This window comes from Pithys albifrons, chromosome 10, assembly GCF_047495875.1.
Source record: "Pithys albifrons albifrons isolate INPA30051 chromosome 10, PitAlb_v1, whole genome shotgun sequence".
In the NCBI taxonomy this organism is placed as follows: domain Eukaryota; kingdom Metazoa; phylum Chordata; class Aves; order Passeriformes; family Thamnophilidae; genus Pithys; species Pithys albifrons.
In genome coordinates, this window is record NC_092467.1 from 15,634,558 (window position 1) to 15,698,490 (window position 63,933).

At 40.0% G+C, this 63,933-nt stretch overlaps 1 long non-coding RNA gene across 1 annotated transcript; it reads right to left on the reverse strand.

Annotated features, from left to right (window-relative positions):
• Positions 1-22,459: 22,459 nt before the first annotated feature.
• On the reverse strand, positions 22,460-57,548 carry LOC139676369 (uncharacterized). The gene is made up of 3 exons (XR_011698645.1): positions 57,462-57,548; positions 47,761-47,893; positions 22,460-22,829 (listed from the first exon to the last, which is right to left on the reverse strand). It is a non-coding gene; the product is annotated as an uncharacterized lncRNA (long non-coding RNA).
• Positions 57,549-63,933: the final 6,385 nt, after the last annotated feature.

Below are 63,933 nucleotides of genomic sequence, written 5' to 3' on the forward strand. Positions count from 1 at the left end.
CTATATTGACAATTAAATTTCCTCAAAAAGGCTCTGGTTATTTCCTCAGTCTGTTTAACCTATGGTAATTAATTATAGATTTACAAGCAGTACACAGGCAGATACAGGTACCTGCGACTATTGTGCTGCTGGCAAGAAAGACAGACGCCAGTCTGCAGCCTGGGGCGGCCCAGGTATCCACATGAAGATTCATGCCAGGAGCTGACCTTTGCCTCGCTCGCCATCCAAATCAGAGAGCTGGCGTGGGCGATGGTAATTACCCTCACTGCACATCTGGCATTCAAGGAAGGACAGCCTTGCCTCAAGGTTGCTGTGCTTAGGTTCAAATCCCATTTTTGCAGAGCCTCTGACCCGCAAATTTGATCTGTTTTCCTCTAAACTCTTATTCAATGACATACGTTAGCAGTGAGCAAAATGCTAAGATTTTAAGAATAGTAACATTCAGTCCAACTTCCTCCATGTGCATGTACTCAGAGTGGCAGATAAACTCCTCATGATAGAAATGATCCTTTTTTAACTTTTTATTTTCCCTCACGAAGATATCATGCCAAATGATAACTATTTTGTTTGTTTACTATGTTTTTGTTTTTGTTTTGTTTTGTTTTTTAAAGCAGAAGTTTCACAATAGAAAGATAAATAGAGTCACTGCTAATGCTGTTTTGCAGAAAGGACTTTCCAGGCAGCCACTACATCAGCGACTTTTGTGAGCAGGGTGAAGTGCCACATGATCACTTCTATCCATGCCTGCCACAAGCTGTAACTAAAAAAATAGCACAGACTTGCTAAAAACAGGCTATTATAATGTCTCCTTAATTACAATTCATTACCTCTTTTTTTAATAGTACAAACTTGTCAGCTATAACAAAAGATGTTTAAGAAACAAACCTTGTCAAAATAAATGAATTAAGAGCATTCATCCTTTTCCAGAGTGTGAAGAAGTTTGTAAGGTGATAATGAATTCTATAATGCATTAGCCACACTTCTTAAAATGTGTGTACCACTTACTCCTAACTCGCAAAAGTTTTTTCATTCTCACTGAACCTCCAGTTATGGGCACAAATTAGCAAGACTTGATTGTAATTGGACTTTGAGAAATTCAGCTATTGTTCTGCCAAATGCAAGATGTTTCCTCTGTGCAGAAGCCTGTTAAAGCTGCATGAAATCCATATGAAATCCATAGGCATACTACTGTTGGCTTTGCTGTGTTACTTGGCAGAGGCTTGTGCTGGAGAAGGTGTAGAGGAGATCTGCTGCTTGCCAGGATCCTGTTATGGCTTGGACTGTTCCTCTGCATTAACAGGTGAGTCTTGTTCTGGGTTAAACCTGCTCCCAAATCAGCATAAGACTTCTCTAGGAGTTCACTAAAAGCAGGGCCAGGCAATGATTTGGGCTATGCTCCCAATGACAATTTTACGTCTGCTTTCCCAAGCCATTGCTTTCTTTGCACATATCAGCCCCCTTCCATAGTGTCAGAAAATTCTATTTAGGCATGACTGAATGTAGATCCACAGTATTACTGAGTCCACCCATACACACACTGGTCTATGGATGCAGCTTCCTCCCTGCTTTAGTTTCTTTATGAACTGTGCACCAGCACAATCTCACCATCCCTCTAGAAGTCTAACCTTGCTGCTTATTGACTCTATTTTCAGAACCACCTCAGCATCTGACTAAGACCAGTTTCAGATCCATGATTTTTTGTCCCTTCACAATCACATCCATGACTGTTGTTCCCCTGAAGGAAGAGAAACTCACGGTACACACAACAGACGAATGGCATTTCTGCTTCCATCCCAACAAAGGGCACTTCCCAGCATCTCTTCTACCCAATTCATTGCCATCCCAGTGTCTTCTATCTTCACAAACCTTTTCCTTCCCCTTCCTCAGGATAGCCCTGCCATTCACCACCAGTTCACAAATTTATGCTTGTCCCTATCATGGCACCAATCTTGATGTTCCTTTCAAATAATAGACCTGCTGAAGAGTGTCACTGTTCTGAGAAATTTTTCGGTTTTGTGTGCAGTAACTGAGCACACAAAACTCCTTACATGTAGTGAAATCTTTCCAGCAGTGACATGGCATAGCTCATTTAGCATTTCTTCACATAAGCACTTGTAAAAATTACCACAAAAATAGATGATGCTGATGACTCCTCCTCATCTAAAGCAAATGCTCTGAAGAACTGCTTAGATTCCTGGAGCCTCTTAAAATCGTGGCTTTTAGTTCTGCTAGTGCAAAATTACCTTTTTTACCCCCCAGAGCACAGCAATGGTACTTCTACATTTGCCTGTGTGTGATGGTGGGGCTTGCTGCCATTGTCCTGCCGGGTGCTGGAAGTGAGGTTGTCTCCCATCTCATCGCTACATCACCTCCCTCCTGCTGCACCTTGGACAGACGGACTAATGTTTCACTGAGTCCAGGCTTCTCCAGCTTCTGGGGACCTTGGCTCACAGGTCCAGCTTGAGAGCGCAGACTGAGGCCTGCCTTCATGGCTGCGCGCATACTTGTTTGAGAGATGCTCCAGAAAACAAGACAAGGTTGCTGCATTCACCACATAAACCCAACTGAAATTTTAAGGAGCTGAGCTGCTTTTAATCCAGCTCACACACAGCTACGGACATCTTCAACCTGTGTACTTTCTGATTCTGATAGAAATTCTCCCCCCTGCTATTTAAAAACAGAGACAGGCACAAGGAGGTTAATACTACTGGGGGTCTGGCTTCAGATTTTTGGCAGCAGAAACATGAATGAGCAGGGAAACAAAGACTATAGGAGATGTATGGGAGAGATGTATCAGAGATAAGGAAGAAAAAAGGTTGGACAGATATCCAGGGGAACAGTCTGGGACACTGGCCCCTGCCCTGGTCTCTCAGTGATTCCTTGCAAGATGAAGGAGTACAACACACACAAGAAGAATTTTTCCTAGAGCAATACAACACAGTTATCACTGGAGTGTGTCTGCACCTCAGGGAAATGTACAGAGATTCAGGCTACCCAAAAAGAAGGGAAAATCTGTAAATCTTATGGCTCTTTCACAGCCCCACTAGGCTATTCTTGATACTCTACTGCAATGTGCCATGCAGATGTGTATCCCTCACATGCCTTGGAACCAAAACCTGAGGCAGCAGGGAGGAGGTCACGAGTCTTCACTTATGGGGGATGATAGGAAGCACAGAGCTGTGGAAATCTCAAACACATCTTGGAGCTGCTAACTTACATGGCAACCACTCCCATCCCCACAGCAGCCAAATTCAAGAAATTGCAAAAGCAGAATTGCACCAGTTTTATTTATTCACAGGGAGCAGAAACAAAATCTAAGCTCCAAACTCACAATCAAAGAAGGTTTTAAGAGTGGCAAATAGACAAATACTTGTGCCCAGAAAATAGTAGCCTGTTTCAATACCAAACTCTGTGGGAGATCCAATATGCCACTGAAGAACTGCTCATGAACATAAAAAATAATTCCAGCACTGAAACAGTCCAACCTGCAACAGTATTTCCTATTAGATATCTCACTACAACATACAGAATTTTAATAAATCATATGGCAATTTTTAGTTAATAATGTAAAAGGCATTTCTTAAAGGTAGGATATGGCATATCTGTTGACTGGTAAACAGCTCTCAGGAGGCAGCTTACCTCATGGGCAGAGAAAACATTGCACTTCTCCAGAATGGGAGCTCACTCTCTGCAGCCTGGTAGGTGCTGCCATCAGGACAGGTGGGACATCAGCTGGAGACATACCCTCTGCTGGGCTCAGAGCAAGCCCCAGTGGCAGTGACTGCAAACCACCTCCTGGGCGCTGTCTCTGGCAGTTGTTTGTGCCCCAAGCCCAGGACCTGCCAGCACTGAGCACAGCCACATCCCTCTCCTGTATGTGCAGGAGCACAGATTTCCATTTCCTCATCTCAGCTCTGCCAAGGTCCTTCCCTGGCACAGGGAGCATCTCAGCCATGTTTTGACCCATTTTTCCTACAAAATATGGCATTCTTCACTAGCAACAGTTGTTCCCAACTTACCAGAATGCCTGGTAGTAATTATAGCAGTAAATGTTTGGAGATAAAAGTGTAGTTCTAAATATCTGATATTTAAAGCTATGGAAAAATTCATGAATTGTAACATTCACCTAAAAAATTCATGATTATAATTGGAGAAGAGCTCCCACTGGAAAAATTAGACCATACTGACCCATATAAACAAATTCCGTAAGCCACAACAAGCTACTTAAATCTATTTACAATACTACTTTGGCAGCACAGCAAAAAGATACTGACTGGTTAGATAACCTAGGGTCCATTATATATATGTATATATACAAAGCATGTTTTTATTTCCTGGTGCAGAGATGGCATGTGCTGCTACTGTAGTTCATACACCAAGATGAAAAAAATCTATTACCTTTAGTATGAATTAGGTGAATACTCAACCATCTCTGCAGCTTCCAGGGAAAAGTCTCTTCTACCTGCCTTACAAATAAATGCAAAGTCTGGTATTTAACCTAGCAGAAAAGTACAGCACAAGGAAAAAAACAACAAACAAACAGAAAAAAAGGTTGCTCTGTAACAGGGTATTTACTCACTTTATATATGGACTATAGGAAGAACTGAAATTATTTTCACTAACCATGTATGTGTAATTTAATATCACCAGTGAAAACTAGAAGCAGCTGAACTGGCTGGGATAAACTCCAAGCACGTGTAATTTTTCAAGTTTTGAACATAAAAAATGAGAGCTAAGCAGAACTCTTTCAGCATCTCTGCAATGATCACAGCAGTATTTTCTGGAGGATAGGATGGAAAACTAAAACTGTGCATGGGCTAAAAAAAAAATGAGCAGAGGAAACAGACACTCTCCCAATACCCTACTATCAAACTTCTCTTGAATGGAACCATTTTTTAGCCCAGTTGTAAAGAAAACAGCCATGTCTGTCAAGAGTCACAAGATACAGTTCATATTTCTTCACCTATTCTTGCTCTGTGCAATGTTGTTCCTGGGATCTCACTCCCCATCAGCTCCTTCTCTGTTCTGAACAAGGTCATAATGCACCAGCCTTGTATACTGCAAACACAAAAGCATCCCCTAAAATGCTGTTTTATTTTTTTCCTTTAAATCTCCAGACTAGGGAAAGTATTGAGAGTGCATGGCTCCTGATGACCTTTAGAGGAACTTCCCCTACATCACTGCCTCTTGCACTGAAACCAGAGAGTCATTCCCCTCACCTGATTTATTTTTCCTGCTGCAAGCACAGCAGATGCATGCCAGACTGCTGAAGAAAGGACAGGCCTGAAGAGCACAATAAACTTCAAGACATGGCATGCATGGGTTTAGAAGGGCTCCTCTCTCTGAGCCTGGCAGGCAGGATACACCAGCATCATCATGTCCTTTTGGAAGGCAAAGGAAACACTAATCCAGCTTTGTTTTCCCTGCATCTTCTACTCTGAATTTACACCTCAGTGAGAAGTAAGTTAACGGATTTGTGAAGGGGTCCCATGCTACCGTTTCTCCTACAGTTTGTGCAGCAGCGTTATTTGGATTGAGGGTCCCTCGTTCTGCATGGGATCAGACACAAAATCAGGCTGCCAGAGGAGAGACAGTAGAGACCAGCAGCATAAGCCAAGAGATGCTGGAGAGCAGCAAGGAAGGAACAAGGTGATGGTCATTCAGACCGTCAATCAGTGACTAGCTCAGACAACAGTTCACCTGCTCCCTGTACCAGCACAGCCGCTCCTCCTTTTCCCAGGCACAGGGACAGACCACGTTGTCTGCTTCAGCTGTTCATCCTGGGGCCCTTAAAGGCTGAGTTAATGTTCATTAGTTCATCATATAGCTCTCTGCTTTCCCAAAGCCATTGGATCCAGTTTGCCAGTAATAAATCTGTATAAAGCAAAGTTCAGCACAGCCTGTGTTAAGAACTACTGTTACAATCACACCACAGCACCAAATGCTGGCAAGTGAAAGACTAGTTCCATGAAAGCCTACAAAGTTAAATACATATTTTCTCATTAGCAATTAGCCATTATTCTCAGTTCTCAACAACTCAAGAAGCCAATGAAGGCAGACCAGAGCAGCACTAGTGTAGTGACCCTGTACTGGGCAGGCTCTCCCTGCTCAGGTGTTTCAGTCATCGTGGAGAGCTCCCTGAGACAGCACATTTTGAAAGGTGAGCTGTGCACCTCTGATCCTGGAATAGGCTACTTCCTAGACACCATCTCTGCAATGTTAACAGAGAAATGAGGCTACCTAACCTGGGTAATCTGAGTCTAGTGATAAGCCAGACATTTCAAGTCCAGCCCATCTCTGCTTTTTTTTTTTTAATCCTGTTCATGACTTTACATTCATAAATACTCTCACAATGTCAAGGGATAGGGGGGTTTCATCAATTCATTAGATCTGCTTCCATGAATTATTTATACGCAGTGCTAAAAATGGTTCCGAAACATTACAAGAATTCAATATCAGTTTTCACAGTGGGATTTCATCATTTTAGCACTGGAGCATAATAGCCTAATGCAATACTAATACTAATATGATATGGTGCTAATAGGGTACAATGAGAGTTCTCTCTAATATGCAAACATTTCCATGTTGCATTATTATTTCCTTTAACTTAATATGATATGGTGATAATATGATGAAATGAATTAGTTTCATATAATTGTTTGCATGAGTTGCACATATTAAAAGAATATTTCCCCCCTCCCTTTGAATTCACTTGGAATGAGCTTGAAAATTTACCCTGTAGTTATTCTTATGCTAATGAGGCTGTTTAGTAGGAAACACTCCTGCTGTTGCTTAGCCAGCTGAAGAAAGAATAGACGCATGCCACCTCTTGCTGGAATAAGAATTTTCCTGGCCTGTTTTAAAAGCCTGTGTCCTAAACCTGTTTGCTTTAACATTTCCCACTAGCTCATAGATTCATTGCATATTTATGCTAAATTCTCTGGTCAATATTTTTCAGCAGCACTTCTACATAAGCAGACATGTCTTCCAGCTCAGCTGCTGTGAGGGGAAAGGCACGTGAGTCACACGCCAGCAGCACTGATGAACACCAGCTGGGGAGGTGACCACAGAGAAAGACTCATCACAGCTTTGTGGTCCAGGCCTGGTCTGTGATGGGAAGAGATAGATGGCAAGCCCACACCCAGGCTTCGGGGTCAATTGCAGTACTCCAGGTCTTGAGACATTTCGCCAAAGCCTGTGCTGTGTATGCATTGATGCGAACAGTGTGAAGGTTTTTCCCTCTGCCACACAAAGCAGAATATCTATTGACTTTGGAGAGAAATTCTGTCGGCTCTTCCTGGAAATGCACACTGTGCCCTGGCATGTCACACTGATGCAAGGACCGCTTTGTTACTCTGCTCTGGTGGCAGAACTGTGGAAAGCATCCTAAAGATGCTTTGGCTTTGCATGCTGGACACAAGCTGCAGGGCTTGGGGCAGCCAAAAGCCCCTGTGCTGATCCCTTGCTGATCCCTTTTTCTGTAACACTTAAATGTGCAGACTGGAATGCCTGTAGCAGGGCTTTATTTGGCCCTTTCAGAGGGACTTGGAGGACTCACTGTCCTCATTAATAAATGGGCTCTGAAACATTGAGGATTTCTCATCAGGGAAGTTGTGGGATTCCCATACAGGATGATGTGGGAGGACATTCATATCAGCCTCTGGCTATTTTCTCCCTATGGAAACAGAGGACATCGCATGAGGTGGCTGAGAGCAAGATCCTGATCAGCCCATGCCCTGACTTTAACTTCATGTAGGTCCCAGAATCAAATCCCAGCAAATTGTTTGACTGAATGTGAATACAGGCTCTACAAGGATTAATTCATACAAAAGTATGCAAGAAAATTTTACATATGAGGTTAACAACACATGTACAACACAGACAACTTCCACAAATGTTACAGAGGCTTAAAATGTCATAAATAAAAGAATCCAAAGTTTTTTTAATTATCAGATTTTCACAGCTACTCTACGTAATTCCCTGTATAATCCAATCTTAAACTCAGAAGACACTCATGCAGATGACATTTTCTTTGTTTTGAATGGGGATTATTTTTTAAGAGGATACAGAACCTGAAAATATTTCAATAGGACTGATATTTAAAGCATATTTAATGGCATTTATGTTTTAATCTTCTTACCTACTAAACTTTAAAGAGAGCTGCAAGGAATTCAACAGTGAAAAAAATAATTAGACATTAGTTAGTAACATAAAATGCATAGGTAATGGGTCAGTTGATTCATGATCAGGATATAAAGGGGAATGATTGTCAGGGCACCACAGCACACTATGCTTTCTGCCCCTTGGGAGCAATGAGTTACATTGCTCACATCCTCTCAACACCCTGAAAGGGTTCAACTCCTTATGGACTTCATTGCACCACTGGCAATAGGGTGATCCAAAAGCAATGAGCCAAATTCATCAGATTCCTTACAAATTAGCAGATTGGAGGAATCTTTGCCAGGAAGAGAGAAACGAGACAGATGAGTAATTCTCATAACTTCCATTCTGCATTTTCTAGCCTGAATGCAACATTGCACCATCCAAGATCTCTCCAGGGATGGCTGCTCACATTAAACAAATCTCACAAGAAACCATACAAGGAAAACCTTTTTGGTTCTAGAAATAAAGTCTTATTGTGATAATATAGGTTCAGCCCCACTGCTGTGGTGCCGTTGTGAGTTGGTTGCTCAACTGCTGTTGGGTGGCAGTAGGTTACACCTTCTGCTGATGCTTGTCTTCCTAAACTTTACACATAATCATCTGCTGTTTCAATCCTGAGAGAACCTGCAGACAACTTCCTGCTTGTTTTTCTTTTCACACTCTGCCTAACCCCAGGAGCAAGGAACTACTTCGCTAGGAGTAAAGGTATTAATTAGCAGTGAACCTGTTTAACCCACATGCTCTTTCATGCAGCTTCATAATGAATTCCAATCTCGGGTTGTAACATGACTACTATTTTTCCAGATCAAAGCAGATACTTATTCTCCTGAAATCAGGGACCCAGAATTTGCTGCAAGTTTCCCTCAAAGGGGTGGGTGTACTGTGGAGTAAGAATGACTATGTATGGCACTCCTGCAGCATTCCTCCAGCTTTCTGAAGCTGTGCCCTAAACCAGCATCAAAAGGGAGGAGGAAAGGAGTAGGGATAAACTGCAAATAAAAACTGTTTATCTTGTTTCCAGCATTACTACCTTTCCGAGCTTCTCTCAAAGAATAGTTTGTATCAGTGAAGCCATGCCAAAATGAAGAAATCAAGGCAGGTTTGTAGAGCTACCAAACACACGCTCCCTGCTATAGCTCTGTGCACAGTGCTGTGTTTGCTGGCGCTGGGTGCACAGTGCTGACAGCGGTGTAGGACCACACCTGAAGAACCACATCCCCTGGGCCCCAGCCACGAGGCCTTGCTGGCTAGGAGGTCCAGATCTTTGTGAAGTTGCAGATTTTTCATCCCCACTGTATCAACAATATCTGATTTTGGTTATTTCCCAAACAGGAGCAACACAGCCATGAGGCAGCCAAAGCTTTAAGCTCTCAGTCTCTGGCTAAGGAAACTCATATTGATGTGCCAGGATTCACATGTGGCTGCCTGAGGAGTCACCTCAGACTGACCATTGGAAAACATACAGTAGAAAAGCCACATTTTAAAGGTTTGGATTCATCCTTATTTCTACATTAAAACAATAATTTTGAAAAACTTCCCTGTGTGGCCCAGCCAAACTGACATGATTACTTTTAGCTACCAGTGGGAAAAAATAGGTCTTATACAACTTAAGCACAGTAAGCCTGACCATTATTCTATTCTGAAAAATCAAAGATTTTTAGTGTTACCATTACTATTGCTCTGTTAGTTGTGGAAAACAATTCCAACTATCAGGAAATAATTATGAACAAAGTCCAGTTAATTATACAAGACATCTCAGCTGCCCTAATTAAGGATTGGTTCAATACTGTTCACTTGGTAATTTTTTTTTTAATTGTGAATAGATTTAGTAGAAGCCCAGCTGATAAACAAATAATGAGATTGGTGGTCCAGAAGGAATTTGATTAATAAAACTATTCACTAATTATTTATTTCCTCTGGTATATATCATTCTTCTGCCTTAGAACATGAATAGAAGAAGAGGGAGTGCACTGATTGGTTTCAATGCCCTATGATTCTTCCTGTCACAAATATCCTACAATTCTGAACCTGAGGATTAAAGCTTTATTCATGCAACCATGATAAAATGGGGGAACAATTCAAATCAAGAAACCACTAAATCCCTGATGCAGCAAAAAGTCACATGCAGGTAGATTCCTGGATCCATAGAGGCCTTATGGACTTTGCTGCAAGTGCTCACCTTGCATAAATACAGTGTTTATGATCTCTGTGCTTAGCCATGAGAAATTGGTCAGGGTTGGTAAAAAACAAAGAAGATAAGGTATAGATCTGGTCCCATAGCAGATATCCCACAATTTCCTCAGAGAAATATACATAGTGCCCTTTGGCCTACAAATGGCCAGAAACAAGCCACAAGTAGCAGAAATTGAGTCCTGCTCCATGTCTGCTGAAATCAGCCCCCAAAGGTTCTCAGAGGATCTCAGCAGAGCTGTCCCCAGAGTGGGTAGTGGGCAATCAGGTCTTTCATGTGGGCAGGGCAGGAGTAGGGCTCAGGGGTGGCACTGGGGGAAGGAGGAAGAGCCTGTGGTTTGAATGCCAGTGTCCAAGTTCCAGCAAATCCTTGTGTGTTACCACCAGACCAACAATGGATGACTGCAGTTTAAACAGGAAAACAGCTTTACATATGTTTTAAACGACAGTCTGTTAGCCACATATTTTAATATGAAACTGAAGCAATTTCCTTCCTTTTTAATGGATTACAGAAGGAACTCAAGCATAATGCTTCTACCCTTGTATGATCAATACCTTTAACACACTTATAAATTATTAATATTCTCCTTGCAAAATTAACAACCTCTGAAGATGCATAATTGCTCAATACTCAAAAGAAAAAACATTTAGGGAAGTAAAATGTTTCTTTACTTTTTTAGAAGTTTCTAGTAGCTGAAAACCTACAGTGTTTATTGTTCAATGTAGTATATTAATTGTGATTTTATTATTAATTATTCTTCCTTCTGTAGCACCATAAAGGGACTTGGCATATGACTGTTCCACAGTCCATAGCATGAGGACTGCCTTCTTACATTCTTCCTATAAATGAATCTGTTTTCCGTATGGGGAAGCTTTGGGTAAGAGGAAGGGGTTGAGCCAATTTAGGAGCTAGCGCAAGTCAATATTATTCAGGACTGGTGTGTGCAATGTTATATAATATTCCTAGGGCTAACACCAGAGTGCTCCTGCTGACATCTCTTCACCAGTGTTGTTGGTAAGTATCCTAAATGGGGCATACATTTTACTGCTACTTAATATCATATGAAATATTCACTTAGATGCCTTTCATGAGCTGAATTTTAAAATTAGATAATAATCTTCCAAAATGTGTTTCATTTTCAAAATTTGTGTCTAATTTTCTGAATGAAGAGGAAATACTGAGATCTCAAATCTCTGTCTAGGGAAGACAAAATTTCAGTGCAGTTCTGAATACAAGTTTTTTTACCAAGTGCTACTCTATGTGTTCTAATAACATCTGAATTAGAATATCTGGGGCAAAATTGACAGTATCAAACTTTAAAGCCTACTAAAGTCTTTAAAAGTTTCATCTAAGGGAGAGCAAATATGCTCCCACAGAGGGAACAGTGGCTCGGAGCACTGCTTTGTGTCTCAGAGGCTCAAGTGATACTGTAGACAGTGAAAGGATTACAGGGCTATCCTTTCCATCTTGTAGCTTGGGGAGCTACAGATCCACTCATACAACCTTATCTTGATTTAATGAAAATGAATGAGCCTGAGATATATATTCCTATCTAAACAAGATGTGAATTATTTGATCAAATATATTCATGGCAAAATTTTTATATCTGTGCTTAACAACCTTGAGATTACATAGCTCATTGTTGGTAAAAACAAAACAAAGAAAGCCTCACTTGGTCTTTTACACAGTACTCCAGGACTGAGCAGATCCCTAGCTGCTACCAGTGCTTGAGGTGTGTTTGCAAGCGGCTTGCCTTGAACAAGCAGCAGCTTGGCTTGCACTTCCAGAAAGATATTAACACCTTTGCTGCAGCTATCCTCATTGTAAATTTTAATGTAAATGTCTTGGGTATGAAGTACAAACTCTCAGCTCTGAAAGTGATCCCTCCCACTAAATTCATGCCTATGGCCATGGGAGAGGTATTGTTCCTACGAGGAGAGCTTTCAGACCAAAAGTTTCCCAGACAGATACACTGGCTTGGGGGGCTTGGATGGGGGGTGGTTGGTGGTTTTAGGCATGTTGGGGTGATTTTTGCTTGGGTTTTTTTCCTTGCTTTGTCTTGGTGATGATTTTTCCAATGAGGAGTACCAGAAAGAATTGAAACTATGAGACCACAAATGCACTCCCAGATTATTCCATTACCTACTATAAGCCAGCTTTAAAGAGATTCTTTGTTTACTTTTCATGAATCCTTTGAGCTTACTCTTATTTGCTTAGTTTTTTGCCAATGCTGGGAAAACTTTGAGCAACAATTTCAAAGGTTGTCTGGTTCTTTACAATCATTTCCTTAAAAAGCATGATGTATATCTGAAAACAAATGCTGGATTTCAGCAACCTCTTGTGTAGCCTAGTAAAATAGCAGAAAGAATAACATAATTAACTGGGCTGACTTCTCAAATTCAAATATGTTACAACCTTCACCATTGGAAATTTCAGTAGATACTATAATGGTATAGTGTTTAAGCTTATGCATTTCCTTTTTTCAAAGTCCAGATGCAGAGGAAATAGCTGCCAACACAGCCAAAAAGTCCCAACAGACTTACAAGCAAGAGTGCAAATGCTAAGGAAGTGGCTGTCTTTATACAATTAAAGTTCAAGGTTGCATCTGTAATAGGCTCTTCAGTTGTAATTTAAATTGTTACTCACCCCTAACCTTGTTAGAGATTCATAGTGTTGAGTATGTAAAGCAGAACAGACTGAAAGGGTTATAATATATTCACTGAAGGAAGACAGACTTGTAGCTAAAGAGAATATTGTGCAGGGAAACTACAGGGGTTTGGAAAAGCTGCTTTTTGTGAAAGTACATTTCTCTTAAAGCATCTGAATTATTCTTAGGAGATAATTCTTTTGAGAGGTAGTCATGGTCATTTACCAGTTTTGTAAAGATGTTTCTTTTCCATCCAGCCAAGAAATTAAGCAACTTTGGCTTGGTTAGTGATAAATAGGTAATTCTTTCTCAAACCAGCTCTGGCAAGGATACCAACTCTGGTAAGGATATAGGAAAAGATTTTCATTTACATAGTTTAAGGAAAAAAAATTATAGTAATAATAATAATAATAAAAAAAGTTGTGATTACCAGTGTTCTCCATAACAGCCTCTGGCCCCAAAAATGCAGCAAATTCTTCCAGGCATCTTCAAGAGCTCCTGTGGAACAGTGATATGATTGGAGTTGTTTTCACTTTGATTACTGGATGTTTCTCACACTGTTCATCAAATACAAAGTGATGTGGAAGTTGTAAGCAAAAGGAGTGATCAAAATCCCACACTGTTTCAGAAATTACAGAAGAGGAGGCAGAAAAGAAGAAAAGCAGAAGAAAAAAGGGAAATGCTAGCAGAGCAGCCTAGTGATTTAGAGCAGCACAAAGAAAACAAGAAAAGAGAGAGAGGGCATTGAATGGGTAGTATTAAGTAATGGCTTCATGTCCAGATATGTGCAATGTTTGCTTCCATGTACATGGTAAAGTCATGTTTCCCATTACAGAATAAGGCCAAGGCACAAAACCCGTGATTCATCTGCAGTCCCCTCTGGCTCTTTTCACCATTGAAATATTTCTGTGGCAGCTCTGCAGATTCCACTGTCCAAATCTTCACTTCCAGGAGAGGCTGAAATGGCATCTCTTGAAATTTGCAAAATGTCATTTAAAAAGTACATTTAACCCTACACAACTCTTCATTTAGAGAATCTGAAAATGAATGGAGATATTTAAATTCCTAAAGGGCTATTCTCACAGCATCTCCAACAAAGTCAAGAATTTCAAAACCCCTGTTACACCTGTGTACACTTTTCACTGTATCCATTACATGGCTTTTAAGCACGTCCAAAGCTCTTGGGTATTTTGTGGTCACAAGGTTTGATAAGCCTCCTGGATGCTTATCTTTTGAAAATAAGAGGTCAAACTTTTTGAGAGTCAGTTCTTCCTAAAGAAGCTTCTGTCACACAAATCAGATACCTGACATAGCCTGTCAGGTGCAGATTCACCAAAGAGACCTCATGACTGTATGTACATTAGTGATATACAATGTCATCACCACTGCTGTTATTCAACTACAACCTTCAGTGGCCTATAAGCTTCACCACAAAGAATAGTTGTTTGGGTTATTTTTTATATAGATATGTATGAGGCTACAGGTTTCTGAATTCATAAATTGTAAACTATATTAAATACACTGAAAATTGTCTCATGACGAGTGCTGCTCTTGTAGGCTAATTTCTCTTTCAAACCATGATATGAAAATTCTAGCTAATAGGCTCGTGACAAGACTAAACAGGGGTAATAGCAGACTTAATCAAGAAAACAAATGGGATTCATTAAAAGCTGGCACTCAGCGAATAATCTTTGGAGAGTTTTAACCTCAATCTACGTCTCCCCATCAAAAATGAAGAGGAAAAAAAAAAGAAATGTTCAGCTGTTTTTATCTCAGGCTGTTGAGCCAATTCAGTGGAAATTCATGATGGAAAAATATTAGACACAGTTAAATTCTAACTCCTTGTTCCACGTATTGGAAAATGAATACATGTTCCAACTATTTTTATACTCTATCACAGAATTCACAGTAAAACATTAACTAGAATTTTCTTCACACAGTTGAGAAGAGAAATGAGCTTTGGTTTTCACAACTACCTGTAACAGGTAGCTTAAGATAATGTTGCAGTACTGGAGCATTTCTTGGCAAATACTACTAAGAATATATTTGCTTATGCACATATATATATACACATACACGCCTTTATATATGTATGTATTATATAAAAGCCTATAAAACCTATATATTTATATGTAGGTTGAGTACAGAGACACCCACACACCTACTCTACATTGTGTACTTTTGAAAGCTGAAAGGATAGAAAGGGAAAACAAATGCTACTCCAAGTTTCAGAAATACTCTATCTACAATGAATGAAGCCAATTCCCTAAATATAAACATCTTCAAAACTCAGTTTTGACTCTGCAGTTCAGCCTCCCATAAAATGGAGGAAAACTTAGAATTTGATTATCGCTCTCCTCCAACAGCTACTATCTTGTTAAAATATGCATAGAATTACCAGATAAGCAGATAAATTCCACAAATTAATATCTCAGTATTTATTTAGCCAATATCACATTATCAAAAAAGAAGTGCCAAAATAACTTCTGAATGGCAAGGGATGCATGTCCAGCCTTGATCAATTTTGAATTTAAAAGCAAGAAAAAAATAAATACAATGTTTTAGAATTGTTGGTTTGCTGTTTTTTTGGTTTGCTTTTTTTTTTCACTTCTCTTAGAAATGGAAATGCATGGCATCTACTGTCCCTGAAATCTATGTAACCTACCTGCACTTTCTAGAGGCTAAGTGAAGGTCTCACTGGTGCCAGTGGAAAGACTTTTGATGGTTTGTGGATGTTTGGGATCAAGAATTGATGATTTTATTGAATCTGTTCTGTAATTTCTCCTCTTTGCAAAGACACTTCTGCTTTTTGTTCCAGTACCCCTGTTAAAAAACAGGATTAGCTACATTCTCTTTCCTGCACTTGAAGAAAACCTGACTCACAATTTACTTGCACTCATTTGGTTCACTAATACTGTGTTTTGCAAAAGCTTAGGTACTTTCACTACCACTTCCTAGTTACTTTAGGGAAGTCATATTGTTTTGTCCTTATGTTCTTCTAACTCTGTTCTGAGCAGAGCATATTTTCTGTTAAAGTGTCCAAATTCTTTTCAGGCAGCTGCACCCCTTGCAGGGTTTGGCCTTACACAGTGTCTAAATTTTCTAACGCAATTTGAGCATTATCTGTCTGCTAATTGATGTCCTATAATAATTCTGACTTTTAAAAATTGTCTTCTAGCCCTGCTGGATTTTTTGGTTGTGTGTGTGGTTTTTTGGGGTTCCTTTTTGCTAAATTTTTGCACTTACTCCTTCTGCTGTCAGAGAAGTCCCAGATTGCTTAAGTATTGCTGAGGGAGGCTGGAAATAACTGTACATAAAATTCTGAGATATGGTTTGAAGGCTGGGGTTTTTTTGCCCCTGTTTTGAAGGCTTCATTATTTCTGTTGCTCTTACAGAAAACACTCAGAAAGAGGACCTGTTTGCAGTGTTAGAGCATGCTGCAAGCTGACTCCTTGACAAGCCAAGTCCTACCCCTCCAAGTCAGTGCAGATCAAGAGCAAAAAAAATAGTGACCAGCTGTGAGTGAGCAACAGAGAATCCGCACTTGAAATCATCTGGTGCACAAGAACTGTCATTAACATCCCTACCTTTCAGGAATGGTCTCAATGCACAAACACAGTGCTCCAACTCTAACAGACAACCCTTCAGTTTCCTGTGACCATGTATACTATCCTTCTGTAGATCCTGTTGTTGACTCTCTATCTAATCACTGTCCTCCGCTGATGAACATTAACAATATGGACGTGATTGCAAAAAGGTTTATTACTTAAGAATAAAACAAGAAACTTACTTTGCAGTAGAGTCATTCAGGAGGGGGGTGGGTGGTACAGATGTGCATGGCACAGCTCACGCTTCCATAATAACAAGACATCTGATAACACAACTAGCCTTATTAGAAACTTTTTTCTATTTTTGAGATGAATCCAAAAAAGGGAAACAACATGCCAAGTCAGAAAGCACAGTAACTGTGATCCCAGCTGGAGGAAAGGCTGTGCCTACACATTGTTTTCCCTTCTCCACACTCACTCTGAAAAGAGGATCCAGAATAATTATCTGCCTTTCTTGGTAGGTTTGTATGTAGCCCATTTAGCTGAGTGCTGAACACCACATAGCATGAACAGATTTACCTCACCCCTGCTTTACACAGAGAGAAACACTGAACAGAAGAGTGATTTACTGAGGCTGGGAAGAGCTTGTATTTCAGAGCTGAGAGAAGGCAGCAGACATCAGTGCCACTGTGCCAGTGCTGTGCTCTTAGGCAGACCCAGAGAGGATGCTGGCAAGTGGCCTCTCCCTGCAGACTAGCAACAGTGCTACCCACAGACCAGGACTCTGCTGGCAGCCATCAGGTCCTTTTGTGCCCATTAGACAACATTTCTCCTAATAATCCCCAGCTGCGTTGAGGTCTTTCCAAACAACAGAACAGCTGGAGCCAATGTTTTCACATATTACAAAAAAGAAGCAGGGAAGACCATCATAAGATACAAGGGTACCTTGAGAGGAAAACAACTGTTTAAGAAAAAAAAAATGCAAAAAGAGTTCCCTGTGATGAAGTTTTATATACATTCATGTTGTCAAGGTCATAAACTTGGAAAGTGATGCAAACTTTGCTTGTTACAAAAATGATAGCAGAGATTTTTTTTTTTTTAAACCTCCAAAACCACAGGATTTTCTCATAGTCCTGCAAAGACATCCTTTATGAACCCAACATCAGAGGTTTCCTCTTACGCAGTTACAAAAGCAGTGGGGATTTTCAAGGGGTTTGCTTGTCACACCACCAGGAACTCAGTGAATTATCTGAGGCATGTTTTGCAGCTGTCAGAAATCTGTACCTATATGACACAGCACAAAATGGAAACGAGCTGTCCGCAAGAGAGAGCTACAACTGTATTCACCTGAGAACAGAGAGGGCATGTGAATAAAAAGAGCAATATTCCAAAACATGTCACTGGAAAAGACAGCAAAGGATGTTGACCCTTTCAGTAGTTGCACTAAGGATGTCAACATGTTATCAAAGCTTAAGGAATAGAAACAGTCCCTTCTTACTCCCAAGGTATTTCTAGGCTTTTGTCACTGGTCATGAGCATTGTTATCTTAACCCACAATGAATGAGAACATGCATACATGTGTCACACATTAAACTTTACCTGGACAAGTTTTCTGGGGGGTTTCAAAGACTCTCTTTCTTCAGAGTGCTTTACTATAGATGCAAAATGCTTCTATCAGGTAACGTCAATAAACCTCAATATCAAGATATTGTGTAGGAAAAAAATACCTTGCCACAGAAAAACCAAGATAGGAAAGATGGTACTGACAGAGAGATTCCGTGTTGGCAAAACTACCATGGCCTGATTCCAGTAGATAAAGAAGAGGTATTTCACCCAGTTACATCAATACATAGCACAGCATACTCAAGAGGAAGAGCAAAGAGCATTGACTGTAACACCCACTGAATGCAATCGGGCCTCTGATAATCAGACACTTGTGACTGTTTACTGGCTACAGAAGACAAAGTAAATAAGTGAAACCCAAATAACAGCAAAGCCAAAATCAGACTCACTCATCTGAGACACACCAGGAAATGAGAAGACAAAAGAAGTTCTGTCCTTGATCAGGGTGTGTCTCCCACCATAGGCTGCACTTACCAATGAAAAATTCCGGCTGTCACAAATCCCAGCCCTTCATTAGTCTCCTAGGTTCTGTGATTCCCAAGATGTTCTCGTTTTAATCAGGTTTCACTACAAAGATGCATGGTTAGTTGAGAGCCCCAGCTAGCACTCACAAAGAGGTGCCAGAATAATCAACCACATGAAGGGACTCTACCACTGTGCAAGGCCACTGGGTAGGAAATGACAAAGAGCGCACTTAGCTTTCAAGAGTTCCTCATTTAAGGTGCAAGAGGAAGAGTCTGCACAGGTCAACAAGACCACTGCAAAGTACAGAATGTGTCAAGCTTTGGACTGCTCACTTCATGGAAGTAATATGAAGATTATCTGTACCCCAGCCAAATCCAGCATACAAGGCCAAAGACTGTAGCCAGGCTTGATCATAATTGCTGTTGCTGTTTCTCCATCCTGAAAACAGACCACAGATGGATATGTTAATAACTCACTCCTAGAATAATCTGGAGAATGAATGCTGATCTCAGAAACATGAAGAGACTTTCTTCCTTATTGCTTTAGAGAGAGGTGGGGTGTAACAAAGACCTGATCCTGCAAAAACTTCTGGGTGACTTTGATCTCCTTCAAAAGTATCTCACCCACGTGAACAGTTGCATTCACAAATATTTACAGTTATCAAACACAAAAAAAATCTCAAAACATCTAAATGTGTTGCCTCTCTTCCAAAGAAACATCTTCAGTGTAGAAAAAAAAACAGGAAAAAAATCACTTTTTGAATATAAATCTTAAAGTTGCTCTGCAGTGTCTTGGCTTTAGAAAGCCTACTAGATACCATTAAGAATAAAGTTCATGTATTGAATGCAGTGGCTTTTATGGGGGTTGCATCGTGAAATATTTAGCCTCATTTTTGTCAAAGTAGGGTAATAGCAGAAGGCTGAAACATGAAGTAAAGGGGACTGTAGCCAACATGTTGCTATCCTGAAGCCAGGGGTAACTCTTCTGTGTGCCTGTGCCACTGTGGCAGCATGGTCCCCTTCACACAGGCAGGCAGCAGGTGCCCCTGGGCCTTGCAGTTCAGTTCTCCTTTGGGTGACAATGGCAGATGTTGAGGTCTTCTGTCCTCCAGCAAAGCTTTAGTAAATTATTAATTTTCTCTGTTACAGTTTTCTGCCTTCGGACAACCTGTTAGCTCAAATAAAGTACATCCCAAGGCTCTCTTGAGAATGGAGAGTTGCTGAAAGGAAGCAGACTCCTGCCTGGCTGACAGCTTTGCAAACGTTCATCCAGTTTTCCTGCCTGTAGTAGGGATGGGAGGAAGGGGGAAGAGATTAAGCTGTCCTATGACATTTTACATGCAAACCTTACTGAGATAACCTTTACAGATGATTTTCCCAGCAGGTGTTAGATTTTTTTTTGTGAGTATTTAACAGTGAAACATCATTAAGTAAAGACTGGCAAAAGTAGCTTATAAAAGTTATAAAAATTTTTGGAAGGGTGGAACCAAGACATATTAACCTTGGGATTTTAAATACAAAGGCAATGTTTTATTCTGTATGAATCCTATTATTGTTGATATCATTTCCAGCATACTTGAAAGCAGATTCACTTGTGCTGAATTTACTACAATGCATTGAAGATACCCTTTCTACAACTTTTAGAGGGAGGCCACTGCAAACAATTACCATTAAAATTATTTTAAGGTTTTTGAAACAATTCCTTCTTGTTTCAAAAGATGCTTTTCCAGCAAGACTAAATAATACTTTTTTTAAATTCCTTTTGAATTCAATTCAAATAGTAGAACTTACTCTATCCTTTCATAAATCATAGCATCATGAAGAACAAGTACAACTTCCACATTTTAATGTTCTACTTGTTGATCTCAGAACACTGCAATCATAAAAAGGGGGAATGGGGAGGGGGCTTTGTTTTGGTGGTGGTTTGTTGCTTTTGTTGGTTTGTCTCTGCTACCTGAGCACAGCAGCTCTCAAAGCCATCACCAATGACAGGCTCAGCTTCCAGATGGTAAACACATACTCCCATAGCTGCAGAATTTTTCATCTTCAGGTGATAAAGGCTCAGCCTTCCTCCATACCTGTCCTTCATGCTCACCCCTCACTGCCCAGCTTTTTCCTCTTCCCTCCTCTTTCTCTTGCACTAGTGCTTTGTCATGTTCCCTTTCCTGTTCCTCCTCTCCCAACGTAGCCAGGCCAGTGTGCTGCCATAATGCCCATCACATGGTCCCCTCTCCTGCTCCCCATTTTGAGTAGGAGCTGTGCTGACCAGCAGAGCCCTGCAATGGCCAGTGACAGTCCAACACATTAATAGCTCCACCAGCATGTTCCCTCTCTGATGCCAGGGAAGTCTGTCAGCATCCCTGTAAGGCTGCGGAGTTCCTGAGTCACCTCCGTACAGTGTTTTGCTTTATAATGGCTCCATTTCACACGCCGATGCAGCTGACTTAACATACTGTATTTCACTTTTCTTAATTAGATTTTGCTTGCTATTCTTGAGCACCTCCAAAAGGCGAAGTAGCACAGTGTGCTGCCGACACGGTGCTCTCTGTGCTAAAGCAGCCCCAGGGGCTGAGGTTCTGGTCTGCACCCACACACGCTGAAAGAAAGCTATATTTTCACCAAGGAAGGAGGTATGCAGCTGAGAAGGTTGGTAAAGCACATAGCCAAGTGGCACTAGGGAGAGGTAAGCACTCGCTCAGCTGCCACACTTTTGTGTCCTATGGTCTCCATCCTCATCCCACATGCCAGGAACCTCACTCCTGCCTTTGCTGTCAGTGCACCTCCTCCCATCTTCTGTTCCCCCTTTCTGCTCTCCACTCACTCTGAACATAAGGGAGTATTTTTTTAAAGGAGTGAATTATCTGATAGTTATCTCTGACTCCAAGACCTGTAGGTGCTCCTGAAGCCCCTGGACCTGTAGGAATTTATAGCAGTAGATTGACAGGGAGTTTTTTCTGCAGGTTGTTTATATTATTGTAAGCTGCTTAGAAGGAAAGCTTAAGAGAACACTAGATAAAAAGAAAATGGGTTTTAAAACCTCCAGTCACTCTGTTTTCTTAACTTGTTCTTGAACAAATAAATGTGAGCTCTGGGAAAGCACCTGAAGGCACTTTCACAAGAAACTAGCACAGAACACAGCAGAGTGCAATGGGCAAAACATCCTCTGCTCAGCATTTGGCAACAAAAACCCCCACTGAAAACCAGGGGGAAGATCAGGACCTGGGCAGTGAGGTCAGATTATGAATGCAGGCACTCGGGTATGTGAATAAATAAATGGTCCTCACTGTTTCCTACCAGTAGGATGCCATATCCTGCAGTATCACGTATCTTAATAGCTATTGATTTTTTCCATATTCCGCCCACAGCTAGAGCAAAATTTCATCCAAATGAAAAACTCACAAATGTGCTAGCAGTTATCATGGGTGAAGAAAAGACAAAGAGCTGGGGAACAGGACACTAAACAGAATATACCTTCTAGCACTATGCAATGGTCCCATTCAAAGAAGGACCATCAGCAATCAATCTGACAATTATTTCAGATTAAGAACAGAAATGGAGCAGTTGTCTCTCATCTACAGCAACACTGAACTGACATCTTTTAAGGGACAATTGCATGTCTTTCAGTCACTTAATACATTCTTATCTGCACCAAGGGCTTGCCCTGTTGAGAGAAGGGCAGCACAATGAGTAACTTAAGATCTCCCAGGTGGTGCCGTATGGCAGCCTGTGCTAATGCTTTCCCCCAGCATCCTGAGCAGAGGAGGAGTTCAGAGCCCATGAGAATAGTCTCTCTGACCACCTAACCAGAAAGTGCAAAGTAAATATGGGAATTGCTGTTAGAAAAAAAAAACCACCAGGATCATGGCTTAGGATTTATGGCAGTCCAAGGAAATTGAAATCTTCACATGGAAGAGAAGTGGGACTCAGCCTGTCCCATTGGATGATACCTAAGAATAAAGCGATCTGAATAAATAGTCTCAATCCTATGGTTGTCGAGTGGTGAACACATGGAAAAAGTTATTTTCTCCTCCAGCACTTCTGCATAACCTTCAAAACTGGTGCTTCATAGGGACGGACCAAGCATGTTCAGTGTTCACTTTTTAGTGCCTGTCTTCAGCCTGGAGGACAAAGGCTTTCTCCAGGCAGGGAGAAGACATCAGTTGGCCTGAGTCAAGATCCACAAGGAAGTTTCCCTGCAAAATACAGAATTTAAATCAGTTACTTGCATTTCTGGTATCTGAAGATGACATTAAGAGGGAGAGAGAAAAAGAAATCTGGGAACAGTAGGCAGCTTCCTTGCAAGGGAACTACAAACACAACAGTGAAAGGGCACTTGAGTTCCTGTGCAAAACCCAATATAAAACCTGGTAATTCTCAACGGTAAAAGTAACTCAGAGCAAATTTACAAGTCATAGCAAATTGAGCAGGAACAATTCAGAGTATACACAATAAAAGAGTACATTTCTTCATATATATTCGTGTATATTCTCTAATATTTTAGCATATTAGTTGCTGTGTAATAGCAGTCTATTTCCTTATTGACAGCAGGCTTAGTTAGTGTAGAAAATTAAGATTAACTAATCAAGTTCCTAATCGTTTTTTCTAGGAGAAAAAAGGCAGGTATGAGATAGCTTTTAGTGCCATCCTGTTAATCCAGGTCACAGGGAATGAGTGCTACCATGACCTGTAATGCGGTGGCAGCAGTGACCATTCTTCATCCCTATGCATGAGGCACTTAAACCTGTAGTTAGAGAGGTCTTTGAGATACTGTTTGCTGTGCAACAGAAGGGAAGGCCAAGGAACTATGGAGAAACAGAAGCAAGGGAAGAGATGCAAGAATGAGTAGGAACACAAAATGTATGATGGAGATGCAGAGAGAGGCTTGGGCTGGAAAGGGAAAGTTATTGAAAACTCATGAGAAGACAAAGCTTTTGAACCTGCTATGCTGTCTTGCTTAGTTGCAGAATTGGAGATTAGTACCTATGGTGTTAAACCTTCTTTTCCAGATAGAGGCACAAATGAGCTAAGGAGCCTCAAGAAAAGGGAAGGGATCCACTGTTGCTGAAGATCAAGTCTATAGATGTAGTCCACAAATACAGAATTAGGGGTTGGGGTTATATTCCCAGCAGGACATTGGTTACTGTTCCATGATGATGCAGTTGTCAGGGATAGTTGAAGAGAAGGGGTAAACTCAAAACACCTGTGTTAGCAGTTCACACTGAAATTTTTGATCGCTGCAGAAAAAGTAAGTAAACCTCAAAGAGTCATTGATCCCTATCATGCTGTCACCCATCCACTTCAGCTCCATCTATCAGTCTAGCTGTCAGTGCTTGAAAAAGTATGACAGTCTCCTTCCTTCAAAGCAGCAGCACAAAAATTGAATCACTGCCTCTGGGCAGGTTGTGCCCTGGGATGAGTATCTTCTCAAGACCCCTCCAGCCTCCATGATCAAACAGGAGGCATCAGAGGAGTCAGTCCTGTTTTCCCTGGCTTTGCCCTCTGTGATATGTATGAGAACAAACTTTTGACACCTGTATGAGTACATAGGTCTCCCTGCTTTCTTCAGCAGTGGCTCCAAACAAGCATCTGAAAATAGACTGACCTTTTCATTATACATGGCTAACTTGCCTGCTCATTTAGCTGCTGCCATTGGGTTTTCCCAAGCAATCTCTAAATATAAAATAGGAGTGACTTTAAAAGAAAATGGGTTCATCAGGTGAGTGGTAGTGTAATTCTGAAAAGGGTATGAAAGCAAGGAAGTAACGATAATGCATGAATTGAAGGGCTGATGTAATTTACCACAGCTGCACTGAGTTAAGAAATTGTAAATAAAACTTCTGTCTGGTTGAAACATAATGAGTTCCCTACCTTTTAACATTGCCTGCTAAATAAATTAAAAGACATACTGCCTTTCTTCCCTTGTAGGTAGTATCTATTTATTAAGGTAAAGGGAACAGTGACAGAGAGTACTGCTTCTGCACAACAATACTAGAATTAAGTCTAAAGCCCTGGCCACGGCCCAGAGATGAAGAAAGTAGAGGGAATGATGCTGGCATAGGAATAAAGTGATCTGAAATTGCCACTGACAAAATAGGGAGAGTGATGGGCAGTGAAGGCTTGTCCCTAGCCTTCTTTTAGCCTTTCTTCTGCTGGAGGGAGGGACAGGATATTTGAAGGCAATTATAGTTTCTGTGAAAGAGGTATTATTAGTGGTGGTTAACTGCAGCCACTGCTTTTATAACTTCTTAGTGCTTCAGTACAGATACTGCCCTTGCTGGTCTGAAATTTCAGAATGGTCTTGCAAGTGCAGGAAGTCCATGAACAGAAAGGGAACACTAGAGCAAGAAGAGTGGTATGTGTAAGTACCCAATAAAAATGTCCATAGCAAAAGAACTGGAGCTGAACAAGCTCACTAAAGGGCACATAACAGCTGAGTTTCTGCAATGTGCAATCATTAGACAATACTTCTTATAAAACTGTGCCGAAGATCTCATTTTACCTAGCTGGGGATTCACACCAAGTTTCTAAGAACAGGAATATGGCTAAAAGAAAGCAAACAACAACAAAAAAAACCCCAACGACCCACAACAAACAAACATAACAAACAACCCCCCCCCCCCAAACAAAAAAAAAGAGAGAAAAAGAGTGATTTTTACCTACACACAACAGGACTCTGCATAGTTACTTCTCATTCCCTTAAACCTCACCATGGGCAGGGACTCTATGTCAACTGACTGATCAAGGCCTCTGTGAACTACACACTTCCATTTCTTACCTAGAGACAAAACGGAAACTATGGTAACAGAGACAGACCTGGTGAAGTCCACCAATACCTCAGAAGGAAACTTAGTCTACCTCTGCCTAGAGCCTGTGACCTCTCTGCTAAGGCTCCCAACCAGAGGGGCACTCCTTGTGAAATTATGATGGGGATATAAATAACTCTTACATAGACATAATCCACTGCACAATTGCTACTGATTTTCACCCATGCTGTGCTGGGTCTCCTGGCTGGAAGGCATATGCATCCCTCATTTCAGGAAATAACTCTTAAAAGCATGTACCACTTAAGCTGTTATCCAGAAAATGAATAACCAAAAGTATTGAGATGTTGGTTGGTAGTTTTAGCTCAACCTGCTATATTTATCTTAATCCATATTTATATGAAACACATCTGGAAATTGTGCCAGCATTGTAACTTGCAATTTCATGTAAAATACATTTCAAATATAGAGAATATTTCTGAATTTACTGCTTTTATACTTAAGTATAATTTAAAGTTTTGCTTATTTTTTCATGAAACAACAGATAGAAATTTAAAAAATAGTGTAAGAAACTTTTCTTGCAGGAAGTATGGCAATTTTTATAATATGCTCAAAGGCAATTTACTGTGACATGACTTAAAAAGTAAAGCTCATTTTTACAGGGTGTAGGGGTTTTTGCAACATGATAAATTCCTCTATGTCTGACAGCACAAAGAATAATGTGCAAAATACCATGTGGATTTAAAGTGACCAAAAGCAGAGGCTAATTTATAATTCTCTTTGTCGTAGAACCCAAATTCTTCTTTGGGGAGGGCTGAAGAAGGGTGTCTGAACCTCAAAAGAGAAAAATATCTACTCTATTTTAATGAGAAAAAAGATGCATTTTGGCTTGTTTTCTTTTCCGCACAAAGTGCATCCTGAGCTTAAAAGCAGAAAACCCAGTGAGGTCAGCTGTATTTCTGCCATTTTTCTTTCTGGGCTGATTTTTAACTCAGTCTTCAAATATTACAAGGAGATGCTTCTAGTTAACCCCTCAAAAAAAAAAAAAAAGAAAAAAAATAGAAAGAGATAAACAGCACATAGCATGGCAGAATCTGCGTTTCTCCCTAGAGAAGAGGACTGAGCAGAGCAGCTGGGCAGTTGTCTATCCTGCCTCTGGATTGCAGCCTCTGGTGCCCTCAAGGGAGCAAGGCTCAGACAAACTCCATTCACGCTATCAAGGTATCTGGCCTTGCAGCCACTCACTGTGTTCAGTGCTTTCAGGTGTATCCCATAATACCTTCTGCCCTGTGGTAACTTAGGAGTATTTGCACTGGAAAAATAGAAAAGGAAGTAATGCTTGAATTGTCTACATAAAAATGCTTCAAAATTAACTCCCTTTTAGTATCAGCATAGCATATGTGATAAATATAACAGAAACTGAGAGTTACAACTTTCAGCATCTCTTGGAAGACATACGTGACAGACTCTGAAATTAAAGAAAAAAGAAACATCAAAATTAATTAAGGGTAGAAAACAAAATCATAAATAGTGGGTTTGTCATGCACATTTGCTGTTTAGCCACAGCTCTGGAATTTTAAGCACTAGCGCTGGGGAAAGGAAGCAACTGGCAGGATGCAAGCTGAAATCTAGTTTCAAATGATTCCAGAACCTGTTCTCTGGTATATCAGGCAGCTAATACACAAATAGATGTCTTTATCAGAGCAGCAGTTACCAGATTTAAGCCACATTTTTTCATAGAAACTTTCACGGAACTAGCTTTATTCTAGAGTTACCACTATGTTGTTAATTCCGGACCTCAGTGGATTTCTAAAACCACTATGCAAAATTAACATATGGATTAATTGCAGGAAGAATAGATACTATCACTTACCTCTGAAAAAGAATCAATATTACAGGAAAGGCTTGTAAGCAGAAAAGGAGAGGTAATTTTCTTTAATCGTTTTTGAGCTAATATGTATTACCAATTTTCATTAGCAGTTCTTGTCTGTCCCTAGAACATACATATAGGGGGAGAGGGGGATGTGTATAAAACCAGCTTACAAAGTTCTATCACTTTTTAGATGCTGTTCCTTGCCTGACTTTTTTTTTTTTTTTTGCGTACTTCTCAGCTTTTACACATTTTAATATGATACAGTAGTATATCAATTATAATTGAGTGGTAATAAAAAATATTACTTCTCTGTTTGCTAGATGTATGGTGTGTGTGAGACAAAGCAAAGATTTGTAGGCTGTGGAGAGATAATTTAAAATCATAGTGGCTGCTAGTGCTTGCTTGTGTTACAAAGTTTGTTTTCTTTTCCCTGTTTTATATTTGTCATATAATTTTTACTATGTGTTTTTCTCCTCTGAAAGCATTTCAAAAGACATTATAATATACCACCTAGTCTTTTAAAAGGTCATCATTCACACAAATTGTCATTTAAGTTGAACTTTAAATTTGATGAATTTTCTGTTTCAGCCTGTAAGAAATGAGGCTGAAAGTGGAAATTAGAACCAGTCTTTGTCCAAGACCAAAGCAAATTATGAGGGACACCACAATGTCTGCCCAGCTGAAATGATGTTTAAACATGTGGTGTCAGGGAGAAGTGTGCAACACAGCTATGCCATTGGTGCATCCAACCTTTGAAAGGCTCCAGTGCCTCATCAAATCCTATTCAAAAAAGTAACACACATGTACACGTGAACATTCTGAAAAATGAAGATTAAAACCTAGAGTGTAAAAGGACAGACCAAGCCTACAATAGTACTGCAGGGATCTTCCACTGTGCACTGCTGCCTTGGTAAGTCAGTCAGCATAGTTAATATTTGGATTTTAGAAAACTGAATGTCATACATGTAGTTTTCACCTGTCATGATACCTTGTGTAAAAATAAGCAGGTATTCCCCCAAGAACAGTAAGCAGTGGAAAGGATTTGAAAGGTTTGTTTAAGAGTGAGAACACTGAAAATTCAAAGATCCCAACAGTGTTGTACGGGCAGCACCGGCCTCAGAGCAAAGGCAAAAGGCAAGGCTTTCATTTGTTCCTCAGGCTTTGTCATCGCTTCTCCCTCCTTGGCTCCCCCATTGGCTGCCATGGCCTTGCAGCACATCTCTGAGTGTTACCTCTCTTGTGCCTGGGGAGGAACCTTCTGTGGAATGCATGCAGAGAAACATCGCAGAACTGTGCCTGGAAAGACGCCTCCTTCCAGGCAGGAAAGCTTCCTTAGTGAAAACTAACTGCCTCCTTGCTAGCAATATCTTCCAGAAAAGAGCTATTTAGCCCTACATCTTTTACGAAGAATATTTTCTACTTTTCTGAAGGAACAGCTACAGGCACAGATCTGAAATGCAGAGAATCTAGGCTGCACTATTTTCAGGGCTATTATTTAAACCACAACAGTGGCGCAATCCCAACTTTACCAACAGATGTTTCAAATGACAGATTTAGGTGTTGAACAACCCTTTCATTTTGCCCTTTTTTTCATCTGGCCAGCCTGTACAGAATAGCAGAGAGGGGAAGGAGCAGCTTTAGGCAGATGCTGCTTGTGGTCCCACTTGCCAGTCATGCTCCCCAGGGCACTCCTCATAATCATGGCCACCTCCTGCACATAGGTCTGATGCTACAACATTATTCTCCATCTACTTTAGAGCTCTGCTTCATCCAGGCTGATGTTTATTCATACTTCGTTACTGCAGTTTTCCACATTTGGAGGCTCACTGCAGGACAAAGCCATTTTTTGTGTCTAGAATTCTCTGTTTTACTCAGAGATTTGTTTCACACCATGTCAATTGTGTACAAATTATTATAAAAAATGTTTAGTGGAAAAGTAATTTATAAACCATAAATAGAATTATTTAGTCTCTGTTTTTATCAGTGCAGACCAACACAGCTCTTAACTGCAGAAGTGACCTGGTCCCAAAGCAAAGGCCAGCCGTGTCTAATCATTCAAGGGAGGGCCAGAACACACTGAATAAAGGAAATGGAAAGTAACGCCAAAAGGTTTTAAGATGTAAAATGACACAACATTCAATGAACACTTGCCAACATCATCTCTAATTACTGCAGTGATTAAGTAGTAAAGAATTTGGTCCCAAGGGGATTGCAGTTCTGAAGGAAATGCAGGGCCATGTGTTACAGAATTTTTTCTTGCAAATCATTATGGAAATCCTGCTTCCTCTGGTTCTCCTAACAAACTCTTTCTTTGCAAAAACCATGCTTCATTTGTGAAGTGCAGAAGGAGTGTAGCTTGCCTGCTTCTGAAGATTTATGTCTTTATTGCTATGTATTCAACTTGCCTTTTAAAAAAAAAATCCTTTTATGTCTCTAAAGAAAGAAGCATAGAAAGCATTATGTATTTGCATACTGTAAGGGTTCCTCTCATCCTCACTGAAGAACAAACAGAGAATAGGCGAGGGCTGGATAAAAGCATTGAGACCTTAACACAGCATGGCAATGGCCTAACAAACAGCCAGAGAAACTGCAATTAATGGAAGACCAGCTTAAAATCATAGTCCCAAGGGACACCTTAGAAGACCTTGTTTAAAAGTTCTTTTTTTTCATAATTCTCTTAACTATGAGATCAAAATTTTTCCAGCTTAAATAAAGAACAACCAAAGTGCAACAAAAAACCTGAGGTTGAATAACAAAAGTGTTGGAATTGATTTTAATTTACAGTTTATGTTTAAACTTTCTATAACTCTGGATCAAAATGTCTATTGTACAAGCAAAATATGTCTCTTAGCATAGTATGCTCATGTTTATTGTGTTTTATTCTCTCAGCAGGTGTCCCTAGATGTATTCTGTGTTGTCGTCTTTTCACTCAGCAAGGAAGAGGAAAAAAAATCCTTATCCTCTTATAAAGCTAGAATAGGAGACAAAGAACAGCAAGGGAATAACTGTGGACCTCCTTCTCTGTTTTGTTCGGATTTTTTTTGCATCACATCCATGTCTCTGTCATCATCCTACCCCTTGCTATACAGACCTTCCAAACATGCCATAGCATGTTCTACGAAGAAATATTTAGCTCTCACAAAGCACTTTTATCAGTACATCAAAGCAACACAATTATCCTCATTTCACTGGTGTGAAAACCAAGACTCAAACATCATCTGTATGGAAAATGCACAGCAGGGAAATAGTGCTGTAAGTTCTCAGTTTATGAAAGCCATACATATACATTGGAAATGGAGCATTCCTGTCTGCCGTTGTACAGAGCAGTCAAGGGAGAGCAGAAAGAAGAAGAGGCACCAGAGCCTAACACCCTGGGTTATATGCTTTCTGTTATCCTAAGAAAGATATAGAACCAGTCATAAACAAACGCAATGAGGATCAACTGACTTCAGATATAGCTTTTAGAGAAAAATCTAACACCTGATTAAATGTGAGTGAGAAATGGCAACATGGGCACTTACCAGCTGTCAGCTGCACCCCAATAGCCTGGCTGTGGTGTGCTGCTAGTATGTGATCAGATGTATTAGCAGAATGAAAAACAAAACTGGCTACACTAGTAAATTAAAATGCTTCCTCTTGCTTCTTAGTAGATATGAAGTTAGCTGGAAAGGCAACAGATGCTCTGAATTTCAGTGTTTAAAATGAGACATTGAGACTCTTCCTTTTTAGCCGAGATGTTACAAGTATGGGAGAAGATGCTCTTTTTTTCCTCAGCACTGAATATGATGTTAAACTTAGTTTTCTAAGCTTGTTTCATGAATCATTCATGATCAAGTACAAATCCTCACAAACTCACAAGCTTCCTGGTCGAGAGCACTGAACCAGCAAGAAGACTATTTAGGGAGATTTAATGGGGAATGCCTAAATAGTTGAAAATACGACTGGAAGGATCCTGAGCAGTAGGTGAATTCATTGGACCAGAACACTTATCAGTTGCTTCATTCCCATTTGTACTATCAGCAGTGTTGATAATAAAAGTGTTGCAGATTTTGCAAAGAACTTCAGATTCTTAAATTCTTATTTTTTTATGCATCTGCAGTTCTTACTTCTGTGAAATGCCATCCTGCTTGTGACTTACTAAAATCTTTTTTTGAGACTTATCAGTATGAAGTTCTAAGTAAGTCACACTGAGAAGAACACACATTTTGGATAAAATAGACCAAATTGCATTTATGGTGACCAAAGAACTTCTAATAAATGTTGCCTCCACAAAAATCTGAACAGATAACCAAATTTAGAGGGAAATAGATTTACTGACTGGCAAATGTGTTGAGCTAAGACCAAATGTTTAAAAGGCACTGAAAGAAAAAGTTTTCACACAGTTTTTAGTGCCCCCTTTTATGTACTCACTCAGTTAGAAGGTGCATTTGTTCCTCTGGCATCTGCTCCCCTTTCTCATTACCTTATTGCGGGAGAGGACAGATGGAAGAAAGATGGGTCTGGGACATACATGCTAAGGAGAAAGAAAGATTAAAAGGCCTAACAGTGGTAAAGGGAACAAAGAAGGTGTATCCTGCTTGTAAAATGGCCAGGTAGGATTAGGTTACAACAATGCAGACTTTCAACAGCACAGCCAGCACGAAGTGTATGGTCAGGTGGGAGCCTTCTGTGCCCCATGGCAAGGAGAGCTGCATCTCCAAGAAGGGATGCTCTTATTCTCCTTTCACCAAATTTTTCATCACTGCCCCTATAACCCCCAAACAGCAGGTCTAGGTCCTTTTCATTTTAATGTCTATTGCAATTGGCTATAAACCTATCAGCAAATATAGTGGTGACTCTCAGCTGATGATCTGGAAATGAACATGCACCTCCACAGGCTCCTAATTCCTCACCTGGAATCCTCTCATACCCAAATTCTTCTACATCAATCTAAAGTTTGGTTGAGCTACCTCCAAACTATACCAGTGCTTTCTGGCAGCACCATAGCAAGCTCCCAGAGGCACTAGTCTGCAATTACCTGTCAGAAATATGGCACAAGAGATCAGAAGTGGCAAGCTGCTACCTCTGTCACCTACCCAAAAGGAGACTGGGTAGAACCATAGTCATCATTTTTCTGTAACACCTCTATGATGCTATCAAAACACAGGAACTATTGTAATCAGAGATCTCTCATCTATAGCATTTTCATACAAACTGAGTAGACCCAAAATGCAATAAGAAACTAATTAGACTTTTCTACTGCTTGCTAGCTCATATCTTTGAAGCTTAGGTGTAAATATGTGTTAAAAGTGAGTTAAAAGGATATGCTTGCTTTTTTAAAAAAAGAAATTAACTATGTTCTAAAAGAAGTCGTAAATTTATTCATATGTTAAACATCAGCTGTTTCTGTTTTCTATGAAAACAGCTCTGACTTTCCTTTTATTAAAAAAAAAAATCAGGAGATTTTCATCTTTTAGGCTTGTGCTGTTGTAAAAATAAAAAACATATGGTTCCTAAACTGTTCTAAATTGCATTTGTACAGAAATATAATTAAACCTTTTGGAAGGAGTAAAATCTATGTATTGCCTTGAAAAGGGCACTAAATGGCTCCTGCATTTAGGACTGGATGGCAAACTCATTTTACTGCGACGTCTGAGATGCTGCTGCTGGCCTTTGCTACGATGTCAAGCATCAGCCTTTGTGGCATTGCAATTTCCCTTCCAGAAAAAAGTTGGTATTTGTGAACTGTATTACACTGAATGAAATTTGCAGTCTCTGATGCCTGCTAGTGGGACATTCGTTACATGCTCTGTTTTGAATGTAGTAATACATATTTCAGTGTGGCACTGCTTCTTCAAAAGATTAAAAACCTCTTAGTCCTTGGAGACTTGTGTCAGCATCTGATTTCATGTGCACAGTAATCTTTAAATATTAATATGGGGCAAGGTCATGCTCTCTTTAACCCCCAAAATGGAGTTAGTAAATCATGATCTGGCAGTAAAAATATAAAGGGCACATCAGTATTTGTTTAGGGCAAAATCTAAATTTAAATTAAACTAAATTGGCTACTGGTATTTTTATAATCACATATATACAATGTATTATTTGTGGGCAGGGAGGGAAATATGGATATCCTATGAAGCTGTAGTTGAAATATATTTATTAGGATGATTTTAATAAAATCTCTGCCAGTGACAGCAGAGAAAGATTATCTGAAATACTAGTTAGATAAATCTGAAGTTGTAATTTTGAAGCTCTTTGGGGCAAATCTGCTGTTGTCAGATCCTCTGTTGACTGCAGCAGAATGAGTCAGTTTACACCAGATGAGCAGGAGCCTTTTGAGCTCTCCTCTGAGCTGAACCACTGATTTATGGCATGACACCAGTAGTCTCTTTGACCTCTCTATATGCCATCCGTCCTGCTAAGGAGCAGGGGAGGGGGGAGTGCTGGACCTTCCTGGAATCTAAATGATAGACCCAAATAGAATTTCCCTAGGCAAAATAAAACATTTCAGAGTTAAATTTCTTGAGAGAGGCTGATGGGTTAGCCTTGTAATTCTCAATACATTACCATTACATGTTATCCGGAGCTCAGCTCCCAGTGCAGCTGAGGTTCATGCCACACATAACTAACCACATTTGTTTTGCTGCCAGGGGACCTCCCTTGCTACAGAGATGGGGAACGGCTTTATCCTACAAAAGAGAGCCAGTTGAACCATGCAAAGAGTCAGTACTGTGAGCCCATGACCTTTCATATGGAGTACTTAGAGGGCAACTGAGAGGTAGCAGAGTCTGGGGAAGGAGTCTTCACCTAGGCATTGGTAACTAAAGGGAGACAAGTAAATTAAATTTAAAAATACAGCAAATGTGCTTGTTAGATAGACAATGAATGTGTGATTCTCATTTAGAGCAGGGTACTGAATATTTCAGCTTAGGCATTAAGTATTTGAACTACCAAACAGGCAAGATTTTCCTTACAGAAGCGTCTGAGACTAAAGATGATAATAAATAATTAGCCAAAGTAACTGCATTTTCCACTTTGCTTTGCTTTCTAAAGTTGCCAAATATTTCAAATTATGTATATAAATTTTGTGATGTGGACTGTTATATCCATTGGGAGATGGGTTCAGGCTTTTAAACTCATTTCCTCTGGCCGTTTTACTTTGGTCAAAATTGTTTTATGGGCCTCACTGGTAGAGCTTTCTTTGGATCAGGTCATGGAGGCTGCATTACACCAAACACAAGTCAGACATGTAGAACTGTGCAGAATAGACTTGGAGTCTCCAAGATGCAACAGATGCACTAGAGTCTCTAAGCCTAAGGAGTGATTTAAGTAATGTTTAAATCACCATTTAGGGCAGGTTACTCAGCTCAGCAAACTTGTAATTTTGGGCTTCAGCAGGAAAGATATTCCCCAGACCTCACAGAATGTTAATCTGATTGGTGGCTGTAGCTTCCAATCTGGGGTCCCTGAATGCTCAAGAATCTGCAGATCCATTCTGAAGGCTCTGGAGAGGTACTGAGGAAAAGCTTAGTTTCAGGAGGCTTACATTTGCTATACAGATGTTCACACTTCACTAAAATCCACAGATTACAAAGCTTGACTCAAGACTTTGCTCTCATATATAACAATTTGATACTAATACTTTTCAGATCCTTATTCACAGATGGATTTTTTCAGCAGGTTCAGAACATGTTCCTAATGCTCATTAAGCAGCCCTTACCTACTAAAAATTCACTGGAGTTATTTTGTAAGGTCTAAAATTGTGTGAAAACCCAATCCTGCCTGTCATTGCCTCATGTAAATCAAATTCTGAATAACAAAAAATTCTTAATCTAAGAAGGATGCGGGAACAAAGAAACAAGACAGTAGGCAACGAGGACACCAAGAGAGAAACAGCAGATCATTTGACAAAATAGAAGACTGGGGAAGGAGAAGGAGGGGAAGACAGGAAAGAAGAAAATCTAGAAATTAGCCCATAAGAGTAGAAAGTCACACTGATTTCCACTACACTATCTCTTTTAGCCAGGAAGACAGAAAGGTCACGGGCTACAAATGCTGCACAGGTGTGGTGGCAGGGTTGCAGTGGCTGTGAGTTGGCATTTGGCAATCAACAGCCCTTGGTCCCCAGCCAGCCCTGCTGGAGCTCTGCACCCATGTGGCCCCAGGGCAGGGACCAGACCGTCCTGCAAAATGTTGCTGTCATTCCATAAATTACTAGTAAAAAAACCCCAGCAGGTAAGCACAAACAAAAAACATGTCTGAATTTAAAGCAGTAAAGTGCCCTGCTCTGAAAAGGTTCATAAGTGCCCCAGGAATTCAAAACATATTTTTTAGCACTAGTTGTCATAGAAGAATATGGGGAAGTTGTACTAAGGAACTTGTCACCCCATGTCAATTGCACATTTATCAGCATCTGAGGATGGAGACTGCATTGCTGCCCCCTGGAAGGATGGAACAGTCAAAGATGGAGGAAACCTAGCAATGCCTGGTTTCCCAAGTAAGAGAGCTGCATAGCAGTTTTGGGGAGCTAATTTTAGCCAATGAGGGCCTCGGCAGCTGGCAAATAATTTGATTTAAAGCCCTTTCTGGAGAGTGAAGAGAATGTCTGCAGCACAAGGAGTCATCATTCCCAAGGGCATCTTTCTGTTAGCTGCTACAATACCCTGGTGTTTTTAGACACACAAAAAGAAAATCGTCCCTGAGACACCAGAGAAGGTGATAGCCAGGGCAGAAGAGAAAATGCAGACAGCCGGTCTAGTGCTGGGATCAGCCGAAGAAGTGCTCAGAAATAAAACCTGTTTCAGGAGAAGATTCTGGCTTGTCAAGAGCAGAATTAATGACAAAGAAACACCAATTAGCATGATTTTAAATATTCCTCTAAAATACGCTATAAATCGCTTTGCCCTTGAGAGAGCCAGAACAAAAGACAAGCATAAAACTGCAGGCAAAATGCAGAAGTCTCCATCTCACTGTGCAGGCAGATGGAGTTATTTAGTAAATTCTCTACAGTCTTCTCTGGGCTACAAGAAAAGGAGAAATAAAAAAGCCGCCCAAAGTTTCAGTCAATATTTACCTCTTGGGTTAATAAATTGTGATCCTGACCTCAACAAAAGTCAATATCTTCTGATTATTATACTCAGGCACCTTTTTATTTGTACTCAGTCATTGTATAATGAGCAACCCGTTTCCACTAGCAACTTCACTTTCATTTAGAATGTCTGAATTGAACAATCATTTATACTCCAAAGGCATGAGACAAAATTACTATAAACTAGAGCTGTAAAATGTGGACATAGGTTGTTATTTCCAGTGAATAAGCAAGCTTGGGCAGGGGGCGGGCAGAAGGGATCAAGGATTAAGCACAAAAAATAGCTGGTTTAAATCCTCTTTTAAATACCTTTGAGTGACAAGGAGTAGAGAGGAAAGCTCTGAACTGTGATATTAAATACAATTAGGCTGCAAGCATGAAAAGAAAAAAGTTAACAATCTGGTCTAAATAGTAAACTTATTTCAATGGAACATTATTAGTCTTTCTCCCTGATACAACCAAAAACAACACCAGAAAATGTATGCCAAGGGCAACAAGTATAGATTCACACACTTGCAAGCCAAGCCACAAAGACAGATCTGAATGAAAGTCACCACACACTTGCTGCTTTATTAGAGGTGGACTGGGACAGAGCTGGAGGGAGAAAATTCAGGGTATTATTCTCATAATTATGTAATATTTTATATAATACCGCAGGTGTGCACTGTTCTTTCCTGAAAGAAATCAAAGCACAGCCTCCCCCAGCAAGATCAAGAATCAGCCAGAATCACATTTTTGCTCTTCAACTTCTCATTGTTTGAACATCCCCCACTGACTATAATAAAAATGTTCTTTGGGTTTACAAGCCTTGTGATGGAAAGATTTTCACCCACATAACCCACTATGCCCCTCTCTTTTAAAAAAAGCAAGTAACTTTACCAGTTTTAGTTTGTCTAGCTCAACACTATATTGCTCTTAATCCCACTCTGGCAAACAATGGTGAGAGCAACTCATGTCTACCTTAAACACATTGATTTTTGAACAGTGGAAATCAGAAAGAGCAAATTATGATGAAATCAATCATGATTGGGCTGTCTTTGTGAACACTAATAAACCCCATATAAACAATCCTAATGTATTTCTTCTAAAAACCACATTATAGCTCTGCATGGCACTACTCTGATACCATATTACCTTGTATTGCAAATAAAACATAGTTCATTATGACCAAAGTAGATAATGCTGTACTCATGGGAAAATGAGTGCAGAAACATTATTCTCAAACTTGAAAAGAAGCTATCATGTTCAGATGGGACATTCAGCCCAATATTTATCAGTTCAATAAATGCTTTTTCTATTCTCTATTAATACTATGCTTCAATTGTATATATTCAAAAAGGTGTATCTCCTTCAGAAGGAGCAGAGTTGGTCTGATTAAGCTTCAGGAAAAGTATGTCATCATAAGTAGATTTTCCCTTCTACCTCACAAATCCAGCTTACAATTCACTCACTACAAGCACATTTTAAATAGAGACCAGCAGACGTAAAAGTCTTTCCAAGAGCTCATACACCAAAAAGCAGGTGAATTAAAAAAAAAAAAACCACAAAACGAAAACACCGAAACTCATAAAACCAGAATTTAAAAAAATCTCCCCCACCAAGAAGCCACAAGCCAGAACCTGACCATGCTGAAGGCCCATACATTAAAGATTCATTCTATATACTCAGACCTGCTCCTACTAAATTCAGATGGTTCTCACCATTAACTTATTTGAGATCCTCTATTTCCATCTAATGACTTTTATCAGCAACTGCCAACATTACCACATTGGTGCCAACAAGTAGACATGCTAATTTGTGTGCCATTAAACAGCACGCATATCCATAGGGGAAGGCTGGAAACAGCCTTGGGAATGGAAATTAATGCAGTTTCAGTAGGTTTGAATAAATCTGTGGGCACTTAGTAGCTACAGATTTTCATCAACAGTTTCAAAATGGCAACTAATTTAAACACATCAGTATCAACAGATAGCAACTGCAATAAGGTGGGCAAGACACAGATTTCTGAAAATCTAGTGTGCTCCCAGGGAGATGCATGCTTTTGAAAAGAAGTTATTGCTCTCTATACTTTAGCAGGCAAAGTTGAAGTACATTATCTTGTAGTGAATGGAAAGACACAAACATAATGGGACATTCCATAGATTTGGTTAACTGTGGTTGAAGCCCAAGATACTCTGGCCACACTCAGAGTAATTTATATATTTGTTTGTGGTGAAATAAGCAAATGTGTCCCAGTCTGTGTGTTCATACTGGGTAAGAATGAAAGCTGAGCTTCTCTTTCAGCATCTAGAAGGAAGGCCACTGCACTGTCTGTCAACACCAGCATCGCCAGCCAGATGCACTATTCATACACTGCAAGCAACAACCACTCTGTATTACAGAGAAAAATGTAGCTATGACATTTTTAATGATTGCAAAATGCTTTTACTCTGGTTTCACTCTTTGCTATTTGAAGAACAGAAGTCAAAGGACCTGAAACAATGTGGAAAGCTAAGGCCTCCAGGTCAAATTTAGTTTTAGTCAGAAAAAGAGTGTTTATCTGCATGCATGCCTTTGACAGGGCAAAACTGGGGATGAGACAGTTGCCCTTCCCTCCTATACATTTCCAGAACAGAAACTGCATAAATAGAGACAGGAAATAGCATTTAATTCAAAACAAGTTTGTTTGGTTTTGGTTTTTTTGTTTGTTTGTTTGGTTCGTTGGGTTTTTTGCAGAGAATCTGGAAATACTGCTCCATTGGAAGACACAATTCTAAAGCTCTCTTTCAACATGCTGAGGCCTGACAGAAGAGTAGATAAATTCCATGATGATATTTCCATGAGGTTATATAGAGACAGGAGGAGAACTTCTGCAAGGAGGGTAAAGGTTCCGGTCGTTGGCCACAGGGCAGTAATTCACAGCTTGGAATGCCACTGCAAGCAATGCCATCAATGTGGGAGTGCACAAGGCAAGTGAATCAACTACTACCACCAGAGAGCACCTCACCAGGGAGCAGAGCAGAACCCAGACGCAGGGTTTGGATGGAGTGATTATGCCCCTCTGCAGAAAGAAGCTTCATTCCTGCCCCAAGCAGCTGAGCACTGTGCAGGTACCACAGCACAGGCAGGGCTCCATTGTGAGCTTTGTGCAGCCTGCTCTGCACTGAGACCAGGCCACAGAACGCCTCCAAGATAAGGATGGCAAGTTGGAGTTTGTTTTTAAATTCACAGCAAGCCCGTGCAAAGAGCAGAGAATATGTCTGATGCATTTATCATAGCCTGTGCTGCTAAAGAGATTCAGTGAGCCTCCTAAATTAGTACAAGCTCCTGAATCCTAAAGAAACATAAGAGGGTCTTGTGAAGGAAGGAAGCAGGCAGATGGTTTCTGCAATGGAAAACAACAAATTATTTTTGTTAGAGGATTTTGGAGTTACTGAGGGAACATTTCTACTGGCAGCCAAGATACTAACAGCTATAAATGTTATAAAATAGCAATTCAGCAGTTATTTCTTCAGTCACTCTCACTATGGGATGTATGTGATTTTAATTAATAAGCTTAAAAGCTTCAGCTGGATGGATTTCTGTTATCTTCTGTGCTCTGTCTCCTCTTTATTTTTCCAAGAAATAACCTAAAATATAATGTACTGTCCAGAGTGTAATGGAGTGGACTAAAATATACGAATCATAAAAATACTTGTTTACAATACAAGGTATGGATTAATATTAGCAAGTGTTTGAAAGCACTGAAAGAACATTTGCAGCCCCTACTTTTATGATCAAGTAAATCCTAACTTTATGCAGAAAATAATATTCAATAAGGAACACAATCTGGATCTTGAATTATATAAAAATCACTACACTTTTTTTTCTGTGCTTCTCTAAAATTCAATAAATAGTTCAATAGATCATCTTTATTCCTTTCACCCTTCTGGGGAAAAAATGATTCTTAGGCAAAGAGCTTGCAGACCAAATTTCAATCTGAAAATAACCTTTATAGCTGAGCTATAAAACAATGAGAATAAGGGTTTATGATATGAAAGTTGATGCAGGCTTTACTGCTTTGGTACAATTGGTGAAGCTGTATTAAAAATAAATAAATTTAAAAAAAAAAAAAACCAAAAACCAACACAAAAAAACCCACAGGCATTCTCTATCCTTTGACTAACTAATAGAAGCTGTATGCTATCATGGCCATATAAATCTAAAGTCTTAAACCACTCCGCCCTTATTATCTCTTTCAAAAGAAAAATGTTTATAATAATACATATATTGACTTCAGCTTTTTGTTCAATAACAAGATTTACTGCTCCACTCTTAAGTCAATTGTAACCTCTTTGGGTCAACAAATCTCGATACTGATCTCAATAGAAGTCAATACCTGCTTATTACTTACCTCCACATTTAGACACCTACCACAAATTCTTATGGGCATCTCCCTGACAAGCAGAAATGAATACTTTCTCTTTAGTTTTTATATGAAATAGATGTGTGTGCTTTTCACACAGTTATTTTTAAAGCCATGAGATGATGTTGTATTTTTGGAAAACAATATTATACATTAATTTCTGGAACTAAGATATAAAGTTGTTTAACTTCTCTGCTGTTTCTTTAAAAATTCACATATCGACTTTCTTGCAATTCCTACCTTTTTCCCACACATAAGATGTAACTTAGCAATCTGATATTTTGTCTTGATCAACTGAGAAAGGTGAATAACAGTAAGATTGAAAAGCTAGTTGCTAGCAATAGCACACAAACTGGCATCTCAGATGATTGACAGAGAAACATACCAATCACCTTCTTAGATGCATTTGTTTAAGGCTAACAAAAGAATGAGCCTGAAAATCACTATCACACCTGCATTTGTATATGAATTGATTCTGTACTTAGATAGAGTCAACCTCTGTAAAATTTATTTGGTACCTAAAGTGTCAAACATTTGCTGTGAGAGGATAATTGAATCAGGATTTTATGTCTTATATATGAACAGATTAAATGAGTATCTAATTACCATACAATCCAAATGCTTGTATAAGAATCTTATCACCAAGTTGGACAACAAGAAATGCATTTTAAAATGCTATTTCATTGGACTTGATCTTGAAAATTGGATTTATTTACATCATGCATGTAAGTAAATAGGAATTTGCTTTATTTCAGAATAGAAACTGAGAAAATACCAGTACAAAACTCTTGAATGTATGGCAAGGAAATGTCAGAAGTTATGTTCAAAAACACCATTAGAAATGTCTGAACCACCTGCAAGGAACATCACTGTACTCGTCCTTTCCAGCTGTACATGCATTACAATATTAGTTGTGTCAAAGAGAGTAGACAACAGTTGGAGCAATGACCCAAACCATGAATTATTTTGTTCTCCTATCTTGAAATCTTCATTTCAGAAAATCACAAATGGGAATCACAGTATTTGTACTTCCATCAGTGGAAGGATGGCAAGGATGGAAGGAAAATAATGACTAAGTGTATATTGAAGATGTAAATATAAAATTAATTTTTAAGGTTTTTTCTTCAGCTGAGCTGGTGCAATTCATAAAACACTATATAAGGTTTGCTTAATGTTGCACATTTCCATCACTGTCCCATAACTTTTGCACTATCCAAGGTAACGTGAGGCAATGCAGCCTGCTGTACCTGTTTTCTTGTGTATGCCCATTAAAACTTCCATAAACTGAAAATTTAGATGTGGTTTATGCACAGGAGATCCCATTCTCAACTTGTTGACACCAGGTTTGCATATACCACAGGGATAAATGTAATTGGATGCATGAGAATCATGCCTGGACATACCCAAGAACTGTTTTTGACTAACAAGGTGAGCCAATTCAAAACTAAATAGTTTTTCAGGGTAAACAAAATCAATGTTATTTGTAGGATGTGATAGTAGGCCTAAAAAAAACATTTCCAGCTTTCAAAAAATAGACAAAGCTATATGGATTTACAAAACATAAGGCACTAGGCTGCTCAAATACACAGAACTGTCATATAAAAGATCTAGGTCAAGAAACACCCATAAAACTCCCATTCATCTCATTAGTCAAGGAGCACAGTGAAAGGTCAGGCAAAGTTAAAGGGCTTTGTCTAGTGTCTGATATTCCTGCAGGATGACAAGTTCTTCTTTATGACCAGGTTTAATGACTGCCTCTGACAGTCCAGTGAAGGCTGTGAACTCTCTGGGCTGAGGGGCTGCAGCAGGAGCTACCAAGAGCCTCCATCGCACCCAGCCGTGGCTGAGCCTCTGCTGAGCCCAGTCTAACGACAGTGCCATCATTTACACCCTCACACCTAGATAACTGGATCTATAGGATGTTTTGATCCAAACCACACATGGATACATAACTAGGAGAGAAGGGAAGTCTAGCTTCCTCACCCCATTCTCTCTGTTGTGGATTTCCATGAGAAAAAGGAGTGAAAGTGTGCTGCTGAAAACCAGACATAGTGGGATGAAGCCAGGAGTTAGAAGCAAAAATGTATATGACCCAGAGCTGCTGCACGGAACTTCTCTGTGTATGAAGAAGTAGAGCAAAGCTCTTTCATAGGAAGAAAATGTTAAAAGTAAATTACAATAGCTTCAACAGAATAGAAGAATCCAGGATTTGGCTCCTATTCTAGCAAATGGTGAGGATGATATTTATTGAACCTGACTGTAATACATTTCATTCACAGGAAATGATATAAGCAAAACAACCTCCAAACTAAAACATTAGTAAATTTTTATGTGATACTGTTTAAAGTGTGTAGACCATAAGATGAAGGATGTAATACTGTAATATCAGGGATGACAATAGTTAACACAGATGAAGAGCTGGTAGAAACAGCAGAAATTTGACAAAGATCAAATTCCAGAGTAAGAGAAAGTGAGGAAAAGCAGAAGACACTATAAAATATTTCTTGAGGGCAAAACTAAGGTTAAAGAATGGTCATTAATTTGTTACTGATGCTCCACAGTTATAATGAGGATTGGGCAAATGAATATAAAATGCAAAATAGTTGTGTAACACCAGCTGAATGCAAACAGGCAGAGTGCAACAGGAAGACTGGTCTAAGAACAGAGACATTCTGCCCTGACTGTGGCAAAGATCTTGGAAGATGCTCAGAGGGAAGAAATCTCTATGGAGATTTAGGAAAGCTGTTCCTTATTATTATTTTGAGGAGATATTTCTACCCTGAGGCCCATTCGCATTTCCTGAACATCCCTGAACATGAAATCTAACTTTGAAATGGGAAGAGCTAAATGTAAGTGGCGATTTACAATTTTCTGAAGGAGGAGGTGGGCCATTTACAGGTCTGTATGCAGAGTGGCAACACAGCACTGCTACAGCACGGTGGCCCCACCTCTGTGAACACATCTTTTCCAAGACTGAGCATTCTGAAGTATCACTTAAGTCTCAGCACACGATGTTTCAGGTTTTGGTTTCAAAGTATCTTCATGTTAGATGATGGTATTAGCACAGAATTATAGATCAGTGTCTTTATGGCTCAGAAAGGCACAGATAGACAAGGGGTGAGACAAACACCTAATTGCTTGGTTTATCCTGTGCTAACATATGCATCTAATTTTTTGAAACAGAATTCAGCTGGTCAGGTTATAAACCACTGTCACTATTTTCAAAACCTGAGCTCCCTCCCTCACTAATTTCTATAGCTGCAGAATTAATAGGACTGATTATGGTTAGCCTTTGACTTGATGATACTTTAATTGAAAATGTTCAGTTGTATTGAAGATTTTCTACTATCAGTCTTCCAGATTATAAGAAATTATGAGGTTGACGGGGCTACCAATGCAGCCAAATTTAAGTGGGGTTTTGAATGTGAGGGTTATTATTATGGGAACCTCTTGAGTTTCTGCACATATTTCACTGGCAGAAAGCAAAAAGTACTATTGTGTTATGTATTCTGTTCAAGCTTCTCACTTGGAAATAGTTCTGATTGTCATCCTTGGCCAGGTTTAAACTGACATTTTTATCACAACACTCTTGGCGTGGTACTGCAACTTGCTTGCTTGTGAGTAGTTATCAGCTGGCAAAAATTTAAAGGGAGGTTGGCTGATTAAAACTGTATACTAAGAGCTATACAGAGACAACAAAATAATCAAAAGCAGCCAAAGGTAGCAAGGGTTCTTTAAAAAAAAAAAAAAAGAAAAAAATCTTTTCAGAGAAAGGAACATTATTCATGCAAAAGTCATAAATCACACATCTTCATTTAATACTTGATAATCAAAAAGCTAATAATTAAAACTGGGAGGGTTAGGTTGGTCAAGTTTTACAGCTGAGTGCACTCCCTGAGCATGCCCAAATCAACACTTTTGAGATTAATTTATAAGCTCTTCAAATTCTGAATCTCCAAGGTTTATTCTGTCTGTGCATTGTTTGCATTAAGCAATTTTATACTACTAAAGCACTATAAAGGGATTATTTTCATATTCAGCATATTAAAGATACAGCACAATTCATAGATATCATACTGTGTTTATGCCTGAGATAGCAGATACAGTGTCTCAAGTTCTGATTATCTATGAAGCAAATGTAGAAATGTGGATGTTTTGGGAGAGAGTGTATCCTTAGTGAAATTAATTCCCCAATGGTTTTATTAAAATCGGCAAATTGCATTATTTTCCCATCATATTTGAAATATTGCACTTCCTTAATGCCTGCTCTAACCCATGGCATGCCATCTTCCCTGGGGTGTCTAGACATGGTGTCTTAGATTTATGTGTATGATCTCAGTGTGTTACAACATCACTCCTGACTAATGCATTATTACAATACTTACATATATTCCCAAGTGTCACTGTTTTGATTAAAAAATCACCAATCTGCATATGCACACCATCTGTGCTTGAGAGAAGCAAAACATGCAGGGTAACATTTGCCTTACTCAAAAGGAAATTCAAATACTACTAAAAAAACAAATGGGAACCTTTTTGTATGTTTGATTTGTAAAACAACAAAGAAAATGAATACTCTTTCTGTAAAACAACAGTCCATGCCTCTGATGCTTTAAAACATAAGACTCTTCCTCTCTACACAGCAAGATTTACCTTTAGTAACAACATGCAAACAATCTGCCCTTTTAGAGATAGCAAATAAAATGGAAGGGAAATGTACTGCTGCAAGGAATTTTAAGTCTCTGCTCAGATGCAAGAACAGGGGACTTTTCAGCAGAAGGGAATGTAGTCAGCAGAGAGTCCTTTCTCAGCTGAAAGCTGCAAGAGTGGTTGTAAAAGATGAATGAGGCCCTTGCTTACTGGGGTGAAATGCTTTTAAAGGACAAGAATCTGCTTATCTTTGATTGATTGCCCAGTCTGATACTTTCCTTTATAAAGTTTATTGACTACAAGCCCATAAATCAAAGAAAAACAAATCACAGGTTCAATTTGGGGGGCATTGACATCCTGCCATCTTGCAGCAATAGCTTAGAAGTCACAGGGCAGGGAAGAGGAAGGATACAAGGGACTCATGGAGAAAAAGCATTTTTTTGAGGTAAACTAATATTTAAAATGTTTGCAAATGATTATTCATTTGTGCCCTACAACATTTTCAAGACAAGAGAAAAATGTAGACAACCAAGCTAGCCAGATCATTATTCTGAAGTCCTTAAATGCAGAATTTACAACTAAGAGATGTGATTCTCACCGTGCTGCTGTGTCTCTCTCTCATTCTGTGAGATTACAGTCACACTCCCACACGTTCCTCACCCATTGTAAGAATGTTACATTTACAATTTAAACTTTCAAAGCAAGAATCAGATTTCTTTCAGGGGAGTTTGAGGGCTTGGGAAACTCTGCATATTGAAACACCCCATACAGTTGCATGTAAGGAAAGCACTAGCCATAGATCTTTCTCATATGGGGCATACAGGATAATATGACAGCATGATAATACATATTAATTTGTGCAGTTGACCTTGACACACTATTCTACTGTGTCTTCTTTTAAAGTCAGCACTCGGGTCACTAGAACATCTGGTGTTTAACAAAAAGTCCCATTCTGAAGTGCTAAATGTGTTGAAACAAGTGGCACTGTACTATTATTATACAGTGCATCCTCTCTGCTAGGGGTCTAATTTCCAGGCTACCCTGACTGAACTACATTATTATTAGTGGTTTTGTAATTCACATCTTGACACAGTACACAAAATACCTAATTATCAAAACTAGCCTTTTAAAATCTGGATCCTGTTCATGTAACTGGGACTGACAGCCACTTTCTTTCCATATTATCTCTGGAGACATCTGGAAGGGCTAAGCCTGCACACTGCTGAACATCCTGGCCTTGACCCAGCAGAGCACTTCAGCATGCACATGCGTTTGTATACACAGATAGCCCCTATATTTCAGCAAGACATGCTTGTAGGTTATGTATGTGCGAGACTACCTTGTCAGATGTGTGAACTGGGTTCAGCACAGCAGCTGGAAATTGCTCTGCACTCAGCATCATGTCACCTCATCTTATACCCCATTACTTTCAGTTTGTGCTCAAACCTATTGTAGTGCTCAGCACTGGGAAAGGCTGATGCAGCCTTTTAAAAGGAGGCTGAAGACTGGAGAGATGATTGGTAGCAAAGAGTAGTAGCTTTGTTTCATATGAGTATTTACATGGTGTTTAACATGAAAAAAAAAGCATGAGGTGATGATTCTGCCCTAGAAGGTATCCCAGTCTCACTGCCCATCTGACACCACTGCCATTCCCATGCCCCTCTACCACCACTCTGCTAGCTCTCTGCTTCTTGCGGAGATTCTCCATGTAACCAAACATACAAGGTTGTGTTTGTAGCATCCTGGGAAATCTCACAAAACTTTCATGGAATGGATTAAGTGTTTCCAGGGGTTTGATAACCTTTACCTGACCTGAAGTAGATCACAACATCAATTAGCATTTTAGCTTTCCTGGTTAGCAGGGATACACACAACCCAAGCTGGGCTCTTCCAATTGTGTTTGTGCTATGAGTCACAGTGGGCTGATTCTCCCTGTTTCACAAATCTGGAAATTTATGTCCCAGCAAAACAGCTATGAAATGCTACTACTCTACCTTTTCACCTAATTTGCCCTCATTCTGCAAGCACAGACAGAAAGGAATTAGCCCTGAGAAACACGCTAGTAGCCTAGTACTGCACATCTAACAATACTTACGTTTTTTTAATAAGGTGAAAAAAAATCATCACTATCAAGATCACAGAAAATTACTACAGGCGACTATGAACTAAAATGTGTGAGTGTCAATGCCTGTCAAAGGACCAACACCTTCAGCTGTGGAGAAAAAGGAATACAGCAAAGGTGAGCGTACAGGTGTATTTACAAAGAGCAAGGGATGTGCACGCTGAGCCAAGCAAAGACGGGGCAACAGGAAGAGGCTCAAGGTCGTTCGGCACAGGAAAGTAATGACACAGGAAAGTAATAGCCCAGAAAATGTCTTTGACTCACAGCAGGGCTGGAGGAGGGGAAGGTATCTGTTACGCTGTGGCTTGAGCCAAGGTGAAGCAATATCCAGTCGTTTTAAATGAGATTTCTGCCATGAGGTCCCAGCTGATCTCCATGAGAAGTTTATATATGGTTACTGAAAGGAAGAAAAAAAGAAAAAAAATTACAACACTGAATAAGACAGCATTAAGCAGTCAGTCACCAAAGACCTAATCTCATTAACTCCTTCTGAGATTTCAGCTGTCAGTCTGTAGTCGGCTGCTAGTAGAGAACTGAGTACAATGAGACATCTTTAAAACATCATTTTTTCAGGCCATCTTCCTGATCTTTTATACTTGTTTGTTCTGCAGTTTCTTAGAAGTTACAACTGCTGAAGGAAGTAGAGAAAATCCAGAAAAAAAAAATAACCCGCTCTCCTATGCAGCTTCATGCCGCTGGGTCAGTGATTCACAAAGACAAGGTCCTGCTGCAGGGAAGCTAAATGGAGTTCATTATGGACATGAAAGTTAGCAGGGCCAAAAAGGTGAGACTATAGGAAAGAGGATGAAATAAGAGCCTAACAAGTGTGGATTTTACTTCCTTGGTGCAATAAGGACAGCTTTGAATTACCAACTACTCTAAAAAAATGTGTCTAGACAATAGTTACTTTAAGATAAGTATTGTCCTACATACTGTTTTGCATATAGTCAGGAAAATAAAAATCATACTTAACAAGATCTGTGTTGTGCTGCAATGAGCAATCTGATTTGTGGACTGAAAATTTGGGTTTGCAGTTTCTCTTGGAAAAATTTGTAAAATGGAAGCATTTAAATGGAACAAAATCATGTCATTAAACCTGGATAGGGACATCTACCTCAAACCTCCGCTAATCTTTGAGTTTGTCACCTGAGCTCATTGCTTGAGTGCTTCCTGGGGGTGCTTCCCAGCAACTGCAAACCTTCTGGGGAAGAAAACTAGACGGTTTGCTCCTATGACAATGACAGAGCATAGAACTACAGCCAGCAGACACTGAGAAATGAGAGGATTTTCTTGGCCCTGAAGTCTGCAATTGATAGCCTGTGTCCTGCTCACAGGTAATTTTGGCCACACTGAAGTGAGCAACACTAAAAGGATTGGCTCTCACAGAGTGCCATATTTTCACCCCCAAAGTGGCAGTGAATAATCTCTCAGTACCTCTGCTTTAGGCCATTTCCACCTTGATTTTACACTGGCACTAACCCCATTGTCATCAGAGAACCTGAAGTTTTCTGCAACAGCTGCCAATGTCCTGTATTAGCAAGGAGTCCAGATGGCTTTATAACAACCCTCCCACTATCTGAATAGGTAGCAGTCAACTGGCAACATGAGACACTGGCTACTGTAGAAGTTGCTTATAAGTAGGGCTCACCTGTAAAAAGTGTACATGATTGTAAGGCTAGAAAATCAAATACATCTCAAAATAAGTTATCTGATTAGCCTCAAAAAATCAGGCCTAAAGGAGTTATGAAAAGTAACACAACAAAATCTCAATAGGTTTTCATTCCACAAGAGACCAAAGGCTTCTAAGAAGGAGTGCATAGGAAAATACCTAAAACAGAACATACATCCAATAACACAATGTGTAAATAAAAGTTTTCAGGGAAATTGGAGGATGAAATGTGACTTGAGGTACCTGGTTCCAAGATTGAGACCTAGAAAATCATAAAGAAAAAGAAGAGTGGATAAACAGCTGATGAAAAACAATATAATGTTTGGTCTCTGTAACCACATCAAGGATTTCTGTAGAGATTAGCTCCATCAATAATTTTACCCATATACTAACATCTTGTTTATTTCTTTGTTGCTAATGTTTTAGTGTGATATAAGTAATTCTTTGAATTAACAATCATACTTCCACTTTTTGGAGAAGGGAACTTCTTTTATGAGATACTGTTTAGGAGATGATCTGTTATTTAAGCAAGCCTTAGAACAGGCAGGACAAATCAGATGGAAGAGTAAATTAATGTGGCATTAACTTGCTTCCAACAGCTTGTTAATGGAAGTGAATGCAATAAGCATCACATCCAGGAAGAGGGAAACTGCCCCCATTTGTTCTGTTGTGTAAAGTAAACCTCAAAATAAAACAAGAGCTACTTACTACAAGCATCCCTGAGCAGCTACAGTCTCAGCAGAGAAGACAGGGATGAAACAAAGTAACTCAAAGTAAACTAGTCAAGACAAAAAAGGAACCAATGGGAAGAAGTGTAAATCATTAAGACAAGAATTTTGATTATACTTCCTAGGACTTTAGCACCACTTTGGAGCTGATATAGCCCAAATAGTGCTCTGTGATTTAAAATATTTTAAGTATTTTGGTGAAAATCTGTCTTGTAATAGCAAAAACAAACCCAAAAGCCCCTCCCCCCCCCCCCCAACCCCAAACAAATAATACTGAAATAATAGCAAAATAACTACCATACTGGCACATGGTGATAATCACAAGAATAGTGCTAAACCATGTAATATATTGAAAATATAATACTTTTTACTTTACTTCCCACTGTTACATGCTCTCAGACTTGAAGGGAAAATGAAGAACCTAGTTTGTTATTTTGCTTGGATAAAAAGTTATAAAAATAGATTAACTGTCAGTATCATGAATTAATATCATAAAAATACAGAGGCTCAAATAATAGGCCTAGACCATAAGCAAAGGAACAAGAACACAAAGCTTATGCTTTGACCTGGGAAAGCATAGCCATATCACTACAGCAGAAAAATGCTTACCTAAAATGAAATTTGTATTTAATAATTCTGTATGATTTTAAAATCTGCATTTTGTTTTGTTCTACACATGAACAGCTTTTGGTGTAAAGGATAATGTACTATCTGCAAAAGCTGATGCTCAAGTTAAATATCAGCAGCTTTTAGTTCATGCTTTCAAGGTTTTTTTTTTTCCCTAGCCCCCCTCTCCCTCCCCCCCCCTCTTTTTTAAAGAACCTCTGAACGTCTAAATGATAACATGTTTCAAGTAGCCGCTTCTTCCCTGGAGTTGAACAAAATAGAAAAGATCAAAGTTAGTGCAATCTTGTTCAAAGGTGAAGAGGTGAAATCTTATGTGTGCTGGAGGATCAGAGCAAAGAGAGATGTACAATGCTTAGTGTGTGACACCTGAAACCCACTTTCATCAAGGTACCTCATTTTCATCTGAATTCAGAATGTATCTCATTTAATGGTAAAATAAGGAACAGCATAGGATTAGCTTTGTTACAAAGAAGAGAAGCCCTTGCTAAAGACTGAAAAGTAAACATCAGTAAAATGTGTAAGTAGTCACTTTTTATAGATTTACTAAGTTCACCACATTAAATTCTATATTCCTTCTTTAAGTAACATTTATATAATTGAATAAGATGAAGACATTACACCCACGATGTTTCAAGAATCATAATGCTTTGATACTTGAGTTTCTTGGAAAAAACACCATGTTTTGAAGGGGGGTGCAGAGAGGGACATATAAAAAGGGTGTGCTTTTTTCCAATAAAATCTTCATGTGACTGATGTGCCCTGACATAAGGTATCACAATGAAATATGGCTGCCAAAAAAGAACTTCAAACTAAGCCCTTTTCTAGAGTAAAAAGAAAAAGTGATAAGAAAATAGGTACCTTTTCAGCAAAAGCTTTTAAAGCTTTAAAAGCATGGCAAGTAAAAAAGTTCTCTCAATTTTGTCTAAGTAACTAGACGCTAAATGGGGGGGAAAGGGTGTGGAAAATAATTCTTCAGCCTCTGTGAGAGTTGGAGACACCCTGAGCACAGGACAGCATTACCCAGGAAGAAAAGAGGATTTTAATGTTCTTGTCCTACCTTGGCATTTTCAAACTCATGGAAGCTCCACTTTCAAATTATTGGGAATTGTGCTACATAATACTAATAATGCTGGTCTGAGAATGTTTTAGCATAAACCCGGACTTAGATAAGGCAAAGTGGTCACAAACATGCAAACATTTAGAAGCTGGACAGAGTCGCATTTCAATTTTTGCTTTTTGACTATGTAGAGATTCTTTTGCGTATGTCTCTGGGCTGTTGCTATAGAGCTCACCTAGATTCTAACCTGTACTTTGCTGCCCAAAGCAGTAAGTATTGTGTATATACTGTCTCTTAAAGGTCAAACCTTAACCTGGACATTAGGTCTCCTCAGGAGTACTTTAAAAGCCCTATTAGGAGCAATCCCACATAGCTACCTGCGAAAGCCCATGTGTCAGGGATTCACTCAGCACACCCACACCCAAATCCCCACTTTTATTTTAATTCAAGCCTCAAAACTCACAGAAAATCTGCTAAAAAAAAGTGGTAAGTGGACCAGCATTAGCTCCAGAAAATGAACTGCTGGAAGCATGTGCAGAAGCCAGAGTGTGCAGGCTGGGCGTGAACTGGGGTTCAGGGACAGAACAGAGACAAAGGTGATGAGAAATTAAGAAAGCTCAGGCAGGCTGCCTCCAGCATAATGTATGTGCATGATTAGACTGCATGCAGCTGAATCGGTAACCAAACTACTACCTCATAGTAGGTCAGAAATCACATCATTCAAACTTGAATACTTCCCAAATTGTCAATTGTCACACATTTCTAATGGTTTTCCTCTTGGCTACATAAACATTCACCTGCCATCTATCACAAAGTATCATCTAAAATACACGCTAGCAGGTCCCAAAGGGATGACTCAACACACTGGTTCACACATGTTAGCACAGGGCTTAGAGTAGAGAAATGAAACTCTCATAATTTCCTCTTTATCCAGCCACCATTTCTTATTTTATATTTGGGATGCAGAAAGAATTGATCTATTGTCCTACATGCATTACCAGCCTCCTGCAATTAAACTGAGGAGATAACTGTGAAAGTGCTGCAGGCAGACCGATTCTCTTGATGACAAGGAACCTCTACACGTTTCATAAGCAACATTACATTGACATCATATATCTGAGGATCAGTCATGTTGTGCAGCATGCAATGGCTGACTTGCAAACAGAGGTTGTGCTGCCTGTGTGTCTTTATGCTTCAGTTTGCTCTTGCATTTTGGTAGCATGTCAACAGCTGTATTTGCTGCTTTGAAATGGCTGACCTGCTGGGATTTCAGGCTTCTTCTGAAGCGCTCCACAGAATCAACTTCAAGTATTTTTTTAACCAAATATTTCTTTAGTGTTCAGATTCTTCCAGCCAATCTCTGAAGCTACTCTGCAGACCAGTGCTTTACATAAGTCTTGAACAATGTGCTGCAAGCATAAAGACAGCTTTTATTCACTGAAGACTATGCTGACAGCACTGTGTTCTGCCGCATGACTTTTCCTTCCTGTGCAACTGTATCTGTCCACAGAACAGAAACACGTGACCAGTCGCTATTCTGGTACGCACAACAAAGTCTCACAAGGTGGGATCATAGATCAGATGTATGGTACTGTTATTGTTCCTGTCTATATTTGTATTTCTTATGGACTATAAACCCTGATGATCCCATGAAAGGCTGTGACCATGAATTCCAATTGGCTGAGCCATGCTATTTCATGGAGGGGTGAGTCTGTTGGTAATGAATTCAGTCATCATAATGATTTCAGTTTCACCACACTGCTCTGCTTCCTGGGAACCTGCACAAGATGAGTGACTGTGTCACAATCATAAATTCAGACACATACAATGCTAAAATTTCTTACAGAGCTTTAAGTCCCTGTGAAATGTCAGACTAATAAATATGATCATATTTGCTATTTGGCAAAAATATTAATTAACCTGGAAAAGTTAATAAAAATACAGTCCCCAAAATTATGAAACAGAAAAAATATTTTTTTCTTATTCACCATTATATGAATGCAAAATGCCATGAATTCTTCATCTTTAATACCTAAGGGATTTTCAAGCATATTGTTTCCATAAAACTTGGTTCATCAGTACAGTACACAGCCCAGATATGCATATTTAATTACTCTGAAAGTAATTTACTTGTACAGATGGTGGTATTAGAAGGTCTTACTTCAATTTAAATTACTTCTATTTGAAAAATAATGTTATTTTGCTATGAATCCTGAGTGAAGAATTCACTCATTACAGATGAATAATACTTGACAATTGTAATTAATCTGTGACTAATCTAATACTTCCTGGATAAACATTTTCTTTCCAATTTTACAAATCAAAGCACCCTCTTTCCTGGGGTTGATCTAGCAGCATTTCATATCCAAACCTGCTTACTGGGAGGGACCAACAGAGTGCTCTTGGGGTATGCGAATAAAAAGCCACAGAAGAGTTTGTTGAACACCCTTGAGACTTCCCAAGGCAAAGAGATGTTGCAAAATTGTTTGCATCTTTCTGTAAGATTAAGTAGGGATTAAAGCAAAAGGGTGCATCTCAGGAAAGCACCTACCAGGCATGAGATTTCAGGAAAACAGTGACTCAATGTGCATGTTGGTTGTTCAGGACAATCTTTAATGGGAAAGCATCCAAAATATCCTGGGCAGCAAACTCTCCCAGTAGCACAGTAGCAGGGCCTTATGGAATGCCCACTCCATCACTGTTGCCATACCCCATCCACACTACCCAAATAACAGGAATTCCCAGGAGTCAGCAACAGCAGAGGCAGGGAAAGCTGGCAGGATATTGCATTAACTCTTACACACTTCCTAGGAAAACATGTCTGCTTCTCAAGTGAGATTGTTTCCTTGTACAACACTGTAAAAGGTCTACATGTGTTTGTTAGACTTTCTTCAGTGAATGTCTGTTTTTGTTAAAGCAATGGCTATTTCGAAGGGGGCTGATGTTGTTGCTATGGTAAGCATTCATGCTTTATTGAAGACTAAATGTCCACAACCCCCATAAAGGGCTTCCGAGTGGCCTTAAAATGTGCACCGCCTTCCCTTTCCACCACGTTTTCTGCAGGACAAAACAGTTTTTTGACAGCTGATCTGATTTTGAGAGCCTACCCGGAATAAGGCACTTTGTCACTTCTATCTATGTAACTTTAACCTTGTAGTCTGGATTTAATGCAACAAACACTGTGGAACTGATTCAGAGAGCTGGAAAGCATCTGAATTTACCACAGAGTTTTGGGGGAATTGGAGATGATGGGTTAGCTGAGCCACTGTAAGACTGCTAGAATCACAGGCCTTTGCCACATTAAAAATGGGGGGAGCAGTAGGGGGGAAATATCACTCACACTGGCTGAACCAGAAATGCTGTACAGCCCAAGCTGGATCATACAGCCTGAAATGTAGACATTTTACCCAGCCAGGGCAACCTGGGTGCTGGTGGAGAAAAAAGAAACAGGACATGTCACCCCATGAATAAATCTGCTCCTGCTATAGCAAAGGAGCTGTGGTGCTCTGTGTTTGGCATTCAATTTACAGACTGCTTTTCTTTTTAATTATCCTAATTACGAAGAAAACTTTACCTCCTTTGGCTTTCATATATTTACAATCACACAGAATTTCCAATAACATCTTTTTCCAGGAAATCTAAGCACATTCACTGAATTTAAAAAGGACTAAGGTCACTTCTTTTCAACTTCAAATTTTCTTTTTTTTTTTTTTTTGGTTGGTTGGGTTTTGTGTAAACAGTTTACGGTTTCTGCATCTCCAAGGAACTACCCAACATTTACATTATCTACTGCTTCAGCCCCCGGCTGCCAGAACTGCACTGAGCTGTGCCTGAGACACCCTTTGCATTGCTGTGCAAAGAATGCTTGGAGCAGGGCAGTGCTCGGGGGCATTCCACCCCTAATGCTTCCGCAATGCTTTTCTCCAATGCATTTCTCACCAAGTGTTGTCTCTCAAAGGGAACGGGACCCTTATTGTCCTCTTCATAGCCAAGATGACCCCAGAGACTCTCCAACATGACTATTGTCCCATTCCTCCAAACACACCGGCACACTTGCTTTAACCCTTCAAAGACCCACAACGGCCATGTGCAAAAGCCACAGGCCCAGCATCAGACCAAAGTGTGCCTGCCCAGGCGCAGGTGCCTGGTTAGCAGCTGGTGGTGATCAAATTGGGAAGGGGAAGGAAGGCCTGTATCTGTAGCCAAAGGGTAGGTGGGGAGGCAGAGGTGTAAGTAACAGTCCTGTAGAAGTAGGGGAATAAGAGAAGGTGAGTCAGGAATTTGTAGAAGAGAGGGAGAAAATAGATGTGAACCCTAGGATGGCTCTGGCTGAGCTGCTTTCAATTACAATATTTCTCTTTTTAAGTACGCCATTTTAAAGCATGGAAATTCAAGGCTCCAGTTTGTATTTTGTAACACAGAGCCAAAAGCCAAAAACAGAAGAAGCATCTTAACAGTTCTGTACCTTATTTTCATACAAATTCACACACATGCACTCATATGCATATAAAGTCAGCCTTAAACACAAGATCCATTGTAAGTTTTTCTACAAAATAATCCTTTAGACATTGATAAATCAAGCAACAATGACACGGGGATATCATAGCATCACTAAAAATGTCACCACAGTTAACAAGCCTGCTTGCTTCAACAAAAAATATTGGTGAATAATCATTCGTCAATTAGCATGTAAAAAAAAAACATGTGTGGTGTTCCTTGCCCAAAAATGATGGGAGTGGAAACATTGTTTTCTTGCCAGGTTATTTTCATTTCAGGAAGAGAAATAACCAGGGGAAAGGAAACATGGAGAGAAGAATAAATAACAAGGAGCAGTATGAGGGGAAGAAATCCTTCGTAATTCTGCTGTCGCCTCTGCATTTCTCACTATCAGATTCCTCTCCTGTACCATACTGTGCCAAACCACTCACACATGGGGCAACCTCCAGATGAATCAACACAGTGGCACACGGATTCAAGCGTACATCAGAGGCACAGAGGAGGTGTTTGATACTGTATTTATGAACAAATCAGAGACAAGAGCTGGGTGGGGTTTGTTTGTTTTTTTTTTGGAGGAGGAGTAAGGCAAATCATATTGTACACCAGCTTGGGAGAAAAAGCGTTGCATTACCTTTTTTTAGATTTATATTAACCACAAACTCTGTTCAGCTTCATCCTCTAAATGATAAATTAAAACAGCACACACACAATCTGTAATTTGTTTCTTCATCCATCACTTGGTAAATACAGCATGAAAGACTGCCTGAACTAATCCAGGATCATACATCCACCATAATGCTGCACACTGGGGCAGAGGGGCTGAACTGGGGCACAGTGTGCTGCCCGCAGTGCACAGGTAGCCCCTGGTGCCACCAGGTAAGCATGGCCAAGCACCATTACCCCAGCCAAGAACAGAACCCCTCTCTACATATGGGAAGAACTCCATTTTGGACAATTTCACCATAGTAATCCCTTATCTTATTTTGCTAAAGCAAAACTAACTGATTATGTTCACAGGCCACCAGGTATGACTACAAGCCATCACAACCTCCCAGCTACCTGGCAACTTCCCTGAAACCAGCCCACAAAGATCTTACATTTGCTAAAAACCACTCTTGAAGAAACACAAAACCTTTTTCCAAACAGCTCTTAAGATAAGTTCTCCCACCAATAAACACATGTTCAACAGGTGGTAACACAGAAAGGACCTCTGAAAAGCCTGACATCAAAAGCTCACAAAAAGAGAGAGCTCACAGGCTCAAGTCCTAGGCCTAAGAACATAATTCATCTGCTGCATGTTCAGCCTCTTTCACAAAAGTTGTCAGCATAATTGTGTTCTACTGGTGAAAGGAGGATGTCATGCCAAAAAGCTGATTATGTCTCTTACCTTTTAAGAAGCACAAGTAACCCCAATTCATAGGCACGGCCTTGTACCCAGCTTGCTCCTGTCTGTGAAGTCTCCTCTGCACACCCCTTTTTTCCTTCTTATCTTTTTTCTTCTCTAAAATAGGCGAACCAGATATGGCAACCATTAATCAAGCAAGAAACAAACAATTTTCATGTTTCAAAAACTTCATTGGTAAGAGAGTTGGTCAATAGGTCATCAGACACATAAAATATTGTTTCCATATATGCTGTTTTGTATATCAGTGACACAAGTTTTTATGCTAAGAGTGTTCTGTGTGTGTGTGTGAGCTCCAGAAGTGGCACAAACATCTCCAGCCTGCCTTCTGTACCTCTTGTTTTCCAGCCTACAACCTTGCAGCAACTCAAGAGCTGAAAACAAAACCAGAGCCTCTTGCTAGGGTAAAAAGTATCTGAAATGCAAACACTTTCCTATGCCAGACTGAAGAACATGACTAATAGACACTTTTCTTACATGAAAAACTCTCCCAGTGACCCAAATGGACATTTTCCTAAGTAAAGGATGACCTAGGGCTTCAGAGGTTGGCTGTGTGGTTTCAGGGGATTTTGAGGCCTGGATGGACTTAAACACGGACAATGAAACAGAACCGACTTCAGTGTCAGACCATCAATTGAGAGAGAGATATCCTTTAGAAAGCCACAAAATTTGGTAGGTATCCCACCAGACTCAGCAGGAATCGTTGTCATTGCCTAATTACCTCCACTCTCAAAAATGTGCAATGTATTTAACCTGTAATTTTCCTGAATTTAGTCTCAACTATTTTGGGTTATTTTATGTATTTTTTCAACATTCTCAGACATGTTGCAAGTCTTCAGGTAGCAGGCATCTTCAGTATACCTAGGTACTTATGCATCCAATTCTTTGCTGCTAGTTCATCATACTTTTTATTATAGATTCAACTATGTTCTATCTAGGCTCCTCAGAGGGAAAAAAGTTTCTTTTCTGGTTTTTTATTTAATTAAAAAATCCCACTCAAACTCCAACACTGTCAGTGATATGAAAATGAATCATTAGATTAAAGATTTTTCCCTTTGTGTTGCTTGAATGTGTAAAAATGCTTACAGCAAGAGAGGGATACAAATTGCAGGGGGAGGGAATGAATGTGTGGTTCAGAGAATGGATGTGTGTGGGTATATGTGCACTGTGGGGGCAGCTGTGGGTGTGTTTGTCTTGTCTGAGCATATATGGACATTTTGAATATCATATTACTATGGGCAATCTACACAAGCCCTTGTGCATTCCCCATAGCAAACTTTGAAAACTTAAAATGCAGTAAATTATGGGGTTTGTAAAAACAGAAAATAATCAGTAATGTTAACGGAGATAGATTTTATATTTGAGTTGAGTGCTCTACCTCAAACCAAATTTGTACTAAAACCAGTTTAGATTCTTCAGTTTCATTTGATTATTTGTTGCATCTTAATCCATATTATAGATGCCAGTATGAGAAATTAGCTATTATTTTTAGGTCCTATAAATATCTAAGTTAAATCATGAATTGTACATAGCTTTATATACAACATGTCTCTGTGACACATTATTTTTCATATACAAAATGTCTGTAAAGTGCCTAGCCTGAGACTGCTTTAGCTGGCTAAATAATAATCAGTTGCAGAAAGCTCAAACTTCTGTCAACTGTATGAAATGAGAAGGCATAAGGCTATGCCCCTCAGTATTTTGATTACATGGATCAGGAAAACAAGTTTTAAGAATTAACGGTGCAAATTTTTTAATATGCCAAAGCATAGTAATTCTAAGTGCTATTGGAGCAAGAGAAAGGTGTTGCTTTCAGATTTAGAAATGCCTACTGCAGTCTAACCTCTTTGTCAACACATTTGCAGTTTTGCAACATCCATTTCTAAATGAAATACCTTATGGAGGAAACCAAAAGGCAGAAAACTAAAGAAATCGGGGTCAAATTCCTTCTGTGAGATCTACCTTGTAAAATTATCCAGAATGTAATAATACCATGTTATTGACTTAAGCACAGTTCCCTGTGACATGCTGCAGCTGACCTGTAATTTTTATCCTACATGTTGCCAGCACTATTAAAATGACACTTGTGAATGTAAATTAAGCTCACAAAGGGGACAGATTGTATGATTCTGGTTTCTCTCAGATGCCTGTAGGCTATCACAGGTTCCATATGTGAAGTAATTATGTTCACTGAAGGAAAGAATAAATGCTGTCAAATTGTGTACTGAGAAAGAAAGCAGCTATTATATTGCAGTAGTCACTGGAGCATTCCCTTAGAAAGTGAAAAGATGTATAAGAAAATAATAAAAAAGAAAAACTGGAGCAGAGCTATATTAAATATAACCTTTAAATGAGTATCTGCTTTTGAATATATATTACACAAAGTTAATATTTCATAAATAAAAGCATTTCACCCTTTTAATCACATTTTCTTTCAGACATCTAGAAGTCACAGGGCAGAATATTTGTCAAAGGGGTGAAGACAGATGGGGCATCTTTCAGCTCTCTGTGTTTTCTCAGGAAGAAGAACCCTCAATGGCCCCAGAGATGCTGTCCCCTCTTCCTTCCCCACCACAAAACTCCTGCAGGAGCTGTGCAGTGGCCAGCCTTCCTCCCTGGCAGGCAGAGGTGTCACAGCACCCAGCCCTGCCTTCTCACCCTATCCATCCCTTATGGCCAGCTCCAAATCTGCCCCTTCTGTGGGCCCTGAGTGAGGGTACTAAGGCTGGGCAAGGGCACTGCTGAAGACACCGGGCTGCTGCAGTGTTGCAGAAGAGGCTTCAACCATGGAAGTCAACGTTGCTGCTAAAAGGAAAGGCAACACTTCCGTCACCTCCACAGCTGCAGTGCACTCCTGCTCTCCTGAGCCTGGGGAGATGCACCTATATTTAGACCAGTGAGGCCATCAAGTGAACCAGCACAAGTGGAGAGAACGCTAAGCTGGGAGAGTGGCACTTTTAAAACCTTTCACTTAAAGGGAGCCAAGGACACCAAAAGCAGGAAAATAAAAATTCTAAGTGCTCGTGCGGGTTTGGATTTTCATCCAGAAAAGAAACAAGGAAAGAAAGGAACTTAGGATGCTTTGGAAAGAGACCTGAAAAACAGAAACAGGAAGGTATATTTTCTGACAAGAGTGTAACTACAAATACAGAGCTCATGAAGAAGCCCACAACACTAAAAAACAGAAGACTGAGTGCTTCTGTATGTTTTTATGGTTTACTAGAATAGCATCACCGGGCTTGGCACTCAGGAGCTTCCCATGGCGATGGAAAAAGGACGTTTCTGCTGCATCCCACTAGTGTTAGTTCTGTATCTCTGCAGTTTCAAGCTTAATGGGTTGCAAAAAATAGCCAAGGGCAAACAACTTCCCAACACAGCTGCCCTCTACTCTCTCCAGCCATCTGTGCTGTTGTCACCTGCATACCTGTTGCTAACCTGACTACCTTAATAGCAGCATGTGCTTAGGCCAGGAGAACCAGCTGCTGAGCTGCACTGAGAGGCAGAGAGCTGGCTGGAGATAGAGCATGACACAGTTATTAGCTACCCAAACACTGAATCCCTTGTGTGGCCCACACAGTGGTCTGTCTGTGCTCCTCTGATATTAAAAAGCTACTATGTCCAGGATACCAAACCTTTTAGACTGCTCTAAGATGTGAAGGCAGCCCTCAGGAAACCAAAGCACCTGCTGAAGCAGAGGTGATGGCTGAAAGCTCTGAAGTCCTCCTCCCTCTCCCAGAGCCATGACCAACTGTTGGACAACATTGTCTGGAAGCAGTCATACTAGGTCTACAGCAGGGTCCTTTTCCAAGTGAGTGATTTTCCTGACTAGCACCATCAGGTAATTTGAGTCATTAACTTGCACCCAAAGATCTGTCCTGATGCTGGACAAACACACTTTACAGGCAAAATGCTGTTCTGCCTTGACCAACACCTCTCCCTGAAGTACAAGGGTACGGGTGCACTACCCACCAAATCCTCATGATCACAACAGCAGTAACAAGAGATTGGTACTGGCATTGGTATATTTCATCAAAGCCACAGCTTGCAACAAACCATTCCATTTGCATATCACATTTCTGCTTTTGGAAAAACAGAAACCATAGCTATTTTTTGAGGTTTCTTAGGAAAAAAAAACCTGCCAGCTTTTGCAGTCTCACCATGGAAGCCATTTTAAAGAAGCACATTGCATTTAGTAGAACCATTTAGCACAAAGAAGCACTCACTGCACTAAACACCACACAGTTGTCTTTCATTTTTTCTGGGCACACAGGATACATCTCCCACTGCTGAAGGAAGAGATCCCCAGGCTGCACCTGACACCAGCACCATCAGATACAGCTATGCAGCACAGTTCACATCTCTTCACCTAAACTCTTTCTATATGTTAAAATATGAGGGTTACTTCTGAATTGCCCACCAGGAACAGGGCCTGACACATACTGTCCCCCAGGTACCCAGGAACATGATAACAGCCTACTACAGCCCTGTTCCACATACACCCTGACTGAAAGGGCTTTCCATTCACTTTAGTTTCTCTACATCCAGCACAGTGAAGAAAGAAGACATTATCCCATCTCCTTATTTTGGTCATTGCTTTTGCACTTCTCTTTCATTCCCTGGCCACCCACCTCACTCATGCCAACACCATTCTCTGCAGAGCCAGACTCTGGCAGCAAATTCCCCTCAGGGATCCTCAGCAAAAGCAACTAATTGTCTCTTTTTTCAAGGCTGACGTAGTAATGAAAGGGCTGTGAGCACAACCCAGAGCAGCGTCCAGAGGCAGACAAGAACACATAGCAAACTGTTCCATCCCATGCACCAGACCTCCTTCACAGCTCACACTGGCCTTTGCAGGCTTCAAGTGCTGCTCTGTAATTGCTCTGTAATGGGGAGACATGCACCCTTGTAAGAGAGTCCTTCACAGGCAAGCCTTCCCGGGGGGGGGGGGGGGGGGGGGGGAGAGGGTGCTGGTGCATAAGTGAACCACCGCATTGCTCAGACTATTAATACCAATTGGTCATGGCTGGGTGGGCAGTGTGATGGGCAGACAGACAGTCCGGCTGTTTCCAATTAAACACAGTAGCAGTTGTACAACACACTACTGCAACTTCTTTTTAAACAACAAAAACAAAATGAAATCAACTACCATTTCCTAAGCAGCTGACTATTAAACAACTGTTTGCAGGGTAGCTCATGTCATACGTGGGAGGCTGAAACGTGATGTAGAAATGAGAGGGTTTTTCTGGTTGTCAGCATTGACAGCAACTATAATGTATGACTCTTTCGGATGCAGTGCGGCAGAAGCAAGGTGAGGATCATCCAGTGCTATTCACTAGAGAAATTGTTACACATAAAGAAAAGGCAGAATCAAAGATCTCAGAATCATGGCAGAAAGGAGGGAGGGAGGAAAGGAAGGAAAGATGTGGTTTGCTTTTGCAGTTTTAATAAGGATTTGTGGGGTAATGTTGTGTAAAGGTAATACAGCTGGATCTTTAATAATAATAACTAGAACCAACTCACCATGTTAACTGACCTTTAAACATTATTGTCCTTTTCAGTTTACCAAAAAGACATTTACTTCATGAAAGATGTTATTCAATTCTGTTTAAAGATCCAATAGGCTAAAATATGCTAAACTGACATTTAGAATTATCTCATAACACCTTTTTATGATAACTCATATTCTTCCCATGTGATTTGAATGCAAGGGGGATTTTTGGTTTTTTTTCAAGTATTTTGAAACCATTTCAAATAATAGGCAGATATTGCCTGGACATTCAGGCTATCTGCAATAATATTAGGACCTTTCTCAATAGCTGAGTAATTACTTCCTTATTATGCTCAAGGCAAGTTGAAATCATATGCCCTGCTCAAGATTTAAACCTGCATCGCACAGGCAAAGGAAGAATTCAAAGTGACATTTTAGATACCTAACTGTGTTTTTATAATAATGAGAGCATCTGTGTTATATTGCCTTGATAATCTGTGAAATCAAGACAATCAGGAGTACCAGAAAAAATAATCCACTGCGTTAGGGGGAGAAAGGCAGTGGGACTCAGGTAAAGGTAGACATTGATTCTGCATATACTGCCATCATTTCCCAGGGCCTGTTTCAGATGTGGCCACGCACAAGCAGGGTATGCGTAGGGCAACACTGTGTGTTAGTGTGCTGGAATCCCAGCTGCTGCCCCAGGGGGGATGGGTGTGCAGCCTTGTGCCCTGACACACTGCTCTCTGTCCCCCAGCAGACACAGCAGCTCAGCACACCTCCCGTTCCAGCTCTTTGCAGAGCCACACTCCCAATTTTCCTACACTGGTGGGATAGCTCTAGTGTCCAGGTTCTACCTCACCTGCCACATACTCCAAGCCCACCTCCAAATGTGTTAGGCATCACAAACCACACCTGAAAAAACAAGAAATAAATATTTCTCATCCCTTCTCAGTTCTGTCATCCATA